At 41.7% G+C, this 72,089-nt stretch overlaps 1 protein-coding gene across 1 annotated transcript; it reads right to left on the bottom strand.

The window, feature by feature from the left end:
* Positions 1-14,088: 14,088 nt before the first annotated feature.
* Positions 14,089-46,033, bottom strand: BPNT2 (3'(2'), 5'-bisphosphate nucleotidase 2). The gene is made up of 5 exons (XM_007168632.2): positions 45,397-46,033; positions 31,976-32,138; positions 30,817-30,912; positions 21,311-21,472; positions 14,089-19,771 (listed from the first exon to the last, which is right to left on the bottom strand). The coding sequence occupies exons 1-5, from the start codon at positions 45,781-45,783 to the stop codon at positions 19,500-19,502; spliced, it is 1,080 nt and encodes a 359-aa protein (XP_007168694.2). The 5' UTR covers positions 45,784-46,033; the 3' UTR covers positions 14,089-19,499.
* Positions 46,034-72,089: the final 26,056 nt, after the last annotated feature.

Raw genomic sequence — 72,089 nt, 5'->3', positions numbered from 1 at the left:
GATGCTTGAGTGACAAATTCGAAAAAAAATCTTTGTAACATACAGGACAGACAAAAAGATAATATCCCAAATAAACTGGAAGAACTTCTATTATCAAGGAAAAGAGAGAAAAACGATAAATACTATTTCAAGTGATGGACAGATATAGCTGTAGGTAAAACAGAGACAATGTCATAGGTCCATTTTTGTCAAACCTTCGCAGAACAGAGAACCCATTTCTTAAACAAAAATTTTTATAGAGAAAAGGGGAGGAAGGGGAAGAGAAAGAAGGCAGCTAGTAGTTAGCCAGTCAATGGAAGAGCAGTGGGGTCCCATTTCCAAAAGAAGAACTAGCATTTACAGTACTGAGAGGCAGCAAAGGAGAAGCAGAGGCTGGGGTGGAGAGTGGGGAGGCGGATGACGGAGGAGGGTCGGGGTCCAGGAAGCGAAGACGGAGTGTGCAGTCTTAGGAGATGCAGACTTTAAACAGGCAGATGAGAAAACCAAACACTGGGCAGTGCAGAGAAGGAAGTGGTACCTTTACACTCCGCTCCACGTCGGGTCCCCACTGCTGGGCAGGAAGCAACCCCTTTGCAGCAAGCAGCGACCGCCTCCAAAGTGCGTTCACCACCCTGCCCTTCACCTCTCTGGGCATAAGTTCTTTGCAGAAAGATCTTGCTCTCCTTTTTTCTCCCCTGCAACCCCCGGAAATGGCCTTTTTAAGGAACATTTAGTTGATGACAATTTATATTGAAAAAAGTATGCAGGTTTCTGTGTGTGTGTGTGTTTTATTTGGTGGTATTTTTGTTTTCTGTTTTTTTGTTTTATCTAGTGTTCAGCGTTAAAAGATTTCAACCTACTTCTTAGCCTTGGAGGGGTTTTGAGACTCTAAAGTTTTGCCTTGCTCATTCTTTACAGAGTAGGGAAAAGATCCCACATACTGGGAACACAGTGGATAGAAATGTCTAGTTTCTAAAATAGAGATGAGTTGGAAAATTGTCAAAAGTGCTGGTGGAAAGTTTGTCCTGTTCTCGCATCTCGTAAACAAACACTTATGAACTGTGGTGCGTGTGCTTCAAGGTGCTTGGAGACTCTTAGCATGTTTGGAGTTTTCCCTTCGCGTCTCTTTCCCTTGAGAAATACACAACATTAGCCAAAGGGAAAGCAGACTAGACCAGATGAGGGTTAAAGAGAAGAGCACACGTTCTCAAGGCACTCAAAGTAGGGAAGAGGTGGTTGACGGAGAGACAGAAGGTATCCCGCCTGGTTTGGCCCAAAATCCAAATAAAAATGCAACCTAGTTTCTCTTAAGTATGGCAGAAGCCCCATTTATTTCTGAGAATCCTCTAAATCAGAATTTGAAATAACTCTAGCTCACAGGGCTGTACCTTTGTACCTTCTGTGAAATAAGAACTTACAAAGCAATCTAAAAATGTAAGCAAGAGTAATGCTTAAAGCTTGAAACTATTTTAGGGAATTTAGAAAACCACTTTATATGCAAATTTTGTTCCTGAACACTGAATATCCTCATAAATTACCCATTTACTAACGTATTCACTTACACAGAGGTCTCCTACCCACCCACACGCCGGCATCTTCACGGAGTGCACGTCACGGATTTCAAAGGAATTGAATAAAATTTCTTAAGGTTCCAAAATCAATTTTTTCCCCTTATCACACTGATGGTGGCCAAACTTCACTCTGCCAAGAATTTGCAGTTGAGGCCACAGAGAGAAAATGGGTATCAGGTGAGTAGGTGAAAAAGTGCACAGCTCACCAAAGGGCTCCCCTGTGTGGGGGGGTCAGAGACACGCCAACCACAGGACGGCATGTGAGAGGTTTTTAAAAAAATGGGACTTCCCTGGTGGTGCAGTGGTTAAGAGTCCGTCTGCTAATGCAGGGATACACGGGTTCGAGCCCTGGTTCGGGAGGATCCCACATGCCCACCACAAGTACTGAGCCTGCGCTCTGGATAGAGCCATGAGCTACAACTACTCAGCCTGCATGCTGCGACTACTGAAGCCGGAGTGCCTAGAGCCCGTGCTCCGCAACAAGAGGAAACACCGCAATAAGAAGTCTGCACACCGCCAAGAAGAGTAACCCCCTGCACGCAGCAACAAAGACCCAGTGCAGCCAAAAATAAATAAATAAACTGCACTTACCAAAATTGAAAAAATAAATAATTAAAAAAAAAAAAAGAATGCAACCCAGAGGTAAGCTATTCTAGTTCTTGAAAATAATACTTGTTTATTCTGTCAACTATTTTGCACTTGTGTTAAATAATAGTAGAGTTTCCCATGTTGTCAGTCTTTTGGCGATTCATTAAATGTCACCACCGGAAGGGACTGTGGGGATTATTTGGTCTGAGTGTCCATCAGTCCATTGGCAGTGGGTAGAAGGTTGGACCTCAAAATCTCCATCCACGCCCTAGTCCCCAGAAACTGTGACTATTTCCTGGATATGGTAAAAGAGGGAATATTACCCTCTGTGGTCCAAAATATGTGATTAAGGATTTTGAAACGGGTCTATCCTGGATCATCAGAGCGGTTCCTAAATTTAGTGACAAAGTCCTTACAAGAGAGAGGCAGAGGAAGTTTTCACAGACACAGGGGGAGGCGGTGATGTGACCGCAAAGCAGAGACTGCAGTGGTTCAGACACAAGCCAAGGAAAGCCAGCCGCTGCCAGAAGGTGCAAGAGGCAAAGAACAGCTTCTCCTCTGGAGCGTCCGAGGGACCGTGGCCCTGACGACACCTTCGTTTTGGACTTCTGGCTTCCAGAACCACGGGAGAATACGTGTGCTGTTTTAAGTCACACAGTTCGTGGTCCTTTGTTTCAGCAGCCCTGGGAAACTAACACAATGTCTCCCCCAACGGGGGAGAAAACTAAGACCCAGGGAGGATGGCTGCCTCGAGCCAACAGACACCAGAGACAGAGGCAGAGTTGAAAGCAGGCTCCCTCCTCACCTGGAGCTCCAGGTGGGCGCGGGCGCCACCCCAGTGCCCTCTCGGCCGCTCTCCTACCTGATCTTTCTACCACGTTGGACACCATCGGTCTCCTCCTCCTCTTCCATTCTTGGATCTCGTGGCACCAATACCTCCGATTTCTCTCCTTCCTCTGACCTCGTTTTGTCCGTGTTGTTATTGTTTTGCTTTTGCCTTTTCTGTTTCCCGGTCCACCTTATACGGTTCACCCCAGAGGTTGGGCCCTCAGCCTCCTCCTCCCACCCTGGGCGCTTCCCTGGGGGCCACTCCCGGTCCCACGGTTGTGAGGACCTCCTGTAACTCTTAGTTGTGTTGTCACAGCCTTGACTTCAGGGTTCAGATGGGAACCCCCAGCAAATGGAAGAGGTTAACTCTTGAGGACCCTGAGCACACAGCCCCCAGGCCTCCTGGAGCCTAAGGACTGATCATGTGAACCCCTGTGACCTCACCATCAGCCAATCAGAGAGCTGGGCACGAACCCATCACGTACCCTGTGACCCCCTCCTCCCTCACCACCCGGCATTGGAAAGTGCTTCAAGGAAACCCTTCAGGGAGCTCGGGGTTTTCTGGGCATGAGCTACGCTTGCGTGGCCCTGCAATAAACATTCCCCTGCTCCAAACTCTGACGTTTCATGTTGTTTGGCCTCACGGTGCGTCGGGCACACGGCCTTGCTCTCACAGCCACAGCATTAACCTGGAAGCAGCGCCTTCGTGGCGTCCCAGGTCGGCAGTGGCATTTATGGGTCCGGAGCTCAGAAGCTGAGTCAGGGCTGGACTAATGAGCCGGGGAAGGAAACGAGGCATTCACGGATTTACCTGCTGACCACCGCATGCCGCAGGGCCCTCGGGCGGCATAGCACCTCCCGACTTTGTCTCCGCGATTGCCCTTGTGGGCTGGGTCTGTGCTTTCACCCTTGTTGTAGGGCTGAGGGTGCCTTGCCCAGCCCCGTATCCTGAGGCCAGGTCAGGCGGTGTGGTGAGTCCCACCTGAGTTAACATACCCCCCGCCCCCCAGGGCATCATCACAGCAACTCAGGGGCCGGCACCTGCTGGCAAACCCTCCTCGTGCCCAACCTTCCAGCCTAAAGAGGGAGAGGAATGAGATGCAGGAAGAACCCATGTCGCCCTTTAGCGTTTAGCCACTTCCGTGTGACGTGAGGCCACACAGCTGAAGCACAGAATACTGACCCTGCGTGCGTGTGTGTCTTACAGAATTTCAAATCATCACTCTTTTGCCTCGTTTTCCACATGAGAACACAGATGAATAAGATTTTGTCAGTTTGCACAGAGACAAAACAGAAGCATGTCCCAAACTGCATGCCTTCAAAGGCTAACCTCACAACACCAGGTAAAAAATAAAAATAAATCCTGTCACCTTCTGGAACAGCTGGTGTTCTAGGTACAGGCTCAGATGATCTGAATGGTCTCCAAAATGATTCTTCAAGATAACGTTTTTCTTTGTAAAGTGATTCTTTCTGACAGTCTCCTGCTTTAGCTCTTTGCATACAGCATTCATCCAAATCAGTTTTCTTCCCTCAAAGGCTTCTTGCCTTTTTTCTTCCCCTGCCTACTCTATATTCTGCTAGAAGCCGTGGTCATCGTGATATCCTGGACCGGAGTTCAGTTAATCAGCGCCCCGCTGGTGCTGCGTCATCTCCACCCTCTTAACTACCCACTCCTGAAAGGCTTCTAGGACCAGATGAAAAGAGACGAGCAGTTTCCTTTAACAATAGAGCTTACTCAAAACAGGATTCTTCAAATGAACTTTTAAAATAGAAGGTTATACCTGCGGAATTTCAACCAGCAGCAGAGGTTTATTGCATTCTGTTATTTTCAATTCTAACTTCAAGGTTTTGAAATTCAACCCCAAACTCAAAGCAACGCTTTTCTAGTTGAGCACAGACAGCGATGCTCTGCTGCCCCCGTGTGGCGGAGTTCGGTATTTCAGCCCAAAGAAACCAGATTTATAGCCAAAACAAAAGGAGGAAGAAGCAAGCACTGCCAAGAGGCTTTTTTTTTTTTTTTTAAATTACCCATATCTTGATTTTCTTTTACGAACAAAAGGCTAGAGTCAAAAAGCCAACAGCTATTTTATAATATGCTTATAGAATTTTTTTTTTAGTTCTAAATTTTCAAAAACCTTCTAAATTTCAAAAGCCTTCTTCTGAATTTCAAAAGCCTTCTTCTAAATTTCAAGACTTCTACAACTGTAGAAATAGAGAACATTATTTAAGGTTGCTTTTCAGTTCATGCAACACTGACGTGGGAAGCAACAAGAGATATAATTAAAATAATAATATCTATGTGAATAAAGTGAAGTTCCTATTCATCAGAAAATGATGTACGCAGCCTGCAGAAAATTGGGAGTTTAGATAAGATCCTGGGTGTAGGGACAGCGTCACCTCCCTGGGAAGTCTCTGTCTGGAGCCCCTGAGGCCGAGGCTGGGTGACAGGGTCTCGTGGATGCTCTAACCTGAGGTACAGGCGCTGTGGCTGGAACAGCACTTATTGAGGGGATCCAGGGAGAAGAACCACACAGAGATAGACCCTTTTCTGGAACCTCGCTCCTCTGCACCAGGAGTCCCCTGGGAGCTTCTGGGAAGCGCTGTGTCTCAGCCGCACCCCGGACCCTACGGAGCCAGGGGCTGCATTTTAACAGCATCCCGGGGGAGTTCATGCATGTTAATATTTGAGACCCACGGGGCCAGAACAACTGAAATGACCAAGACCCGCCAACTGAGAGGGAGGTGTGGTGGTCAGAGGGGGCAACCGTGGTGACAACGTGAGCCCCAGACTAGAAGCGCCAGAGGCAGGGACCCGAACGGCAGGTGGCGGCTTGCGTCGGTTTCCTAGGGACAATGTGGTGACTTCCCGGGGAGTAGAAGCAGGGCTCTGTTACTTAGTGGTGGTCACTGCTTCTCCTGAGTCACCCAGCAGGGCAACCTGCAGGCGTCACCATTAAGAGCAGCTGCGGTGGTAATAAGAACAATGGAAATTCTGACGGTGACAAACCCAGTGACACTTTGAGTCTCCAGGCCCTGTGCTGAGGGCCTTCGTGCATTGTTTAAGGGGATACTCAACCACGGTAGAGGTAGAGAGATGTGTGCCAGGACATAGATTAAGCTAGCGAAGCAACACTTAAACTTTAGTGTATACGTGAAATATCCTTAGGAGTGTGTGAACATGCAGATTCATGGGCCCCAAGGCTAAACTTCTGAATCGGGGAGTCTACTGTAGGTCCCCGAATCTGCCTCTTAAACTGTGATTTCTGGGTGGTTCTGAGGCAAGGGGTACAAGGATAACATGCGAAGGAAAACTTCCCAATGACAGGGAAGGATGTTGGCTTTAATCTGTTTTCTACATTGAGTTTTCATTGTAAGATACTATTTGCACAAAAGATCCTGCAGTTCAAGGATGTTGAAAACTGGCCTTAGCTTAGCGTTCACTGCCCCGCACGAGCCACCTCTCAGACCCAGCTCCTGCCGGGCTCAGCCGAGGACACGGAATTCCACCGGGAAGCCCTTGTCTTTCCTAACAAGTTGGGGGAAGGGGCAGGAACATTTGAGAGTGGAAGGACCCTGCAGATCTGAGAGTTTGCTGTGGTTTCCTATCCACAGATGCGTTCACGTCGGGCTTTTGTAAAGAGGAACGCTCACCACTATTTTTCTAATATTCAGTCTCTCATTTTAAATTAACTGATATTCATCTAAATATGCTAGTATGACACCCACAAAACATACAGCAAAGTACATTAATTTAATAAATAGGCTATCTCAGAGCATTTAAACACTAATTGAAAGCATAGACTTTTCAAAAGTCAAACGCGTCAGATGCTCTTAAATAATTGTAATTCCTTAAAAAGCAAACAAAACACTCCTTAAGTATTACAAAAGTTTTATAAAATGCTTTAGTTGCACTGAAAATGCTACTATCATGGATTTAAAAGTATTTCTTCATGATCTCTATTCCATTTTCATCTCTTTATTCTATCTCTTCCTAGGTGTATTATTGAGTCACGTTGTCTTCCCCCCAAATTTCTATGTCCTAACCCGCAGTCTCTCATACTGTGACCTTGTTTGGAAATAAGGTCTTTGTAGGTGTAATTAGTTATGATGAGGTCAGAGTGGTGAAGGGTGGACCCCTAATCCAATATGACTGATGTCCTTATAAAGGGGGAGATTTGGACACACACACAGAGAACACCACTTGGAGATGAAGGCAGAGATCAGTGATGTACTACAAGCCAAGGAAAGCCGAAGTTTGCCAGAAAACACCAGAAACTAGGGAGAACCATAGAATAGAGTCCTTTTCACAGCCCTCGGGAGAAAGCAACCCTGATGACACGTTGGTTTTGGAACTTTGCTCCAGAACTGGGAGACAGTACATTTCTGTTATGAAGACACCCAGTCTGTGGTACTTTGTTACATCAGCCAAAGCCAACTAATGTAGGTATAATTTTACTCACTTTAACCAGAGAAGTCAGGGCAAAGACTCAGACCAGCCAGGGCTGTGGGTACAGGTTGGCCTATGATGACTGAGGCCAGGAAACTGAACAAGATACTCATTTCTAAGCAACAGAGGGTAAGGGGAACCTCCCTGGAATTTTTGGTCCTAGATGTGAAACAACTTTATGATCCTAAAACTTGCTGATGTAGAAGTCAAGGATGTTAAATAAACAAATTCATCACCAGGTTTTTTAAAATGCTTTTTTACTTGCTCATTGTAATAGAGAATTCTTAGGATTAGACCATTTAAAAAAAAAATCATTTCTAGGGCTTCCCTGGTGGCGCAGTGGTTGAGAATCCGCCTGCTAATGCAGGGGACACGGGTTCGAGCCCTGGTCTGGGAAGATCCCACATGCCGCGGAGCAACTGGCCCGTGAGCCACAACTACTCAGCCTGCGCATCTGGAGCCTGTGCTCCGCAACAAGAGAGACCACGATAGTGAGAAGCCCGCACGCCGCGATGAAGAGTGGCCCCCGCTTGCCACAACTAGAGAAAAGCCCTCGCACAGAAACGAAGACCCAACACAGCCAAAAAAAAAAAAAAAAAAGTATTGACATGAGAAGTATCATAACTTAAAAAAAAAATCATTTCTAAATGTTAGTACTCTGAAAGCACAGAAGCTTTTTATTTTTTTTATTTTTTATTTTTAAAATTTATTTATTTATTTATATTTTTGGCTGTTTTTGGGTCTTTGTTGCTGCATTCAGGCTTTCTCTAGTTGCGGCGAGCAGGGGCTACTCTTCATTGTAGTGCGCAGGCTCTAGGTGCGCAGGCTTCAGTAGTTGTGGCACGCGGGCTCAGTAGTTGTGGCTTGCGGGCTGTAGAGCACAGGCTCAGTAGTTGTGGTGCACGGGCTTAGTTGCTCCGCGGCATGTGGGATCTTCCCGGACCAGGGCTCGAACCCGTATCCCCTGCATTGGCAGGCGGATTCTTCCCAGGCCACCAGGGAAGCCCACAGAAGCTTTTTGAATACCAAGGACTCCCAGGAGGGAGCGGGCCAGCTGCTCCTCACGCTACCAGAGCAGTGACGGCTTTGCCTGGACTCCTGGAAATCTACAGAAGAAGAAGATCAGGGAACTGGATAGGGATATAAGTTTTAAGCATCAAAACAGGGTGCAGTCCAATCTGTGGCCCACCTGCCCCTGCCCGACCCAACACCCCCCAGAAGAGCAAGGTGCCGGGAAGAGTGGCCGGCTGGGCTTCAGGCAATGTGCGAGGTGCCTGCGGCTGCCGAGCTCCATCTTGTTGAGACCCGGGCCCCCAGTCAGGACAGAACAGTGAGAAACCCGAGGACACGACAGTTGTCAGCGCCCTTGACAGCCAGGCACTGACCGGGGATGGGTCCCCTCACCCCATTCTCGCAGATAAATCTTGTTGATTGGATTTTTTAAAATTTTTGGTCGATCTTAGTTCCCCGACCAGGGATCGAACCCATGCCCCCTGCAGTGGAAGTGCAGAGTCTTAACCACTGGACCTCCAGGGAAGTCCTTATTGACTGGATTTTAGTAGCTATGGTTTCCTCTGCCCAACCTCCTTCCTTCTTTTCTTCACAGATCCTGTCTTGCCCCTTGGACAGGAGAGTTTGGGACAGGTGAGGCCATATGACCCAACCAAATCAATCACATTTCTTTCCAGGACTTTCTGTACAGTGAGTGTGGAAGATTGTTCCATGCATGTGGGCACTGCTGGAAGAATGTGGGTCTGGGTTCCCCATTTTGTGGAGAAAGAAGGTCTATCAAAGGAGAGCAGGAAACAACACACCAGCAGAGAGGAAGAGGGGGTGAAGGGGAGAGGAAGGGAGAGAGAGAGAAAGAGAGAGAGAGAGATATGACCACATCATTTCAACAGCTGACCTTCTCAGCCCTAACCTTCTTTCTTGGGCCCTTGAACCAATGAATTGTTTTCTATTTAGGTGAATTTGAGTTAATTTCTGTCTCTAGAAAACAAGAGAGTCCTGTCTAATAAATACAGCATGGAGTAAAAGCCTTCAGATCAGACAAACAGAAACAGGGGCTCAGAGAGGAGATGTGCATCCTTAGGGGCCGTGTGACTGTTCTAAGATCCTCCCATATTTTATCTCATTTCATCCTCATGACAACCCCATGCTTGGTACCTTGCCCAAAATCACGCAGCTAATAAGCAGAGGGGTATTCAAATGCAGGCACTGCTGCACCCGAGTTCTGCGGGCGAGCTTTCATACTCATCACCCTTCTCTCTGGAGATTCCTAACTCCTGTCTCTGACTTGCCTCGATGGTCAACTATTCTTGAACTTTTGCATTAAACACAGACCATTGGTTTAGTACATCCACCCTGCCACTCTCCAGGAGTCCAGGGCTGAGTGTGACCTGTCACTATTGGAAATTCACCTCTTGCTGTTAGTGCGGCATCCTTTTGTTGTCTGACAGACCTTCCCATTTTCAGTGTTTCCTCTTGTTGATGTATCTAGTCCTCTGAGGTTTCCAAGACTATTTGGCTTGCGGTCCAAAACAACTGTTTGAAGAATGTTTTATCTCTTCCCCAGAGAATAAAAAGCGTATTGGAGAAAGATCCTTTGTCCTCCTGCCCCATGGCACTCCACTGCTTACCTACCAAGAGCGGCTTTGGGAAAAACTATATCCACTATTGAAAACATTTTCCGTGACAATGTCCTCTTTGAAAAATTAGGTCTGGTCCTCTGCCATTCGGAGATTGGATGTAACCAAAGATCTTAATCCGGCTAGAGAACTGAATTCACTGAAAACAGAAAAACTTTCAAATGTGAGCTGTTTGCATTCCTACTGTGAAATAAGACGTGACCCAGGACATATCTGGGAAGATCTCCCGTCAGAGCTGTGGAAATCTTGTTTCACGATCGGAAGTCTGATTTGGGAAAGAAACCACTCTGCTCTCTGTTCAACAAGATGTGATCCATTGTTTCCTGATGTTCTCATGTTAATCCCCAAGGCATGATTGGCGGGCAAACAGCACTGGCTGGGAGGAAGGCCCAGAAGTTCTAGAAGGTAGATGGGGACCACGTGAGGTACTGTACTCCACCAGTGAATTCACTGTGAATCATGTTTCCTCTCCATTTGCTCCAAGCTTCAAACTGTTCCAGCAAGACAAATTCATATTTGTGCAAGTGGCAGAAAATAAAAAATCAGATGTGACCTCTGAAATGTCACGTGGTCACAGGATCACCCCTCTTTCAGGAAAACTTGAATCCATGTTGAAGCACTTTGGAAACTATGAAATGATATTCTTGATAAGAGCCACCCAAAAGACTTAGAAAGGAGGAAGAAAATAGTCCTTGCTGTTATTAAGCAGCTGAGACATTTAAAAATGGTTCTGTGCTTTCAAAATACTCAAATTCTAGAAGTCTTTTTAAAAATAGTGGTCTACATCCCAATTTTTAAATTAGGATATAGAATAGAGTTCTCTATTATTTGCTTATATGAACAAATAAAAAGCATTTTAAAAACTCCAATTATGAAGGGTGGTGGTGGTGTGATGAATTGGAGATTGGGATTGACATATATACACTAATATGTATAAAATGGATAACTAATAAGACCCTGCTGTATAAAAAAATAAATAAAATAAAGTTCAAAAATTCAAAAGAAAAAGAAGGTAAGAGGACTTCCCTGGTGGCACAGTGGTTAAGAATCCACCTACCAATGCTAGGGGACACGGGTTCAAGCCCTGGTCTGGGAAGATTCCCACATGCCGCGGAGCAACTAAGCCTGTGCGCCACAACTACTAATCCCACGTGCCACAACTCCTGAAGCCCATGTGCCTAGAGCCCGTGCTCCACAACTAAAGAAAGCCCATGTGCAGCAACGAAGACCCGATGCAGCCTAAAATAAATAAATAAATTTATTAAAAAAATAAATCCAATTATGAATTTGCTTATTTAATGTCTTTGACTTCTGTATCAGCTGTTTCTAAGAACATAAATCTCCAAAATGCAAAAACATATTACATTGAGTTTCATGTCCATAACCAATAAATTCTTGGAGGCATCCTTTATTATCCGTTGCTTAGAAATTAATATTTTTTTCAGTTGGAGAGATACCTTTGTGGCCTTTTTTGTGGATAATGTCAACCTGTGGAGAGACTAGTCACCTGGCTTCGTATCAGTTTCATATGGCAGCCATGCATTGCTGAGAGAGGAAAGTCCGCTGAATATTTTCTCCCTGACATCTGGCATCCCCTTCAGGTGTATATGTCTTAGTTCAGAATGACCTGTCCACCTGTTAGGCACATACGTCTCCTGCCCACAGTCTTCAAATCCGCTTGTTGACATGCTACTGAACAGGGGAGGCGGGCATGATCTTATTGCACTATTTGAGTCAAACATTTGGGGCCACAATGTCTCAAGAACTTCCAGTGTGTCGTGAAAGATCAGGAATCCCAAGGCCTGGAAAGGTGGCATGCAAGCTGTCCATACGTGAGCACTGGCCCAGGACCCAGAGCTGAGTAGCAGCTGGACACCAGCTCCCAGCACCCACGGGGCTACCCCTGCTGATGGCCACAGTGGAAAACTCAGAAAACAAGCATCAGATTAAATCCCACACATTCAATTCATTTCTATTTTGGTGGCAGTGATAGTAGCGTTAAGAATAGCCTTACAAACTCTAAATCCATCAGGGGAGAAAGCTGTGTAATTAGAACCTTCATAAATACTTGTGGTCCACTTGGTACTGAAATATTAATTCCGAATGCTAATGTGTGTACATACAAAATTGTCACATGTAGATATTTTTCCACGAGGAGAGGAAGAGCTTGCACTATAGAGCTTTAATATTAAACCAAATTAAAACCCAAATATGCATCAGCTGAGGAATGGATAACGAAAATGTGGCATATCCATACAATGGAATATTATTCAGTCTTAAGAAGGGATGAATTACTGATACATCCACAGCATGGATAGATCTTGAAAGCATTATGCTAAGTGAAAAAAAGCTAATCACAAAAGACTGCGAATTGTATGATCTCATTTATATGAAATGTTCAGAATAGGCAAATCTACAGAGATTAAAAAATCAGTGCCATTGCCTCGAGCTGAGAGATCTGGGGGTTGAAGGGAAAATGGGGGAGGAACCACTAGAGGGTTTCTTTTGGGGGTGATGGTAGTGTTTTAAAGGCGATTGTATTGATGGTTGTACAGCTATGTGGATATACTAAAATCCACTGCATTATGTACTCTAAATGGGCGGTCTGTATGGTATGTAAGTAGTATCTCAATGAAGCTGTTCTATTAAAGAAAAAAAAGATAACCTAGGGGTTTATATTTAACCTGGACTCCAAACCGGTGTTCCTCAGATGTGAGCAGGCATCAGCATGAAACACAGATTGCTGGACCACTCCACCACCACTGCTTCTGATGCGTACCTAAGTTCCCAGCGGATCCTGATGCCCTGCTTGGCAACCACTGCCCTAAAACAGCAAACTTGCGAGGCCAGAGAAGCGCTTGCCCCAAACAAATCCCTACCTCCTGTTTCTACATGGCCCTGGATGAGGATAGGCTGACATCTGAGGGGATAAGAGAACTTGCAGAGCATCAGCAAAATCAAATAATACTGCAGGTGCATTAAAACCCATCCAGTCACATATACACAATGGAATATTACTCAGCCATAAAAAGAAACGAAATTGAGTTATTTGTAGTGAGGTGGATGGACCTAGAGTCTGTCATACAGAGTGAAGTAAGTCAGAAAGAGAAAAACAAATACCGTATGCTAACACATATATATGGAATCAAAAAAAAAAAATGGTTCTTAAGAACCTAGGGGCAGGACAGCACTAAAGACGCAGACGTAGAGAATGGACTTGAGGACCCGGGGAGGGGGAAGGGTAAGATGTGACAGGGTGAGAGAGCGGCATGGACATATACACACTACCAAATGTAAAACAGATAGCTAGTGGGAAGCAGCCGCATAGCACAGGGAGATCAGCTCGGTGCTTTGTGACCACCTAGAGGGGTGGGATAGGGAGGGTGGCAGGGAGACGCAAGAGGGAAGGGATATGGGGATATATGTATACGTATAACTGATTCACTCTGTTATACAGCAGAAACTAACACATCATTGTAAAGCAATTATACTCCAATAAAGATGTTTAAATAAAGCAGAAGCATTCAGGGACAGAAAGCAGTATAGTTGTTACCAGGACGGGGGGGATGGGAAGCGACTGTCCAAAGGGCACAGGGTTTCTGTTTGGGCTGAACAGGTTCTGCAAATGGATAGTGGTGATATTTGCACAACACTGTGAATGTAAATGCCACCCAATTGTACACTTAAAAATGGTTGAAATGGCAAATTTGTTATGTATATTTTACCATAGTAAAAATTTTTTTAAAAAAGGAAAGAAAAGTAGATGCAGCACACCATCTTTCAGACATGACCAATTTATTCAGAAAATTCAAATTTCAGTTTGGCAAAGTGTATCCAGGGGCAGAGGCTGGGATGATCATTTAATTGGAGGCAACCACATTTTCTAGAGCTGTTTGGCCATGGGGTAGTATCTGAAGGAAAGAAAACAAAACTTTAAAATATAATTTAGGGTGTGTGGGTGATAAAACATAAATATTTGCAGAGGAAACAAAACAACCAGCTTACACAACTGAGGCATGAGAAATGCTGATGCTAGTAGAAACCCTTTATTCCACTTAGTTCAACAGACATTAAGCACCTAATTTGTTCCAGACACTGGGGTAGCTGCCGAGGCGGAGGTGGAAGTACAAAAATCACCAAGACGTCATCCGTGTCCTTAAGAAGTTTACAACAGCACATGCAGAAATGAGGGCTACAGGTGAGGCACCAAAAAGCCTGCTCAAAAACCTGGAGGGAGGAGAGTTTACCTTTACTTCTCAGTAGAGGCTGAAGTCGGGACCCTCTTAAATTAGGTGGTGTGGGTGAGGCAGGGGATAGCATGCCCAGCAAAGAAAACTCTGGGGTCTAAGCATATCTTGGCAACAGGAAACGGTCTAGTTCCTCCACAGCCTTCAGTGTGTGAGAGGGGAAGGGGTATTCAAAGGTATTTAGTTTTATTTTAATTCCTCTCATCATTAGCCCATTATAAGAGATTGACTAGGAAGTGAAAAATGATTAAAAAAAAAAACACACACCACATCCAAGTTTGAAGAGGCAGGGACACAGACGGGAAATACCATTTCATAGTGTTAGTGTAAACTCAACTGCTTGTGTATATCCATTTAGTAGCTTAAGTAAAACCATCAAAAGAGGAAAAAGACCCACTGGCAACACCACAGTTCATCACGGCAGAACACAGTCTCTCCTGTTAGACTGTAAAGCTAGTTTTGGCTACTGCCAAGGGTGGATGCAAGGGCACAATGGAAATTGAAGTCCATATTTTACACACAAACTAAAGTCTATAAACATTTCCCACTTAACTGAACATAGATGACGAAGAGGGCTTAGAAGAGATAATTTGGGGAGATAGATGAACTCTTTGCAGGCTGATCTAAAGATGACTTGGGGTGCTGTATCTCCTATTTTAAAAAAATACAGGATGAACAAGTCTGAATAATAGTTTACTATATGTATAACATACACCTCAAAAAGAATTCTAATGCAACATACTACTAATCAAACATCACAGTTTCTGCTTTTGCAATTTACACAAATTACCTGCATTTTAATACTTTAGGGAACCCTTACAAACACAATACACAACAAGTTGTAATATTATTCATCATCCTTAACTTCTGAAAGTTTGGGTTATATTATCTTAAAGGAAAACTAATATTTATAAATCTCATTTTCCCACAGAATTAATTCATCACTCATTTTTAAAAATAATTTTTAAAAAAGAAGCTTCCCTGTAAGCCTTTATCAATGGTAAATTGGAATGCAAACACCTGCTAGGCTTTGATGAAATAAAAATAAACAACTTATTATGACCAGCACCTCATAAAACCAAAACCTCCTTTTGAAGTACAAAGTTCAGTTCTTCTTGCCCTCTTAGTAAATGCTAATCCGAACCCTCTCCGATCTAGGAACCATCCTGGTTTATGTCACATACATACAGTATTTTTTAACATTAAGAAATTCTTGACATGATACCATAAATGGTTGTTAGAACCAAAGTGACTCAGAGTACTAGAATAGATATAATAGCACACTGAAATGGTTTAAGAGTAAAATTAAAAAAAATCTATCATGGTCTTATTAATTCAAATTAAAAACCAAAGGATGAAGTATCATTTCAGACCTATATACATCAACATGCCAGTTCTTATAAAAATGCACTTTAGTTGTATATGCAAAAATAATTTTATATTAATTTTATTTAACTTTAATGAATTTTCCCCAACTCTAACATTAAAAACATTAAAAGAACTTAAATTTTAATGGCAAAAGTTCCTGTTTTCCCCATCTATTAAAAAAAATTTTGTTTTCCCTTATTAACATACAATGCCCTGTTGTTAAGGCACAACTTTTTTTAGGATAAAAATGAAACCATAGGTTTATTTTACACAACAGTTACAAGGCAGACTTTTGTAGGCATATGCTGAGAATAGTTAAATAAGTCTTAAATTCAACCAAGATCTAAACTGAAAAATCACTGCTTCTATCCACAAGCAGTCAACACATAGCCAAGATAAGTAGTTGCAACTAGATTCCAAACTGTCCCTGTTTTAAACCTGCCAGAGCTTGTCTCCAGAAGGCCATTTTCAAGCTGTTATCAAGGAGAGGCAAGCTGGATATTTTCTTTTCTGAGGAATTGGGGGTGGCACTCCAGCTTTCTTTACTTATGTTTAAGCTATGAGAGACAGCTGTCACCTTCAAAGCCCGGGTAAAATCCAACTTTTGAATTAAACATCTGAGACAGGGCAGATGCTTGCTTGGCGGCCTCCTTTGGCTACCCTTCCCCTGGGCTTTCTTCTTCCCTAGTCTTTTCTTAGCCACTGCCCCTCCCACTGCCTCTGACTCAATTTGCACAATATTCAAAGGAAGCACCCAGAAAACAGGAAGAATTTGCACAATTACTACTTAAAACACACAGACCAAGACGCTTGTTACTTCATTATACAGCCATAAACAATTCAATATTTAGAATCAAAGAAAAACTCTAAAATTGGGGAAAGGGGACAATTGAATAACAAAGACAAATATGACCCATCTTGTAGGCTCTGATACTCTCAACTGAAATAGGGATACAATATGAAAACTAATAGAAAAAGCAAGTTTTCTCCAGCAGGCATAGCCAGCCAACTCCTGTATTTTCTGCATTTTCATTCTTTGAAGGATGGGTCAGAAGAAACGCTTTGTAAAGACAGAGGACTTGGGTTACACTTGACAGTTACTTTGGTGGTTTTGAAGGTGATTTTCCTTTACTTTTTGAGGAGTCTTTGAAAAGTAATAGTCAGCTAGGACTCTGCCAGGACTACTCTCTCCATCGGAACTTTACTAGAGTCTCCGTTCTGCCCTAAGATTTCAGCAACCAATCGTGGGATGTAGGTCTACGAGAGAAATCGTGGATTAAGTGCTGGGGAAGAGTATACTGGTGAAGAAAGAGAAACAGAAATAAAAGGAGAACATTAATCAACAGGCTAGGGTGATAGGGAACAAGGTAGAGACAAAGAGGGGCTGAGGAAGGGGACAGTTGATGGATCCTGAGGTTATCAGTGTCAAGATGAGGGAAAGGGAGACAAGGAATTGGGGAGGTGAGGATCACTAAAAGTAAACATTTTAGAAATAACTGTATTTATGTCATTCTTGGGAGATATTATCTGTCTCACTTATTCATGAAAGTGTTTTACTGGTATGCCCTGGCACAGTAATGTCTTACATAAATAAATATAAATACTGTTCTTTGTACTTACATTAGTTCTATAATGTATACTGACTTTTAGAAACAAAATGTTTTAAATTGAAATTTTTATAAAAGCACTTAAAAATCATTAGTACTATACTATACCCAACAAATCACAAAAGTAACACATTTAACTGTCGGCCAGTATCTTAATTTTTGCACACAACACAAGCCCTTCACAAAGTCATTATCTACATGTGGTTTAATAAAATTAAAAATGAAACCAAAGCACCACGCTTGCTAATAAGAACTAGCCCCATTTCCTAATACGCTAGTCCCTTTTCCCTAAGTTTGACAGATTACAATGAAAACAAATGCTTGTACCGCAGGACTCTGGAAACAGCATATTCCTTTGCCATCCCTCCTGAGAAAAAGGCTTTCCTCATCTCGTTGCAAAGAAAGATGCAGTCTCTAATATTCTGCTCAGAATTCCTAAGTCCTGTTTAAATATCAAGTGTTCCAACTACCAAAACTTTGAATGAATTTTCATGAACAAAACCCTATCTATCAAGGCCCATTACCCTACCAGATTGGTGACCAGTTGCTAGAGACGGGGTGGTAATGTGTGTATCACACTAGGTCCGATTCCCCAGTGAGGAATTAGGACCTTGGACAGCGTCATTTGCAAACCTAAAGTTGTAAGCACATTCCACCAGGTGGGGATGCCCATCTTCTGGTCAACTTTACCTCCAAGATGGGAAAATAAATGGAAAGTTGATTTAGGGTTAAAAAATTTAAAGAGAAAAAGAAAGAGAGAGAGAAAGAGAGAGAGAGAAAGGAAGAAAGATATAAAGAAAAGAAACCATGAAACCATAAGAAATCCCTCTCCTTATCAGTGTGTTATGGAATAAAACCATAGCAAAGTCACGTGAAATAATGCTACTGTTTACCTGAAATTTCCAGCTATCACACTGAGAGAAATCAGACATCCCAATGAAAGATATCCTACAAAGCAAGGTTCAAATTACAGTGACACAGTGAATATGTCACAACCTTTCTTCCAACCAGATTCTGCACACTTCAACTGGAAAAAAATTCATCAAAAAGTAACTTCAATCTTCATTTTTTTTAATATGAAGAGAAGATACAAAGTATCTCAAAAGTTAATACTTTGTTTGTTTAGGTTAGATCCATTTATTAATGGTAAAACTAACCATGGCAAAAGCAACCTTAACTTACTCTTGATAATGAGAGAATCTCTATATACAAACCTGGCAAATTTTTTAAAAAGTACTATAACAAGGCTTTTGAAAATAATAAAAGCTAGCTCAATTCGCGTAATGTCAAATAACTTTCAGTTAATAAGAGGATCATTTATATTTTTATAACGCCTTATACAGCATATTTTATCCCTAATGAGAAAATATACCAAATTCTAATGCTAACCCTGAAACCTTAATCCAAACCTTACAAGTTAAAGACTAAATGCTGGTCAAGAGGGAAAGGATGGAATCATGCACCGTCCATAGGGCAAATGAAAATTACCAGCAAGATGGCAGAAATGTTGAACCCAGAGGTACAAACGCACTTTTCTTTATAAAAACAAAACAAAACACACACACACAGAAATTACAGTTACAACGCAACCATCATATATCTATATTCTCTACTAGCTGGTGAACCCGTTATTAAAATTTCAAAGAAAAAAAACAATTTAAGCTTTTTCTATTTTAATCCATAAGAAATATTCGGTAAGCGATAAATAGAGAATGTGTTGCATATTAATGAATTTGTAGCTTCTTGTGCTTTCCATCTGAAATAGGGGTAAAAACCCCCAATTATTTTATTTTCAATGAGATATAATTGTAAAGTAATATTAAACATCTACACAAAATCAATCCTTTCTTCAGCCCAATTCTATATGAAAGTACTAACAAACAGTGAAGATTCATGATATTGTGTGAAAATGGTGACTCATAACAATGTAGACTCGACTATAGATTTTAATTCACAAATATATATATATGCGCCTTGTGTATGACAACTGTACGAAAATAGTCTCAAAAATAAAGACAATACTTGAGACAGGAAGCAACCCATTCTCCCTGATCTTGCATCCTATCACAGGGAAAATAAGTCTCTGATGCTTCATAAATACTTTAAAAGGTTCAGGATGGCCTTCGCCATGCAGTCTCCACCGATGCTTTGACGCCTCCAGCGTTTCAGGCTGACCGTTCAGCTCTGGAGGAGCTGTGACCTGTAACCAGCGCGGCTTATTTATGTCCCGTCTTCTCTAGACTGGGGAGTTTTCTGACCAGGGCTTGGTGGTTCACTCTGATGCTGGCAAGGAGCCCCCCTTCAACGCCGTCGGCGCCCGTGTAACTGATTTCTTCCCCACTCAGGGTAGTCATGTGCCCCCCAAGGGCTTTTAAGATGGCGTTGCCGGCACATATATCCCACTTCTTGATATATGTCGCGTGGATATATAGATCAGCTCTTTCTTGACTCTTATCAGGCACATCCAAGAGTGCTAAAACTTTATAACCTACAAGATAAACACAGAATTTAGGTTACTGTCTGAAAGATTTGAAGAAAGGAGCTTACTGTTTTGAGTACATTGTTACAATAACAGCACAGGGTGCGCAGGAGCTCTCTGTACTATCTTTGCAACTGCTAAGCCTAAACTTATTTTAAAAAATAGGTTTTTTTTAAAGTAATAGTGCAGACATTCAACCCAAATGAGCAAAAAAAAAAAAAAAATACTGCAAAGTAATTTATTAAGCTGTTCTCAAATATAAACCAATATATGCCTATAATTTTTTAAATTTAAATCTACTTTGTGCTTGTCTTCTACAGGGTGATAACTTCAACATGAATCGTTTCCTATGGACTATTCCACTACAGCTAAACACCCACAGGTTTCCCTTGAGTCTCCAGGAAGGCTGGATTTGAAAGAAGAAAGCACAAAATAATGCTACTATCTTAAGTCTTTTTTGTAATGAGGCAGAATCTTAAAAATAAAATAATAAAATAAAACAAACCCAGAAGAAACTGGGTCTAAAATCTAGTTTATCCCATTCCTACTGGGCATTTTGGATATCACCTTTCCTAACCAACCTAAGAGCCTGTAAGAAAACAATAAAGCCATGTTAAGAAAGACACGTATAGGTCAGCAGTAAACTAAAACTGTTAGGCTTATAGGTTAAAAGCACTACTTTTCCCTTTATTATTTATTACTGTGCTGAAAAGGTTTTCAAACACAAACGTTTCTGACTATAATTTGCTATCTGTTTGAATTAAAACACTTCTGTCATATTAAACAACACTCAAAACAAGGGTGGACAAATGACCCATGAGCTAAATCTGGGCCATGGTCTGCTTTTGTACAGCCCTCAAGCTATAGATTTTTTTTTTTTTTTGTATTTTTAAAGCGCAGTTTAAAAGAAAAATCAAATAATAGTATGCAAAAGAGATCATATGTGACTCACAAAGCCTAAAATATTTACTATCGGGCCTTTCAGAAGAAGTCAGCTGACCATGAGCTGGAACACAGGGAATGCAATAATACAGAATCGACATTAAGCTGGATGGGCACTAGACTCTGCGGCTCCTCCCAGACACGAAAGCTGAGGAGTTCAGGGGCGTTAACAGTGACCAAGGGGTTAGCCATTCTAGTAACACTTCTGATGATTCCTGGCAGCCCGCTGCTAAATGAAGCATTGTGATGTGCTGGATCTTGCTTTCTCTCCTTGCTATTCTTACAGTTAAACTAATAGCACAATTATTTCACAATCAGATCATATATATAGCAACCATCAATGTCAGAAATAGGCCTTTGTAGTATTCGAGGAACAGAAATCACCACTGTGAGACTGTTTCTATTGTGAGACTGTCTCTACCAAGGAGGCACGTGTGACTGAAATCCCGCTTTCGAGATCACCAAGTAGGAGACCACGCCTGTCTTGAAAGCCCACTGTCCATTCTCACTTTCTTCCCAAGGATGGGACAACCAAATCTGCCTCCTGACATGGCCTTGGCCACGCAGGGAACACTGCACAGGCACCGCAGGGGAGTAGGAACATACCAGCACCACCCGCTGGGATGATTGTAGTCTGGTTTCCGAAAGTCTGAAGAGCAACCTGCTTGACCATTCCTGAATGTGAGCGAGACACAACGATCCTCGGGGTCTTCTCATTGTAAGCGGTGCGGGCTTTCACATTTGACCCACGGTCTACCATCGCCCAAGCTGGAAAGAAAATGTAATAGCCAGTAATGGCACTGAAGCTTTTAAAACCAGAACTCAAAGTACCAAGAATGACTGAAAAAAAACTTCTTCCGAAGAATTACTCATACTTTTTTCCAAAACAGGAAGCTTCTGTTTTCTGAGTACAAGAGTAATATGTTTATTTTTTTTACAATAGTCACATATTAAGACAAAACTAAAAGAGGCTATGCAATCCTGCCCAACCAGAAACAGTGACTATTAACTTCTTGATTTAAGAAAGCCCAGGCTCCGGAGCTCCCTGTAGGGTAGCTGCCGAGTCTTCACTGGGACCATGCTGCAACTCAACTTCTCCCACTTCCTTCCCTCCCTTCCACAAATCTGATCCCAAGAGCACTCTCTAGTAAACATCCTGCACTCTAATCTCCACCCCAAAGTCTGATTCCTGGGCAACCCAACCTGCAGCAACCTACGACATAATTCAAAATTTAAAAACGACTTTTCTTCTATACTACCTTTTTGTCTGATATATTCACGGTTTCAATTATTTGTATATTGGCTCAATTTCCTAATGAGCTTTATAAATATAAAACAGTCAAAGAGGTACGTGAGTTAGGTTTACATATCTGCTACATCAGAGAGTATAAAAAGAAAAAGCACTAGATTTCAAAATAGACCAGAAATTTTTAAGAAGGTGGGGAGATTGCAGAGATGGCTTGAAATGTTTTTCTTGGTTTGAAGTTTTCTTTACTGACTACCAAACTATACAAGAAAACAAACTTACTCAGAAATATCCCAATGAGATTACTGTTCTAGTAGTCACTCACTGGGAGATAAAATATAGTCCACCACAGCTAGCAATGTCAGCAGCTACGTTACCACTTACTCCTGGCTGCAGAAAAAAATTTAAAAAACGAACAGAGTCTAGGTTTCTGAGTTCCCCAAGCTGATGGCAGTCTCTCAGATTCTTCTCACACGTCTTTCCAAAACCACACACAGCAACAAAGAGAACAAAAACACAGTTAACTTATACCTAAAGAATAAGTAGGAGACAGAGGATAGCTATAAACACAAATTTATCAGAAGGAAGGGGAGTAAATACCAAAGACCAGCAGAGTAAGTACTGTAGCTGACCCTGTGTAGGGAATATGGCAGGAGCTTCACGGAAGTGCCAAGACGTCAGTGGTGGCAAACTCAGACAGCAACAGCCAGAATCTCTCCCCAGAAGGAAAGGTCCCATCTAAAATGAGAACTACTGAAAGGAGGCCTGAGACTTGGCAACAAAGCAGTGAGTAAAGGAGGCTTGGAGAAGATACGGAAACAAAAGTGACGTCTCAGAGCATACTGGATGAAGTACATCTTTTAGGATGTTTCTCTAAGAGAGACAATTTGGAAGACGGCAAAGAGGACTAAAAGGAAGGAAGGGGTTGAAGGTAAGGGCCCTATTGAAACAAGAAAGGGTCAAACAAGAAAGAAAAAATGTGAAAACAAACAAAAAAAGATGCCTACTAATAAAGACAATGCCTTCCTCACACTAACAGAAAAGAAAGCTCGTGAACCGAGAATTACCCCAACCCCTGTCCTGCTACCACCCTTCCCTCAATTCCACAGAAACTGGATCAAATAGAAATAAGAAATATAGAACTGCAATGTCTATTGAAAAAGAAGAAAACATAAGGAATGACGATTAAAACATTTCAGGCTACTTGAAAATTTCTACAAAGCAGAGTTAAGACTATAATGCAACACTGCAACATGGTTAAAAATAAACAAGCAACAAAAAAAATAAAAAGAATGCTATGGAACAAATAAAAAAGAACAAATCAGAAGAGATAAATAAACAATAGGAAGATATGAAATGGGAACTCATATAACAGAGGAAAGAAACTGAAGGAAAAAAAAAGGACAAAATCATTAAAGGCTTAGTACTAAATCACAGGACACACAAGGGACAATAGAATTGCCCAAAAACACAGAAAGCAATACGAAAAACAAAAAATAAATGAAACAAGTAAACACATAAAAGGGACCAGAGTAAAAGTGACCCATATGGGAGCCAATGAAAGAAGAGTCAGCATACATAATTAGTAGTCCACGAAACAGAAAAACAAAATGATGAAACAGAACTAATCTTTAAAATTATGATTCAAGAAAATGTCCTTGAAATAAAGAGAACCTAAATGTCCACATTGAGACATAATATGGAGACAACTGCCCAGAATGTCAACTCTGAATCTGAGATAAGTCATAGTTCTTTTATGAGACTCTAAAGATAATGTTCTTTGGCATTCCAGGCAAAAAGACCAAGCTACTTACAAAGAATAGAAAATCAGGTTATAAGCCTTTTTGTCAAGATTCAACACATGCCTACACAGATGTCACACCAGTTCAAGAGTGTATACCATTTAACCAAGAAAAAACGGTGTATAGTGGATTGAATAATGTCCTAGCAAAGTTCAGGTCTACCTGAGCCATCAGAATGTGACCTCATTTGGAAACAGGGTCTTTGCAGATGTAAAGCTGAGTTCATAATGGATTAGAGTGGACCCTAAATTTAGTGACTGGTATCCTTATAAGAGGAGGAAATGCAGAAATACAGAGACAAAGAGAACGTGAAGAAGGAGACATGGACTGGAGGAAGTGTCTACAACCCAAGGCATGCCAAGGAATGCCTGGAGCCACCAGAAGCTGGAAGAGGCAAGGAGGGAGTCTTCTCTTGAGCGTGACACTGTCAACCACTTGATATCAGACTTCTGGCCTCCAGAAATATGAGAATACAGTTCTATTGTTTTAAGCCACCCAGTCTGGGGTAATTTGTTATAACTGCCCTAGGAAACAAATACAGTTTTAAAATACATATATTTTATAACTAGCCAAGTGGTCTTTCCAAGTATCAACACTATAGAAAAAGCTTTTCCCATGTAAGAACTCAGGTAATTTGGCATTCAGGAGCTAGCTCTTCTAAAGTAATCTATTAGAGGACAGACTTTATCCAACCAAAGGATGACTGAGGAACTCTCAGCGAAAGTACTGCTGGTAAGCACTGAATAAGTGTAACTGTGGATTTAAGAGAAAGACAAAGATAGGAAAAAGGTGTAGAAATGTTACCTCAGAGTTGATTACTGAGACTTGAAGGACACCATTTAAATCTGAAGATTTGAATAGTGGAGTAGAAAGATAAACATCAAAAAAATATGATTGACTAAAATGGGATAGTTGGTGAAGAAGGCTAAACTAAGCTAATTTAACTGCTGCTGCTAGGAGAGAACCAACAGGTAATACCTGAAGAAGATGACTATATAGTGGTATTTAAAGAGTAAAGTATATATTAAAGTGTTAGTAAAAAATGCAACAACAAAAGAACAAATTAAACTTAAAAAGTAATAACTGTAGTTTGAATCACATTGAATATATAAAAATCCAGGAGATAAGGATATTAAAGAGAGAGAGAGAATGCCTACTCTTGCCCCAGAATAACATCTGTTTGCACCGGAGGTGGTTTTCACCCTAACCCTAACTTGAAAATTGGTAAAGGAAAAGAGTACGGTGTCTTTGAGTAGAAACCATGTTTTACGGTAAATAAATAACCCCAAGTTGATGGAGAACTTTCTCTACAGAACTTCAGCTAACATATGTAGAAAAAAACAACAGAATAGAAAATCTCATTTTACATCTTAAATAGATCTTAAAACTATTATATGGAAGGTTTAATGGAATCCTGATTTCAAATGATGCCAAAATCTCTCTCTAGATTACCTGCTGATAGCAAGAGAATCACCATAATTTTATAACTGAGAAGTCTGGTCATGAACACCTTAACCATCTTATTAACATCATTAATAGCGAGATGAGACGTATGTCACGTAATGTGATGCAGTAGGAAGTACATGAAGAGTACCTAAAATGTGTTCTTGAGAAAAATATTTAACCTTAATCCAATCAAGCCTCCAGATCCGTTACATTTTATAAGAAAAAGAAGATGAAAAATAAACAAGTTAAATAACAGCCTGGGAAAATAATCAGAAGAATCCAAAAGGCAGGACATTCTATGACAAGGGACCTGATCTCCTCGACAAGTCAATGCCTGGGGATAAAGGGGACTGGGGGCTGTTCTAGGGTCTAGATTAGAAGAATTTAACACAGCAACCTAACAACCAAAAGAAATGCTTGTCCCTTGACTGGATTTTGGTCTGAGGTAACAGGTTGTAAAATCCAATTGAGGAACAACTGGGGGAAATGTGACTATTGGATCAATTATGGAATAATTCTTAATTTTATTATTATATTAATAGTACTGTTCTTGTTTAGAAACATGTTCTTTTTAGACATGCATATTGAAATATAAAGGGGTAAAATGTCATGATCCTTGTAATTTTTTCTAAAGTACATGGGCAAATAAATAAATAAATGAATAAATAAATAAAAGCAAATATATAAAAATGTTATCAACTGTTAAATCTGGATGGAGTACATGAAAATTCATTATAATTGGTTTTTTTGAATTATTCATAATAAAAGTAAAATAAGAAATGAGAAGCAAAAAAATCCTCTAAATTCTTTTTAGAGATGATCTAAAAAAGTTTTATTAAGAAGTGAATTTACAATGCTGTATCTCTAGAGGTCAGTATTGTGTAAGAGAATAAAGACTATATCTCAGTAGACAGTACCAGAGTAATTTTAGATAAGAATTACTAATTTAATATTAAAAATATATATTTCAGATCACATAAACTCAAGACATTCAGTCATAACACTTATATGGACAGAATTATTTCAAGCCCCTTAAAAAAATACAGTAGGTACTTAAATAAATATAAATGATTGATGTTGATGATAAGGTAGTAGTGATAAGCTAAAATAGCAGTCAACAGAATATGTTTAGTCTATCTATAAGACATGCTAACAACAAGTCCAGTAGGAAATAAAAAGTGGTTGGTACTTTTCTACACATACTTCAGACATTATAACTTATTTTTAATAGCTACAAATTTCCACTGAGTGGATATACTACACCTACTTATATATTACTTCATTAAAATATGTACTATTCAAGTATCTCTTGCTTTTAAGTATTTCACTCAGTGAATTAATTCTAATTAAGTCTGATAAGAATTTTGATCAGCTTTGTTCTAACTGTTGCCAGCAACAATAACATCTAGCTCCCATTATAGTCAAGTGTAGCTAAATTCTGGTAAATACACAATACTTGACAGTTTGTACTCTGCCAACATCAATATACAGTCTGGAAGTGAAAACAATAGTCCCAAAGAGGGCACAAGCCAAACAAACCTTCGATCCAGGAATGGAAGGTCAACCCACACCTAATTAAGGGCGTATTGATTCTTTTGGAATGTTTGCTGACTAGCAAGCACCTTATGTTCCTAAGCCTATGAGGGGGGCGTATTATATATTCTGATGGAATAAAGGTTTTTAAAAATGGAGGTTTTATTACCGCCATTCTCCCTCCTAACATGAACAGATGTGGAGACCAGGACCTATCGGCCTCTCTGACATCAACTTTCTCTGCATTTTCTCTATCCCAGTTCTAATTCTCTTTGGGCAGCAGGCTCTGTTGGCAGCTAAGCATGCCACGTGACATTTGGCCAATGAGATGAAGCGGAGGGCTTCAAGTCAGTCTTTCCAAATAGAAAGAATATCTAAGATAGATCTTTTGTCCCTTTTCTTTGCCCTTTCTTCCTGCCTAGAATAGAGCCATGGTAACCGGAGTCGCCCATTTTTGTGAGCATGCAAACAAAATGCCACCTTCTAAGAAAAAAAAGCAAAAAGAGGAGTCAGGCATTTAAGAGAATCAGAAAGCCACTGAATCACTCCTACCCTGTGGCCGTCTTATTAGGTGAGAAAAATAAAGCCCTTACCTGTTTAACCACTGCAACCACGATTTATTTTATACGCAGCTAAAGGCAGTCTTAACTGACAGAAACAGGCATGAGGGACATTGTCAGAAGAATGAGAGAGGATCTCAAAGACTTAAGCCCCGTACATAACCTTTATGTGCCTGTTTTCTCTTTTTTATTAAAAGAAAATCACCTATTTCCTATTTTATATTCTTTCCAGAGTTACTTTGAGACTGAAGTGAATTTATGTCAATACACTTCACTAACTGTGAAAATACTAAACAAATGTAAGATACTAATAAGGAGTGGTTAGCTCTTACAGTAACATTTTAAACTGTATGGTTTTTTCGACGAGAGCTGCTAAGGCCCTTTTCTCATCTACAAAAAAGACAACATTTTTCCTTGTCACCCAGAGTTATCGAAAGGTTCAAATGAGATAACATAAATTTGTAAACACTATACACATGTTAGGAATCACGGAGTTATAATTACAAAAGTGGTGTGATATACCATTTGCACGAAATGTCTGGGGTTGACTCCTCTACTTTAGCTGGATGATCTTGAGGAACATATCAAATTTCTGAGTCTCATTTTCTCACCTGTAAGTGCGATGCTAGTAGTAACCGTGTCCCTCCCTCAGGAGCCGGACGAAGTGTAGCAGTACTGATACGTTACACTCCAATATCCACTCTCCCTGTGTTCCCTGAGGGACAGAGCCCCTGAATTTCAGCTTGGATGGCCACTGAAAATAAAGACTACATTTCTTCACCTCCCTTGTGGCTGGATTCCAGCTATGTTTTGATCAATGGATGTGAGCTGAAGTGATGTGTACAACTTACAGGTCAAACCCTTAGTGGGAAACATCTTCCGCGTCTGCCTTCTAGCCCTCTCCACTGCTGGCAAGTGGATGAAGCAGTAAGCCATCCTCAGTCATGCAGATGAGGGCAACTAACTTTAGTACAGCAAAACAGCAAGAGAATTTGTGTGAGAATTTGGTACCAGGGAGCTGCCAGGGCCGCCCTGGTCTGCTTACATACAGGCTGCTGGAGAAGAGAGAAATAAACTGTTTTGTTCAATCACCTGTATTTTGGTGCAGATTATTACACAGCTTCAACTAGAAGTCTAACCTGTATACTAACTAATTTGGTAAGGACTACACGAAATATGTGAAAGCCACCCATAAACCATTGAGCAACTATATAACTAACCTTAAGGCACACTACCACAGTAATGGCGTGAAGCTTCTGTAGCTCATTAAACTGTCAACTGAAAAAAACTACCTGAATTATGAAAAGGAGTTAAAAGGTCAGATGACACAAAGCAGATTTCGTTCTGAAATGCAGAGCCAATCCTCATATATATATGTTTAGCCTACCTCAGAGCAGCTAGAATTCGGGTACAACGTTATTCTGCAAAACAAATCATCTAGAGTAATAAAAAGTTAACTTTGTCTCTATTTCTCTCCACTTGACAGACAGCATTTTTATGCAGTGCCAGCCACACCAATGAGACGCGATGAATGAGGCTGGAGTAAACGATAAAACCATACGGATGCCGATGTGTTTGTCTCCTAGGGCTGCTGCAACACGTTACCACAAACTTGGTGGCTTACAATGAGAGAAACTTATTTTCTCACAGCCTGGAGGCCAGCAAGTCCAAAATCGCGATGCTGGCAGCATTTGTTCCTTCTGGAAGCTCGAAGGGAGACTCTGCTCCGTGCCTCTCTCCTCGCTTCTCGTGGCTGCCAGCAGCCTTTGGTGTCCCTCGGCCTGCACGCATCCCTCCAGGCCCTGCCTCCTATCACATCGTCTGATCCCTGGTATGTCTGCGTGCTCTCTGTTTCTTCTAAGGATGCTCTCGTTGGTTTAAGGGCCCACCCTAATGCAGGATGAGCTCATGTTGATATTTACCTCAATTACATCTGCTGGGACCTTATTTCCAAAAAAGGTCACATTCTGAAGTTCTGGGTTGTTATGAGTTGAACTGTTTTCCCCCGAAAGATATGTTGAAGTCCTGACCCCCAGCACATCAGAATCTGCCTCTATTTGAAAATAGGATCATAAGTTACTAGCAGATGTAATTAGTTAAGATGAAGTCATGCTGGAGTAGGGTAGGCTCTTAATCTACCATGACTGATGTCTTTATAAGAAAAGACACACAGACACAGACACACAGGGAGACACAAGACACACCAATGACAGAGGCAGAGACTGGATTTACACCAAGAAACCCCGGGGATTGCTAGCAAACTACCAGAAGCTAAGAGAAAGATATGGAAGGATTTTTCCCTGTAGGTTTCAGACAGTACGGCTCTGGCAACACCTTGATTTTGGACTTCTAGCCTCCAAAACTGTGACAGACTATATATCTGCTGTTTAAAGACACACTGTTTATGGGATTTTTAATGGCAGCTCTAGCAAACGAATACAGGGATGGATGTGAATTTGCAGGAGACATTATTCAGCCTACTGTGACCGGTCAGCAGGGCTGCTTTTAACACTGGCAAAGTAGCTACTGTCCCCATCAAGAACTTCATCACCTTCGAGAACAGTGGAGTCAAAAGGGCCATAAGCCTAGCCTCAAGTTTTTGACGGGAGTTACCAATTAAAAGTATGAGGATTCCCTTCAGACTGTCAGCAATACTGCTTATACCATGACTGTTTCCCTCCACTTCACCACCCTGAAAATTCACGGTGTCCTCTTGGACTTGTAACCCAGAGTGCACACCATCACTGATATCTGGAAGACCATGACTAGCCTCTCTGGCAAACTGCAGATCCCAAAATGTCATCCCGGGATTCATTAGCTCCGGCAAGGCTTTGGGCAAGGTCATTCCTGAGCTGAATGGCAAGCTCTTTGGCATGGCCTTCCATATTCCCACTCCCAACACGACTGTCATGGATCTGACCTGCCACCTGCAGGAAGCCAACAAACATTACTGCATCAAGAAGGTGGGGAAGCAAGGGTCTAAAGGAGCTCGGAAGGGCGTCCAGGCCTACAGAGGGACTGGCCTGATTATTAAGACTTTCACAGTGACACCACCCAACTGTAATGCTGAGACTGGCACTGCCCTTAACCACCAAAATATCAAGCTCATTTCCTGATATGACAACAGGTTGGGCTAAGTCCACTTCACGGTGGATCTCAGAATGCACACAGAATCCAACGTGTAAGAGCCCTGGACCTTACCCCCAGCAAGAGCATGACAGAAGCAGAGAGGAGCTCAGCTGCCGGGGAGCCCACGCCCAGCTGTATTCCCCGACACGCTAAGAGTCGTTCACCTTCATTTAACACAGTTTCTATTCTCTAAACAAGGTTTAGAAAGCTCTGCTTTGTCATATATTATTAGTACCAACAATAAAATCCTCACTGTATCCAGGGAGGGGGTGAGGTAGGGTAGGGGACTGACTTTAACAACTACTGAGCTGCAGCTGAGATTCCAACAGGACAGTAAATACTACAGACAAATGGTTTAATAACGTTAACTCTTGGAAGCTCTAGCATATTTCTTACCTGTATATTGAGAAAATGGCTTATGTATTACTCCTAGCACAGGTTTACCATTTACAGCCACACACACCATAGTAGTAACATACTTTCGAAGATCCTCTACAAGAAAAAAAAAAAATCCAATAATAAAAACTATTATTAAAATAATTTTAGGATTGAATTTAAAAATCAGTTTCAAGCATTTAGAATAGTCCCTGTACAAGGGATGTGCTCACTAAATATCAACACTATTATATCATCAAATCAATTGCAGTCTAGGAAAAACTTTTTACAAACAAACCCCTCAATATTCCATATTTCTACTATTTCTGCAAAATACTGTTTTATAATTTCAGTTACTATCAGATATACACACCTAGTGTCTTCTCCCTGTTTTCCAAATAGTTCTCTACTGAGTGTCTGTTTTGGGTCAAGTTCCGTGCTTAAGCGCTAGAGTGCAAAGGTGAAAAAGTAGAAGCCTCCACATTCAGAGAACGTACCGTTTAGAAGAACAGATATATAAGCAATCAACTTTTATGTACCAAGAGAACAAAGCAAACACAGAAAATCATATATCTCTGTGTAAGAAATAAGGACTAGGAGAAGATCCACAGAAATGAAATAGGAGCTAGGACTAGGTGAAAAGAACAGCAATAGGAGGTGGGAGAAGTAATTCTGTTTTGCTGTTTACTTGTTCCCTGGGTGCCTAGGATTTACTGTCTTGAATTCCAAGAACAGATGCATATGCAATAAAACCTAAATTCCAAAAATCACAAGTGAATATTGTATTCTGGCTATATAAATAAATACCTCAATAATGAGCACCTCAATAAATAAATCAATATGTAAATAAACACTTCAATAAATTGGGGTCTGACAGGAACTATTTTGTTGTTGTGACTGCTAGAAACTTCCCTTCACTAAAGAATCAGTGCCACAGTGAGAGGAGGATGCCATAATACAGTGGTCTGAGGGAAAAAAAAAAGGTTGAGAATAACTGATCCACTCCAGAAGTTGCATATCACAGTGCTTTAATCCAGCTCTCCGTCTTAAAATCTAATTGGAAAAGTTGTGTCAGATTGGTAAAGTACTTACCACCAGGAATACACCACCTGCCCTTGTTCTGGTTCTCCGATACATAATGGCAACATAAAGTCTGAGATCAATTTTAATTTAAAATTACCCGTATATTCCTGTGTAGCGTCAAGTGGGTCAATCCAGACAGTAACACTCTCTGCTGGTACTTCCTGAGGAGTGGCTATTTCCTTCAGGATGTCCTCAGGAATCTTACGATCCCATAAGATAACCTCCTGATCAGTTGCGTCCACATGTTCCTCAGTATTTATCTGCAGTAAAAATAGTGGACAGTTAAAAAAGTTTTAAAGTTAGAAAAAAATCACTACCTGGAAAAAACACAATAGAGAAAAACAATTCAGACAAAATCCCATAAATTGAAAGTACATAAATATTCTTATTTAAAGGAATGCCACTGCAAAATGAAAATATGTAAGAAATTCCAGCGACATTGTCTTCCAGTGCTTTCCGATCTAATTTTCGAAATTAGCTTGTTGTGTAAGAAGGACAGAGAATCTAAATATAGAGAAATATAAAAAGAAACTAAACATCAAGGAAACAAGCTATCTAAAAATTAATAATATTTAGGAAAAATAATAGATCTAAAAGTGTGAAAATGGACTGACAATATTATGGAACACTGAACACAAGTAACTATAAGAGTCAGAAAGAGAAAAGTGACAATGGACTTAAAATTATGCCTTAAAAACAATATGACTTAAAAACAATGATAAAGATGTCAATTCTCCCATCTGTAAACTGTAGATTTAAAGCAACTTCAATCAAAATCCCTACACTTTTTTTAACCCCTTCTTGGAAACAGAACAAGCCATTTTGGGGAAAGGGAAAAAATATATATATATATGATATATCATGATATATATGTGAGATATATATATATATATATATATATATATATATATATATATATATATATATATATATATATATAATATCATGGTGGGGTGACTTTCCTTGACATATTTTGGCTTTTTCCCCCAGCTTCACTGAGGTATAATTGACAAAGCTGAATGTATTTAAAGTGTACAACATGATGAGATGATATACACACACATTGTGGAGTAAGAACCACAATTAAGTAAATTGACGTATCTACCACATCACGTATTTACTTTTTTCTTTTGTGGTGAAAACACTTAAGATCTACTCTGGAAGCAAATTTCATGTATATAATTCAGTAATATAAACCACAGTCACCTTGCTGCACATTAGATCCTCAGAACTTATTCATCTTAGTTATAATTGAAAGTTTTTTCTTTTTTTAAAAAATAAATTTATTTATTTATTTATTTAAGTTTGGCTGTGCTGGGTCTTCGTTGCGGTGCGCGGGCTTCTCACTGAGGTGGCTTCTCTTGTTGCAGAGCATGGGCTCTAGGCGTGTGGGCTTCAGTAGTTGTGGCACGCGGGCTTCAGTAGTTGTGGCTCGCGGGCTCTAGAGCTCGGGCTCAGTAATTGTGGTGCACAGGCTTAGCTGCTCCGCAGCATGTGGGATCTTCCCGGACCAGGGCTCGAACCCGTGTGCCCTGCATTGGCAGGCAGATTCTTAACCACTGCGCCACCAGGGAAGTCCCTAATTGAAAGTTTATACACTTGACCAACATCTCCCCTTTTTACCCCATCCCCTAGACTCTGGCAACCACCATTCTGCTCACTGTTTCTATGATTTTCACTTTTTTTTTTCTTTTTTCTTTTAAGATTCCACATGTAAATGTGATAGCATACAATATTTTACTTTCTCTGTCTGGTTTATTTCACTTAGCAGAGTGCCCTCCAGGTTCATCTATGTTGTCCCAAATGGCAAGACGTCCTTCTTTTTAAAGGTTGAATAGCATTCCACTTTATATGTATGTGTGTGCGTGCATCACATTTTCTTTATTCATTCATGCATAGATGGACACGTATCTATCTGTTGTTTCCATATCTTAACTATGACGAATATTGTTACAATGAACTTGCGAGTACAGATATTTCCTCCAGATACTGATTTCATTTCATTCAGATATATATCCAGAAGTGAGACTACTGGATCATATAGCAGTTCTATTTTAAATTTTTTTTGATGAACCTCCACACTGTTTTCCATAATGACTGTACCAATTTACATTCCCACCAACAGTATAAAAGGTAAGAGTTCCCTTTTCTCCACATCCTTGCCAACACTTATCTCTTGTCTATTTGATAAATGCAATCCTAACAGGTGTGAATTCATATCTCATTGTGGTTTTGATTTGTATTTTCCTAATGATTAGTGATGTTGAGCACCTTTTCATACATCAGATGTCTAATTAGATGTCTTCTTTGGAAAAATGTCTATTTGGGTCCTTTGCCCATTTTTTAATTGACTTATTCTTTTGCTGCTGAGCTGAGTGACTTCCTTACATGTTTTAGACATTAACCCCTTATCATATATATGGTTTGCAAATATTTTCTGCCATTCTATAGGTTGCCTTTTCATTTAGTTGACTGTCTCCTTTGCTGTGCAAAAAGCTTTTTAGTTTGATGCTGTCCCACTTATCTTTGCTTTTGTTTTCCATGCTTTTTGGTGCCTTCTCCAAAAAAATCATTGCTAAGACCATGCTAAGGAATTTTAGGTTTTAGGTATCACACTTAAATCCTTAGCGTATTTTGAGTTAATTTTTGTTGCGTGGTGTAAGATAAAGGTTCAGTTTCATTCTTTTGCATATGGATAACCAGTATTCCCAGCACCATTTATTGAAGAGACTATCTTTTCACCATGGTGTGTTCTTGGCACCTTGTCAAAGATTAGCTGGACGTATATGCATTGGATTATTTCTGAACTCTATATTAAATTCCATTGGTCTATGTGTATGTTTTATGCCACTATCATATTGTTTTGATTACTATAGCTTTGTAATATAATTTGAAATCAGAAAGTGGGATGCCTCCAGCTTTGTTCTTGCTTGGCTACTCAGGTCTTTTGTGGTTCCATATGAATTTTAGGATTGTTTGTTCTATTTCTCTGAAAAATGCCATTGGAATTTTGATAAGGATTGCACTGAATCTGAAGATTGCTTTGGGGAGCACAGATATTTTAACAATATTAATTTTCCCAATCCAAGAACAAGCAGTATCTTTCCATTTATTTGTATCTTCTTCAATTTCTTTCATCAATGTCTTTCAGTTTTCAGTATACGGGTCTTTTACTGCCTTGGTTACATTTATTCGTATTTTATTGTTTTTGACGTTATTGTAAATGGGATTGTTTTCTTAATTTCTCTTTCAGGTAGTTCATTGTTGTTAGTGTACAGAAATATAACTGATTTTTTTTTTTTTTAATAAATTTATTTATTTAATTTATTTATTTTTGGCTGTGTTGGGTCTTCGTTGCTGTGTGCGGGCTTTCTCTAGTTGCGGCGAGCAGGGGCTACTCTTCATTGCGGTGCGTGGGCTTCTCATTGCGGTGGCTTCTCTTGTTGAGGAGCACGGGCTCTAGGCGCATGGGCTTCAGTAGTTGTGGCACTCGGGCTCAGTAGTTGTGGCTTGCGGGCTCTAGAGCACAGGCTCAGTAGCTGTGGCGCACGAGCTTAGTTGCTCTGCGGCATGTGGGATCTTCCCGGACCAGGGCTCGAACCCGTGTCCCCTGCATTGGCAGGCGGATTCTTAACCACTGCGCCACCAGGGAAGCCCATAACTGATTTTTGTATATTGATTTTGTATCCTGCAACTTTACTGAATTTGTTTATTACTTCGAAAGTATTTTGGTGGAGTCTTAAGGGTTTTCTATATGTTAGATTGGCTCATCTGCAGAGACAATTTTAATTCTTCCTTTCTGATTTGGATGCATTTTATTTGTTTTACTTACCTAATTGCTCTGGCTAGGACTTCCAGTACTATGTTGAATGGATGTTATAAAAGCGAGCATCTTTGTCTTTTTTCTGATCTTAGAGGAAAAACTAAAAGCTTTTCACCACTGAGTACGTTAGCTGTGGTCTTGTTATATATGGCCTTTATTATGTTGAGGTATAGTCCTCCTATACTTAATCTGTTGAGAGTTTTTATCATGAAAGTATGTTGAATCATACAATTTTTATCTTTCATTCTGTTCAAGTGGTGTATCACCTTGACTAATTTGCATATGTTAAACTGTCCTTACATCCCAGGGGTAAATTCTACTTGATCATGGTGTTTAATCCTTTAAATGTGCTGTTGAATTCAGTTTGCTAGTATTTTGTTGAGAATTTTTACATGTATATTCATCAGGGATGTTGGCCTGTAATGCTCTTTTCTTGTAGTGTCTTTGTATGACTTTGGTATCAGGGTAATACTGGTTTCATAAAGAGAGTTTGGGAGTGTTGTTACCTCTTCAATTTTTTGGAAGAATTTGGGAAGGACTGGAATTAATTCTTCATTAAATGTTTGGTTGAATTCACTGAAGAAGTCATCTGGTCCTTGGATTTTCTTTGTTGGGAGACTTTTGACTAATGATTTAATCTTACTAATTACAGATCTGTTCAGATAGTCTATTTTTTCCTAGTTCAGTCTTGGTAGGTTTTCGTTTTAAGGTATTTATCCATTTCTTCTAGGTTATCCAATTTGTTGGCATGTAACTGTTCATAGTAGTCTGTTATGATCCTTTGTATTTTGTAGTATCAGGTGTAATGTCTATGCTTTCATTACTGATTTTATATATGAGTATTCTCTTATCTTAGTCTCGCTAAAGGTTTGTCAATTTTACCTTTTCAAAAAACCAGATCTCAGTTCATATTTTCCATTACTTTTCTAGTCTCTTATTTCTGCTCCGATCTTTATTATTTCCTTCCTGCTGCTAATTTTGGGCTTAGTTTGTTCTTCTTTTCCTAGTTCCTTGAGGTATGAGTTAGGCTGTTTGAAATTTTTCTTTTTTCTTAATGTAGGCTTTTTTTTTGTTTTGTATAAATTTCCCCCTTGGTACTGCTTTTGCTACATCCCATAAGCTTTGGTATGTTGTGCTTCCATTTTTGTTTACTTCAAGATATTTTTTTCATTCCCCTTTTGACTTTTTCTGAGTGTTGTTTAGTTTTCACATATTCGTCAATTTTCCAGCTTTCCTTCTGTTACTGACTTCTAGTTTTACATCATTGTGGTCAGAAAAGATGCTTGATATGATTTCAATATTCTTCAATTTGTTAAGACTTGTTTTCTGGCCTAATATGTGATCTATCCTGGAGAATATCCTATGTGAGTTTGAGAAGAATGTGTATTATTCTGCTGCTGATGAAATGTTCTGTATATATACATATATATATATAGGTCCATTCAATCTATGGTGCAAGTCTATTATTTCTTTCTTGATGATCTGTCTGGATGATCTATAACTGAAAGTGGGGTACTGAAGTCTCTACTATTGTTGCATTGCTCTCTTTCTAGCTTCAGATCTGTATTTGCTTAATATATTCAGATGCTCCGATGTTATGTGCACAGGTATTTACAACTGTTATATCCTCCTAATGAAATGGCCCTTTTATCATTACAGATTGACCTTCTTCGTCCCTTGTTACAGTTTGCTTTATCTCAATCCCCTAAAGCCAGGCCAGGTGCCGAGAGCCTCTCACTTGTTTTCTCTAGGGTGGTGCCCTGAAATGCTCAAGTCTGTGAGCCTTTTCCCCACCCCAGAGTCATGGTGACTTTCTGCATTTGTTCACTAGCCAGCTGCAAAGGCTTAATCTCATGGTCTGTGGGAGCATGTGCCAAAATCAGGCCAAAGCGGGTGGGTGGTGTGGGTGAGGCGTGTACTGTTGGGGGTGCTCACAGGCCACTTGGGGGGGTTTGCAGGTAAGGAGTCCCCGGTGGCTTATGGGCAGGCTTCCTGACGGCATTTGCAAAGAGCTTAGTAGCATCCGTTTGATGAGTTCTGAGTCCTGACTTAGGTGCTCCCACAGTTTCTCCCAACCCCTCAGACTTGCAGATCACCTCAGTAATCTAGGTGAGGTGAAAAAAAAGTAGGCCTTTTCGCCAGTGTCTTGCATGGCTAGAAAAGCCAGGCACTCACTCACACACTCCTGTGGGTGAAATCACAGGCTGAAGGGGTCTCTCTCTCCTGGCACTGAGCTGTGCTACCTTGACAGAGGGGCAATGTAAGAAAAGTGAAAATGTTCCTTTTACTCTCTTCAATGCATCTATTTTTGGATTTTTTTGTCTCAGTAATATGCTGAAACTTCTCCGCTGGACTCCCAGACTCCCACAAAGAAACTCTTGTCCGTGGGTGACTGACAAAATCAATGTTCTATAAGGGAACGACAATAGAGAATTCCTATACTACCATCTTGCAAATATCACTGTAAAGTATTTTGGTTATAGAGCCCACGTTCTTAATGACAATGTTAGGCCACCTCAATGAATGAATGCAGCAGCAAGAACATGCAAAAACCAGAATAAACTTAAAACAAATAATGGATGTGACACCAGGAAAACAGAAGCAGTTCCTGGGTCTTGATCACTCTAGTTTTACAAAAATGGTAGTGCCAAGTCTGAGTGGCAAACACCGTGCCTTTTTTTTTTTTTATTTATTTTTGGCTGTGTCGGGTCTTAGTAGTGGCACACAGGATCTTTCACTGCGGCACATGGGCTCTTTGTTGCGATGCATAGGTTTCTCTCTAGTTGTGGCACGCAGGCTCCAGAGCATGCAGGCTCTGTAGCTGCAGCACACGGGCTTCTCTAGTTGTGGCACGCAGGCTCAATAGTTGCAGCGCATGGGCTTAGTGTCCCTGTGGCATGTGGGATCTTAGTCCCTGACCAGGGATCGAACCCACGTCCCGTGCCTTGGAAGGTGGATTCTTAACCACTGGACCACCAGGGAAGCCCTATCACTGTGCCTTAACGATTAAGATTTTTGCTTGTAGTTCATCAGTTTCTTCATATTCTTTCAACTGAGTATGTGCTAACAAGTTACAGAACTTTATTTGAAAAGATTTTCACTGAGAGTCAGGTAAGGGAGAAACAAACAGAGTAAGAGAATAAGAACATCAGCACAATTACCTGATCTGTTTTTGCACAACAGCTATTTGTTACCTGCTACTACCACTTCACACCTACAAATTTAATAAACACTCCCACCATTGTAAACAGCCTTACCAACAGATGTTAAAGTCAAAACCAGTAAGTCTTCCTCAATTATTTTCCACATTCCACCAGCCAGTAAGCCCTGAAAATTCTAGCTCTTGATTCTAAATATCTGTCACTATGTATACCAAGAAACATATCCTAGTTTGAACCACCCTCTATCTCTCACTTGGATTCCAGAAATAGCCTTTGATTGCTCTTGCCTCCAATCGTGCATTCACAGATTCATTCATTCATTCAACAACAATTTAATGACTACATATTCTAAACTGCTTTGAGCAATGGAATATAATAGTGAACAAAACAGATCAATTATTGCCTTTCTGAAGCTTCACTTTTCAACCCAGCAACCTGCCATCTTCCTAAATCACCTCATGTCACTCCCTGCTTAAAACCTCCAATGGTTTCTCATTACACCGAGATAAAATCCAGACTCCTTACCATCACCTACAAGGTTAAGTCCGGGATGATCTGGCTCCAGTAACCTTTCTCTATTTGCGCCCTTATTTACTACACTCCAGACTCACTTGTCCTCTTCTGATCCTCTGGCCTCAGGGCCTTTGTACTTGTACTCTTCTGTTCATCTACACTCTCCCCAAACCTCTGCATGATGGTCTGCCTGCTTCTCGTCACTCAGTTCTCAGCCCCTATGACAGGGCCCCAGAGTGGCCTTCCCTGAGCACCACGGCCAGAGCAGGGCCCCACCCCACCCCCACCCCTCTCCCCACACGATCTCATTCTTCTTCAAAGCCCTCATTAGTATCTGACGTATGTGTTTACATGTTTACTATCCATCTTGACTCACTAGAACGTAAGTTCTGTGAGTTCAAGGACACGGTTTCCTTCATTACTATAGCTCTATCCCCAGTGCCCAAACCAGGGCCTGGCTCAGTAGGTGCTACATAAATACTTCTTGATTGACAACATTATTCTTCATCAATGCAGTTTCATTTCTTCCCTGTAAGACCTTCCGCTCAATCTACTCTCATCACTACTGCCTATCTGTCTCAGTCCTCACCAAAGAATTGAAGAATAAGAAATCAAGACCCTAAAATACAATTAGTGCCATTCATATGACAGTTCAGTTACTCTGGGGTCAAAGAAACTTTTGGTTAATGCCTTAAGAAGGTAGCATTTACTGCATTTCTCCCTAAATCATTATATCCTAGTAAGTTTTTAGATATAATGCCTCACACTGTGCTTTCAGTAGGCATTCAATAACTATATTCTGAATAGATATATATAGCTCTCTAGCTGTCTTCTTCTCCTTTTACCTATAGAAGCCTTTTACTGCCAACTATTACCTCTCAAATATACCCCTATAAATAAACATGCTCTGGTGTCTCACACTTTAAAAACAAACATATGAAACAAAAAATCCACAGAACCTTCTCTTAGTCCCACATAATACCCTAGCCAAGTTCTTTAGAGCCCAATTTCTTGAAAGACTTGTCTTTACTTAATGTCTCTATTTCCTTACTTCCCATCTTTTTAAATTTTGCTTCCTTCTCATCAAGACACCAAGAGAACTCTCACAAAATTTACCAATGACCTGCATACAGAACCATTATAGAGAGTATGTGTTCTACATCAGATTGCCTGAGTTAAATTCCAGCTCCTCATTTTACTGGGTATGTGACTTACCTAGGCTAGTCACTTAATCTTTCTGAGCTGCAGTTACCGTATTGCTAAAAGTGGGTGATAAATATACCTTCCTATAGGGTTCTTTGGGTGAATCAATGAAATACAATAGGCAAAACAAACAAACGGTATAGTGCTTAACACAGAGTAAGCACTTAATAAAAGCTGGCTGCTAGTATTCTTACTAAATGATTATTTTCAGTTTTTGTTATCCTTGGTCCTAGGCCCTGATCTTCCCTTTCACACTATATTCTCTCCCGAAGCACCCCTGTCCAAAACTGGTTTCAATTAATATCACAACACTGATGACTCACAAATTTATATTTCTAATTCAAATGTCTCTTCAGAGCTTAAGACCCATATATTCAACTACCACTTTAACAAGTCCCCTTGGACCTTTCAAAGGCAACTCTAACTTAACAAGTCTAAGATGGCATTCACAACGTGCCCTCTTGTACTTGTCATTCTCCACTGCCCTTCACCACCAGCAAAACACCAACTGTGAAAGCCAGAAACAGAAGTCATTTCTGACACACATCCCTAGAAATTCTCTCGTATCCTTCCACATACATCCTCTCTACAACCATGACCCCCAATTCAAAATGCATCATCTCTCACTTGAGAAAGCCTCCTAACTGGTCTACACCCTCCAAACCATTCTCTAAGCATCTACACCATGAGCTCTTCCAACCTTTAAAAAACTGTAGTTAAGAGTACACTTTATTTACTACTCCTATGCTGCCTTACATACAGAATTATACAGACCTGAGATAATACCCAGACCATTAAGTGAAGCTCTGTGAGCCTAAGATGATTTTCCACCAGTGTAACCTTTGGCAAATTATTTAGCCTCTCCAAGCCTCAATTTATTTACCTGCAAAATGGAGGTAATAGCACTCCTATGACAACACTCCTATGTTGTTGTCAAGAGTAAATTAATAATGGTAAGAAAAAGCTTAATTCAGGGCTTGCCATTTACTGAGGACTAAATAAATGTTGGCTAGTAAAACAAGCTGAGTATAGCTTTCCCATTGGCTGCGTTTGGGTCCTCATCTCTCACGAAGTCTATTTCAACAGTCTCCTAACTGGTCTCACTCACCTCTCAATGCCCAAAGCCCAAACAAAGTATGGCATCATGTGGGCTTCAAGAAAAGTCAGGTAAATCTGGCCTTCTTTTAGTACTCTAGGATTAAACTAAAGATCAGGTTCAAACTTCTTTGAGATTAGCAGAGGATCTAGCCTCTGCCTACCTTCCTAATTTCTTCCACAGTAAGTCTCCGATGTGCAACTGATTCAAGCTCATCAGGCTACTTGAATTTACGACACTACCACCTCTATACCGCCTGCTCCTTTGAACTTGGTTTTTCTCTGTCTGTGATGCTTATGTCTGTACTGATGATCAAGTTACTAGTTATCTCAATTTTATAGAAGAGGAAACTGTAGCCCAAAGAAGTTAAATGACTGGCCAGGATCACCTAGCCTGGTGACAGGACAAGACGCTAAGGCAAGTGTTCTTTGCACTATATTAGCACTTCTCAAACTTTTCCAGTGAGTACTCCTGTTGAGAGAGAAAAGTCTCTCATCCCAGAGGTCAAGGAAGGCACAGACCCAAGACTCCTACCAGCTTGGAGTATCATGCTTTATCTTCAAATAAATTATTGTCAAAAACTTTTAACAAATTGAGGACAGGAGCCCCTTAAAAAGAGAGTTCCCTGTACATTAAATCAAAACTATAAATCTAAATGTGTTCCGTAGTGCAAATCCACTCCAAAAAACTATCTTCAGCCTTCATTTTCATCATTATCCACAAGCATACAATGAGAGACAGTGTCATACAAATGGCTGCAGTTACTATTATTTTCACACAATGAAATCAAGCATGGCCAATGTGTTTAGGAAGAGGAGAAAGGCTGCCCTGAGAACTCTCCCCAGATCCCAAACGTGAGAAAGACTGAAGACAAAAGGGAATTCAGAGATCCTAGGCCAAACCAGAGTTTTCTTAGGACAGCATGCACCTTTTTTTTTTTTTTTTTTTTGCCGCGTAGGGCAGCATGTGGGATCTTAGTTCCCCACCTGGGGTCGAACCTGGGCTCCCTGCAGTAGAAGCACCGGAAGAGGGGAGTCTGAACCACTGGACCGCCAGAGGAGTCCAACATGCACTGCTTTAGAGTAGGGCTTCTCAACCTCAGCACCAATTGAAAAATTAGGCCAGATAATTCTTTATTAAGGGGAACTGTCCTGTGCATTATGGGATGTTTATCCTCTACCTACTAGATGCCAATAGCATTCTGCCCCTAGTTGTGACAACCAAAAATCTCCAGACATTGCCAAATGTCCCCTGGGGGCAAAACTGTCCAGTTTAGAGTGAGTGACACCTGCAATTTACTCTTACTAAGGAGTGAACAATTAAGATAGGCGAGCTCAAGCCTCTGACTCCAGACAGGGAAGTCATGGGAGAAAGGGACCTCTCTCCATTTGCATAGGGCACCAGGATAAAAGAAAAGAGGATCTGTGGTTTCTCAATGCTAATTTTCCATGGGGACATAAACTGAATGGGATTCGACTTAAGACCCTCACCAAAAAATTCAGGTGCAGCTTCAAAAACAACTAGACATTTAAGACTGTACTTCTGGGTGTTGGAGGAAGGGAAGGAGACAGGAAAGAATGTAGGGCTGAGTCACTACCTAGATGGCAGTAACATCTGGCCTCTAGTCTAACAACTACTGACAAAAGGAGACGGCTCACCATGACACTATCCTACTGTGACATTGTGTAAACGAACATAACCTCCTCTATTCCACTAATCACCATCCAGCACGAACACAAAAGGCACGCAAAGACGTACATGCAAACATTCAATCACGAGAACACAAAAAGTTACTTTACATAAAGGCAGACTTCAACATCTGTAAAAAGCTTAGTTTTTGTGTTTTAACAAAATGCAGCTCATCACCCTTGGCAGCTATTCCCCCAGCGTTTGTTAAGAAGGGAGGAAACAAATGCAGAATCCTGTGGAAGTTACCCAAGGCAAAAGTTCTGATAGATGTGCGGTGGGGTGGAGTTCACATTTGAACACACATGTACATATGGATATACATTTTCAATATTGGAGAATATTTTTGTACTGGCCTTTTTGAAAAAGTCAACTCTGCTGCTATATTTCACTATTATTGCCTTTAAGCTTCTACAATTTTACATTTTTCCCCAGAAAATCATACTACAAGTTTTAAGTAGCCTCCTAAAGGTAGTTCATATAAACTGTGGAGTGGAGTGTCATGAGTCTCAGGTCTCCCACATGGAAAGTGAGAAAATAAAATTTACTTCTTAAAGTTGCTGTGAGGATCAAGTCAAGTCCTTTGTAGCCAGGCTCTGGACACCTAAAATAAACTCAATAAATGGTTACTATTACTATTGTTATAACTAGCATATATCAGCTTCTCTGAAATTCCCGTTTTTTTCCACAAACTCTTAGGGAACACCATGTGCTTCGGAGAAGTGAAAAACAAATTTTACAAGCACATCTTACATCCAGATGCAAACACAAGATAAGTATTATTTGTGATGATAAAGCACAGTAGGGCAAAAGAAAAACCTGAAATGTTCTATGTTTCGTTTGAGAACTATCATGTCAATCACATCAGGTATCCAGCAGCTCGTGATATGAGAGCCAAAGTTCCTTCCCACTGCATAAAAATTTTTAAAAAGTAAAGACAAAAAAAAAAAAAAGTAAGAAAAAAAGACCAAAAAAAGAAAAAGCAGTAATATGACAGACTGGAGAGAGGGTTAAACAAGATATGTAATTCTACAATGACAATACTCTTAAGTCTTACAAGAACAGTAAAAGGTCAGATACCTTCCAAAGAAGCTGGGGTTTACATTTCACTGTTTATCTAATCAATAAAATTCCACTGGAAACAATTTTTCTTCCCCGTCGCCAAAATCTACTGTTAGGTGAGTTAAAACATAGAAAGTACCGCCACACTATGGTAGCTCTTCCTCTGGATTGTGAGACATTTTAAAAAGCTTTATTCATTCAACAGCAGCTGCGCTGAAATGATGAAGTTTAAAGTATTAACAACAAATCCAAAATGTCTGGATTTCCCTAAGAAAACGTCAATTCCTGCCCCAGAAACGTTCTCCAATCCTTTACTCTTTGGAGTAAATAAGGGATAGAAGGCTGAAGTTGCTGGGAAATATACTTCGAAACACTTCCTTGAAGGGCCCCCCAAACATATGCCATTAAGAGGGTCCTGATGAGACCACAGCTAAAGTAAACCGTGGGCACACCAGCCACAAATGTCCTGCACACCCAGAGCTCTGCAGCAAGACGTCTACCGTGGCCTTGAGCCGGTTCCTGGCAGGTCCGTCAGAAAACGTGTACTTTACAGTCACGACCCTTCCAGCAATTAAATGAAAGGAGGCTAGAGGGCCTTGAGGGTGCTAGTCCAACCCTTCCATTTGACAGAAGAGCCTGCGGCAGGGAGCGAAGTTAACTTTCTCTGCCTTTGGAGAGCAGGGCCCACCCAGAAGCCAAAGCTCCAGATGCCAGGTGCCAAGCGGGCGCGCACACCTGGGGAGGGGCCAGAAGGTCACGCGGCCCGAGTCGGACGCCCCGCGACCTCACCCAGCTCTTCCACGAACTCTCTGTTATGACCTTGAGCACCTAAACCTGTGCGTCCCCATCTCCGGATCTGCAAAATCGGAGCCAGAGCCGGGACGCCTGGGGCTGCTGCAGGAGTCGACGCGCCGGGACCCGCGCCCAGGACCCCGCTCCGCCCCCACGCCCCAGCGCCGGCTCGCGACGCCCACCTGCACGTTGGGGAAGGCGGTCTTGAGCAGGTAGAACATCTTGCGGTTGGACAGCACGTCCCCGCTGGTCATCTTGTCGTCGGCCCCCTCGCGCGTCTTCCCCTTGGACTTCTCGTGGAGGACGTTGCTCTCGCGGACGCGCCGCACTTCGTCGCCGCCGCGCACGGCCGCCAGCACCGACACGGCCAGCATCTCGCGCAGGTCCACCGTGCCCCCGTCGGCCGAGGCCGCGGGCCCCGCCGCCCCGCCGCTCGGCTCGCCGCCCAGGCCGAAGAGGCTGAAGCGGCCGGCCAGGAAGCCCGAGTAGAGGTGGTAGAGCACGCCGAGCCCCAGCAAGCAGAACACGGCCACCCCCAGCGGGGACAGGCGGATGCCCATGGGGGCCATGGCGGGAGGCCGGGCGCTCGGGGCGGCAGCCCTCACAGGCCTGCCCGCGCTCCCGGGTCGGGCAGCGCGCGGACTACACCGGCGCCCGCTCCCCGGCGCCCGCACGCCCCATCGCTCGCTCCCGGGAAAGGCCGAGCCGCGCCGAGAAGCCCCTCGCTGCCTTTCCGCGCGCCCGACTCCCCCGGGCGGCGCGCTCCCAGTTACTCAGCCGGCCGGCGCGCCTGGCTTACACGTTAGCCAACGGCCGTGAGGTGAAAGGGGAGCGTGGGTGTGTATCCGGGTTACGCAAGGGGGCGGGGCGCGGGTGAGGGGCGGGGTGAACCACGCCCCTCCCCCTGGGCGGGGCGACCGGAGGCGGGGCGGCCGGCCGGTAGTTCAGGGCCGTGCTGCACGGCGGCGGCTTAGTCATTCCGGTCGGACGGCGGTATTTGGGTTTTCAGATCACTCCGGGATATGGCGGGGCTACTTCCCAGGCACGGAAGGATGCTGAGTGCCGTGTGGAACTTTAAATTAAATCTCTCTTTGAACGACAGCGTATGGCTGAAATAGAGCCATAGGGACAGTCTAGACGTCCCATCACTCTGATTATTGAGGAACGGAGGACGTTGCAATCCATTTTAAGAGAAACCTGTGCTTTTTTTCCGTCGGCGCTTGTGTAGGCAGAGCCTGCAGCTTTAAATCGCCTCTCGGCGCTCTTCCATGTGGAGCGGGAGTTGGGCGGGGATGGGAGGAATTTTACTTGGCTCTTTATTCTTTCGGCACCCCAGTCTAAACGTTTATGCATTTATATCTGTCTGTCTGCATAGATTTTTCCCTTTACCTTCACCCGCCAGAATAAACCATCCTCTAGCCAGGTGAAGAACTTACCTTGATTCTGGGCTTTCACGATGTGAGAAAACACTCCGGGCTTGCCTCCCTGCCACGTGCACCTTACCCATACAGTACCTTCCAGAGGCTGAGGGGGCAGAGGAATGGCCTGCGATATAAAGGTTGTCTCAGGGTGGCCCGTCAACCTAGAGTATGTAATCTCTGGGTCAGTATAGGCCCTTCAAATGTACTTGTAGAAGCATTTAACAGAAGTAACTGCCTTCTATTATGCCACTGATTTTAGCAATAATATGAGTGCTTACTAAATTTTAGGAAGTATTATAATAAGCGTTAGTAAGTTTATCCTCCATCTTGAAAGTGAATATTAAGGTGAGCAGTATCATTTTAAATGTTAGAATATTTACACAAAATCAACTTAAAATGCAACCGGTTTTACTGTTCACAGCCAAAAGTCATTGGTTTTAAATGAGCTTTAATATTAACGACCTTAAAAACTTTAGGTATACAGAATGGATTATGAACATTTATTGCTGAGCAAGTTGTTAGAGACAGCTGACTCTTACCACTTCCTCTGAGTTCAGAGCACCTGTAGAATTTGCTTGTGGTTATACAGATACAATAAACAAAGACTATTGATTGCTTGGTTTCCTCGCTTATAATCACAGCACAAAGTCACGTACAAATAGAAATCAATGTAGGAACAGTTTCTGGAGTGTTGACGGCACCAAATCTTAAGGAACTGGCACTGTCTTTGTCAGCTTTGGGGAGCAACTTCACAATTAAGCAATGCTGCTTTCCAAAGAAATCTGAAAGTGAAGGTCACACAGGGTAATTATGGTTACCAAATCCAGGGATAAATATAAAAACCAGGGTGGAAGTGAAGGCTTCAGCTCAACCGAATCACCTCAAACTGCACCATGAGATCAGCAAAAGATGTGAGTTGTGTAGTTATGAAAATATTAAAAGCATTATTGGAAAGTCTGGCTGAGGTTTGTAAAAATAATCAATAGTATATTCCAAGGATAGTGGAAAGGAATACTGGGCTATGCTCACTGTGGCACTATACAAAGCCTTCTTGAGACACAGAGAGAGATATTAAAAGCTCTGAGGCATTTATACTGCAGGAAAGGGATTAAGACTTGAGAGGGAAGATGACAAGGGACATGCAAAGAATGAAAGTGAGTTTAAAGATCGTAGTTCCAAGTCTTTTAGTATTCCGGTAACAACTGATAATAGCTAATAGATATTGATAAAAGACAGCATGCTATCCTTAAGAGAAACTTTATGACAAGAAGACCAATTTACATGCGGGACAGCGATATTGTCTTAGAACCTTCATAGGAATTTTTAAAAACATTTTTATTGGAGTATAGTTGATCTATAATGTTGTGTTAGTTTCTGCTGTACAGCAAAGTGAATCAGTTATACATGTACATATATCCACTCTTTTTTAGATTCTTTTCCCATATAGGTCATTACAGAATATTGAGTAGAGTTCCCTGTGCTATACAGTAGGTCCTTATTATTTATCTATTATATATATAGTAGTGTGTGTATGTCAATCCCAATCTTCCAATTTATCCCTCTGCCCCCCTTACCCCCTGGTAACCATAAGTTTATTTTCTACATCTGTAACTCTATTTCGGTTTTGTAGATAAGTTCATTTGTACCCTTCTTTTCTACATGCCGCATGTAAGCGATATATGATATTTGTCTTTCTCTGTCTGACTTACTTAGTATGACAATCTCTAGGTCCATCCATGTTGCTGCAAATGGCATTATTTCCTTCTTTTTTATGGCTGAGTAATATTCCATTATATATATATGTACCACATCTTCTTTATCCATTCCTCTATTGAAACTTCATAGGAATTTGATTGAAAGAAACTTGCGTTTTCAGTAACAAGTTGCTAGAAGCTTGAAAAACTGCATACATACTAATGAAAATTAGTATGAAATTTAATAGAAAGCAAAACAAAACAACAAACTGATAGCATTTCTTCATGTTTAAGTATTAAACTTCCAAAAAGAGTATTATTTGTATATTCTTCCCTTAAATGATTCGATCCTATAAAATCAATAATTCTGTTTTTTAGTAGATCCAGTGATATGGTGTTTGCTTCTGCCACTAAAGTTCTGTCTTTGGTAAATCATACTCTTCTTGGGACAATGTCTTGCATATGTTAAGATTGTGGATGGTCAGTTTCTAAAACATGGATCTATGTCCATTCTTAAAACTGATTTCCCCCAAGATTTAGAAATACTCAACTAAATGAGTAAGTTTTTCACTTCGTATAAAGTAATATGCTAGCATTATAACCCTTACTGTGGCCCTGATCTTAGCAATAATAATAGTTAACACTTATTTAAAATAGAGGCAATGTTGTATGTATGTACGATAGAAAACTGGATATAATTTCTACCCTTTGAAATTATAATCACTCTAATCCATATGATCAACATGAAGCCAGGTAAGTATCTTACATATCTTTTTATCTGTTGACCTAACTCAGATCTTTTACATGTATGAACTCAGTAAATATTTATGAAACTGGATTTTTAACAAAATTTTGTCTATTGTGTAAAGTGTTTTTTTTAAAATATTGAATTTAGCAAATACATTAAAGACCCAACATTCATTTTGTCTGTTCAAAACACTTGTTTCACAAGGATACAAGTAAGCTGAAATAAATATTAGCTTTGGAGCTGTTGAGAAGTCAAATATTTGTTAATTTTTATGTGTGTTTTTTATTAAATCCAGTGCTTGGCAAAGCATCAGTTCAGTTCATAACGTAAAATTTCCAACATTATATTTTCTTCTGTAGGTAGTCTGAACTCATATTACACATTTTGCCCATTATCAACCCCAAACCTAAGTAAGGTAAAATTATCTTCTTAAAACTCCATTTAGTTGGGACTCCCCTGGCAGTCCAGTGCTTAAGACTTCACCTTCCAATGCAGTGGGTGTGGGTTCGATCCCTAGTCGGGCAGCTAAGATCCCACATGCCTTGTGGCCAAAAAACCAAAACATAAAAGGAAGCAATACTGTAACAAATTCAATAAAGACTTTAAAAATGGTCCACATCAAAAAAATCTAAGAAAACAAACCAACCCATTTAGTTAAAAAAATATATAGTATCTGGAATGTTCTGATTTGCAAAAAATTGCATTTGAATGTGTTTATCAAATATGATTAGAATGTACAGTCTATGGAACTGTGTTCAAAATTTATATTACAGAAGAACCCCAATGTAATACACATTACTATTGCACAGATTAATATAATTCAAACCAAGTCATGTCACCCAGAATGTAAGAACTCTATAATTTAATATCTTAGCCTATGTGTCTCAAACTTTTTGCCAATGAAAAAAAGGTAAAAAAATTTTTTTTTCACTTTATAGCTATAACAAAAGAAAGCTTCACTAAACAGTGCTTACCCTATGACCTGAAATATCCTTCTGTGGTTTTAAACCCTCTAAATCGATTTTATGATTCTATTCCTGGGTCACGGTTGGGAGACAGTTCTCTGTGAGTCTCTGTGTTTTCTGTTTGTCTTTCCAGCAGAGGCACTGACTCCCTTTTCAAGGATTTATCTTTGCAAGGATGATTGTACAGCAAAGAGCTTGGAAAGACAGAGATGGAATGTCCCTCCAGGGAGAAGGACACATTTGTTTCCTGTACATTATTATTTGTTTCCTCTACAGAAATAATGGCAGGCACGCTTACTACCAATTATAAAAGATTCAGGGTCCCTAAGTTCAAGGTTCCTCTCCTGTTAGGCAAGCCACTGTGCATGCCTGCGTGCAGGAGTCTTGACGCCCTAAGTGTCACCCCGTGGGAATTGGGGCTTGAGAAACAAGTGGGAATGCTGACACCCTGAATGCCGCAATTGCTTTGTCTCTGAGTCAGGAGTCTCGTGTCCTCCGCCAGCTTCCATGAAACTGGCAGGCTAACTTACTAGCTGCCAGTAGGGTGAAATCTCAGACCCTTCACCGCTTTTGACAGTCAATATCCCCACATCGTCAATTAAGTCATAAAGCCAATTTTCACAACTTGATTTCTTCATCTAAGTCCCAAAGCAAATAGAAAATACATTTTTCTGCAGCACGAACTTACTAATGATACTATATTCTGCTGCAAAGGGTCTTTCAGAAACACCTATCATATTAGCAGAACTAAGCCTCTTGTTCATCTGTCTTTACCCTAGAGCCCCATTCACCCTGCCTGTCCTCAAGGCTTTTGTAGTTAGAAAAGGTGAGACACACCCAGATTGCTCTAGGTGATAAGGGTTTATGTAAGAATATCTGCAGTCATGAGGAACCCCAGGACCCTCTCAGCAACTTAGAGTCATTCTGTGTCTCACTACTTCTAAAGCTGGAATATTCAGCAGATCACAGAGTACTTCAAGGATGACTCACAGTCACGTAGAATACAAAGGCAGTTCCAGTGATCCGCTTTTTCTTGCCTGCATCATGTTCACACCAGCCTGAAAGGGTCACTCATACTAGCAGTGTTTCATGCCAAGTTATTTCTCATGATGTAGTTCTGTAATGCATCTACGTGGGTGTACTTGGGACTAGTTGAGTCATTTTAGCCAAGGTAGCAAGATTACTTTCATTTGACATCCCCACACTTGGTAAAAGCCTTAGTTACTTGAAAAACAATGGCCCGATGCTTCCCTTTGTGGAGGGCCATGGACAGCTATAGTCATCGTGACCCATCTACTACAGTCCCTCAAGTAACATTTTAACATCCTCATACGTCATTACGAAGTTACAAGTTCTTCCTTCCTTGGGAAGGCAGCAAGAGCCTCAGCCCGTCAAATGCAGAGCCTGGGTTCTCAGCCCCTGCCACCGCGCCTGCTCCGTTACAGGGCACGATCTCCCTCTGCCCCACCCGCCATGACTTTTAGAATTTAGTTAAATCACTTTAGATTTGCATATCATCTGATTCAGATTGCACTTAAAATTTTTTCTCACTTCTTGAGCGCTTCTGAATGATACCACATAATTTTAAATATTTTCCAATTTCTACACTATGAGTCACTTCCTACCATGAACAACCCTGAAAAACAAATTCTCGGGTTTTATACTCTGCATGTTCTTCAAGCCCGGTCTTAGCTATTCACAGTGCCCAGGAGGCGTCCCTGGACCTCATGCCCTGTGCGCTCGCTCCCACAGCAAACGGGGTGCCTCTGTCATTTCGTGCATTTCACCATATCATCACTGCCTGGTGATCTGGCTGCCTCCCTTCCTGGACTGTGAGCTCCTTGTGGGCAAGACCCACAGCCTATTCAGGGACGGTGTCCCAGAACCCAGCACTGCGCTTAACGCACACTCAACAAAGAATTTATTACGTGTTTTGTTCACCTCCCCACGCCAACATTCACACGGCCATTGCCTGTCCCCCGATTCTTCACTGGGCCTTGTTCTCAACTCTTCTCTGTTCCTCTTCCCGTAGGTTAGTAGAATAAGGGTAACCATCTCTCAGATATAAAACCTTATCCAAATCAGGCCAAAGGGTAATAGGAAGCAAGGGAGGAGGTAGAGTTTACTTGATTTCGTTTCAGATGTGCATCTCTTTCTCTTTAAACTCAGACTGCTCTCTTTCAGCCTCTGAAGAGATGTCAGTTGGAGCGACATACCTTTGGAAACAGGGAGCAAACTTATCTTTGATATACATGGGGCAAGTCAATGAAAGTGGTGAGTTCAGCGAGTGCCTCTGAAGAAGTGGGCGAAAGGTAGACAGATTTTCAGGATTCCTGATTCTCCGGGATACCAATTAGGAAATGACCGGCAAAATGCAATTACTGTAGATAAAGAATAGGAAGCCCTAGGGGACCTTGTGCCGCCATGCTCTTTTTATACTGCTCACATCCAGGGGCGGGCTAGCAGGAGGAAGTTGACTGCAAGAGACCCCTAGGTGACAGAAGTGTTCTCTAATTGTGGGAGTGGTTACCTGATTCTATACATTTGTTAAAATTCAGCAAATCAAACTCTTAAAATTAATGAATTTTATGGTATATAAATTATACATTATAAAACTGATTTTTTGCAAGAAAGGAAGGAGGGAGGGAAGAAGGAAGAAAGGACCAACAGGCCAAGTCAAGAAATAGATGGTGCATATCATGCCAATGTAACCCTTTTGAGACAAAGTAGGGCGGGGGTAGAGCTGACATCGGCATTTCTGCCATGGTCATGGGCATGCCATACTGCATGTCCCAACAAGATTGCTCTGGTGGAATGTTTTAAGAGGGCAAGAATATCTTCAATTCCTGTCTTGCACGATCTGCAAGCTCATTCTCCCCACTGACTTGTGAAGGTTGAAATAAACACAGAATAATCGAGAGAGAAAAGACAACCCTTCCTTTAGTCAACCAAGAATGCAGATGACTGGGGAATGGGTCACCCGTATTCCTTTCGACGGGACACATGGCAAATGAGTATCGATCATGCTGGTGATAAATCCATCTGGTGGATTTGTGACCTGGGGTCCTACAGAGATGAACCTGGATAAGAAAAACTAGGGCAGCATTTAAAAGTGAAGCCAATTGTCTACATTAATCACAGCAAGGCTATGGCCACATAGAAGGAGGGGACAAATGCTCACTCCAGAATTGGGAAAGGTGCTCCTCTGGCATCCTAACCGAGTGCTTAATGTGACTTCAGCCAAAGCTGCGATGTCGGGGAAAGGGCTCCTGGGGCTGAGACTAGAGGGAACAAAGATGCAAAAGAAAAGCACAGTGTTTTGTTTCCATGAATAACAGGATGAGATTGTTACAGGGGGTGTTTCTTTCAGTTGCTGAAACTATTTTCCCTTCTGCTTCGCCCCAAGTCCCAGCAGCCCCCCGGCCCCATGCAGGTGACCCTCATCCCCCTCCAGCCTCCCCCGTCAGCCCATTCTCTGAATTTCTGTGGTGTGCCTCACCTTTACCACTCACTTTAGAACTGCGTTGTCTTCCTAATTATGCATAATATTCATAACTCCCCACCAACACGATCCAGTCTCATGCAATCAAAGAAACACACTCTGGCCACCAAGAATTCTCATTCTTTACCTGCATTTCTCAACACTGTGAAGACCACGTTTTACTCTTCTACCATCCACTTGCTACAGGCTCTTGGCAGACATCGACTTCCTGGGCTGTTTCTGGCTAAGGAAGTTCCTTCCCTGTGGACTGGGAACCCTGGGTGGGGCAGCTGGGCCCCCCTGGCCCCTGAACTGGCTGACACAGGGAGACCCCTGTGTTTGCACTCTACAGGCTCCCCTGTGGGACAGGGCCAGCTGCCCATGCCCTCTCCCTTTCCAAGACTCTGGCCTTAGACCACTGTCCTGTGGCTGCTGAGGAAGACTCGAGGAGGGGTTGACATCAGCTCCCACCAAATCCCCTCCAGGGGCTCTGGCCTTGGAGGCAACTCCTCACCCCTGCTTTCCTGTGCCTGGTCTGACCAGCCTAATCGGGCTGTGCCAGCTGGCATAGGTCTGCTGTTGACTAAATGTGTTTTAAATCAAAGCCATTTGTTTTATTTATTGGGATGATTATGTGAATGAAAAATGTTGCATGCCGTATCAGTAAACAAAGGATGTTGCAGCCATCAAGCCATCACATTACAGCCACCCCAATGGTGAGCTCTGAGTAAACTCAGGAAGGAAAGAACACCTGCCATCTAGCAGCCATCAGACTGCAGCCACTCCCTATGGTGAGCCCTGAGGAAACTCAGGTTGAGAAAACACAGGATACTGGCCCCAGAGAGCTGAGGTGCATGTCAAAGGAACGATTTCAGTGAGCCCAGACTTTGCATCCTCTCATACACAGAAAAGCGCTAAATTCCTTAACTTGAGATATCTGGTTTTCCTTAATTAACAGTAATCTTTAGATGTTCCAACTACCTGGTCTTTGTCGAAAAAACTCCTATATCTCTTGGCTCCACCCTCCCCCCACCACCTTGCCTCTTCTGAGGAGTCTTTCAGAGTTATCTGAGATGCTGTGTCAGGGACTTGAAGTCCTCAGAATGTCCGGTGAATAAAACGTAACTCTCAACTTTTAGGTTGTGCATTTTTTTTTTTTCAGTCGACAGTTAGTTCTCAAAGGCTTGTAAGCTCATCTTCCTTTCTAACTTCCTCAAGACCTGGCCCAGACCTGGTCAGGTCAACAGTGACTGTCAGTTGATGACATGATGCCTGGTGCCTGGAAAGAAAGAGGGGACAGTGTCCCAGGGCATTGACCACATGCAACAGGAGGTGACACATAAGTTTTCTCACTGTCTGGGAGTTTTGACGGATTCCAAAGCTGAGAACAATGGGAATGAAGAGCCCATATGGTCTCAAGAAAGAGGCTGGTCAGCTCATCCCCACCCCAGACCTACTGTCAGTGTCCCCAGGGAACCAGACTGACCTTCCCTTTCACACGGACCAGGAGCACGATCTGAGGAGGGGAAGGTGAAGATTCCTTTAAGCTCTCTGCTGGAGGCTGTCCTTCTACCACCTTCTCTGCCTTAGACAGAATGGTAAGGGTTTGGATGGAACCTTGCAGAGAGAAAAAACATTTGTGCCCTAGAGTGTGAGGGCCCAGGGAGGAGAAACATCTAAAGATGGGAGGTTGGTGGTGAGACCTGGGACACCAGGGCTGAGAGAGAGGCTTGTCCAGAGCAGCCTGAGCTCGCGGAGTCAGGCAGGGAAGGGGCCGGTTTTCTGTGCTAGACCACGTGGTTACCCAGAAAGCGGCCAGGCCCGGGCTGACTGGAGGTGAGACTGTCCGTGAGGGCTGCCTGCTTGTCAGGCCACAGTGACCATGACAGAGGGCGTCTGGGAGATGAAGCTTCCCAGGCAGGGGCTGGAGAGCATGTCACGCTCAGCAGGGAACACATCGATTGAAGGTCCCCTGCTGGGGGGTGGGGATGGGAAGCTTCAGAGAACCCACAAAAGTGCCCCAGGAGAGACGGAGCCAGAATCTGGGCTTCCATCACCCAGAGGCAGCAGCGCCAGATCAGGACACCATCATATAAACGCTGTTCTATGTCACTGCTTTTCCTCCCTCTGCCCCAAGAGAGTGGTCGGAGAATGAAGTCCACCTGAGGGCCCCCAGGGGAGCCGGCCTGACTCAGGGGACTGGAGAGGTTAACCTCATGCAAGAAGCACTTCCTTGGATGCACATTTTCTAGTTCATCCACAAACCGAGGAGCTATTTGGCCAGCATGCATTTCAAACATATTTAAAAATTTTTAAATATATAGGTTTACAAGTGCACCATGTTTCATTTACATTGATAGAAACCATATGGAGAAAAGGAAGAAAGGCAAAACACTGTCCAGACAGTGTGCTTTAAACAAAACACATCATCAGAGAGCTTGTGAATGTCCGTCTAGGAGACCAGAGTTGCTTGATGCAGAAGCCCACATGCTATCAAGTGATAGAAGCTGCTCCCATATGTCTTCTTGGCTATCCCTACAAGAGCTGGCCTTGGAAAGTTCAATACCAAGATCCTAACATCTAGACTTCTTGGCCTCCATCTTGGACCCTGTACTAGGGACCAAAACCTTCACCCTTGTCCCACCAGTAGGCTTTTTACTTGAAATACAACTCCTTGACTTCTTGCTTAAGTGCATTTTGATCTAGTCTACCAATTCTGAGATTCCGAGATTCAATCTAGACTACCAATTCTTAACTCTCAATATTCACTCATATTTCGTTAAGAAGGTTCCTTCCAATTTGTGTATTACCTACCGAAGGAAATTTATATTTTAAGATATTTTATTAAATTTTCTTCATCCACTTAATGAGACAAAAAAGCATGCAATATAAGTTTAAGAACTGAAAAGGATGTCTCAGAAATAAAAGGCTTTTCATAAAACACCTTTCCAGGAAGAGACAGTTTCCTTAGGCAGGTGAAAGGAGAGATGCTGGGGACAGACGGAATTAGGCGCATCATCCAGCTCTGCTACCACTGAGACCCTGGACAAATTGCTCAGTCTCTTGGAATGTCAATGTTCTCATAGGGAATCACAAGGTCATAGTTGAGTTTTCTATGGGATTAAGAGAGTTCATTTATATAAAGCACTTTGCACAGTGCTTACCTGTTAGATGTTAGCTGCTGTTGTAAAATGGATCCCAGATATCTTGGAGTCAATAAAACCAGTCTCTAGAAGAGGGATTAAGAGCCTGGCTCTGTTGCTGTCTGTCTGAGTGGGAATCCAGGTTCTACCATTTACTGGCTGTATGATCTTAGGCAAGATACTTGACCTCTCTTATCTAGGTGGGCAAACACACACACACACACACATACACACACGGGACACCAAGGAATCTTCAGAGAGAGCTTTGGAGAGAGAATTATAATCCAACTCATAAAAAGTGTGGCGGGTTGGAAGTAAAATCTTTCATTTGGTCGGCCTATCCCAAGAATGATCTACACGTGTGTTTTTTCCTCCCTGAGTCCCCCAGGCGGCCCCCTCAAAGCCCTCAGAAAGCATTCATCTGACCCTCTTTAATGTCATATGTGTTAATATTAGATGATACCTTTACCTAATGCTATGGAGTAATTTCTAGATATATTGCTAACTTCCTTGACCTCCTCTCATTTTTCCTCTTTAAAAGATTTCTTTTTCAACTCTTCTCGCTTGTTGGAGTCAACTCAGCCTGCTTTGGAAAATATGAGGATATTTTTGTAGTTAGTGCATTACATTTATAAATTGATTTAGGGAGAATCAACGTACTGATAATATTGAACTTTCTTATCCCAAACAAGGTATGTATCATTCTATTGCTCAAGCCTATTTTTGTGTCTTTCAGGATTGTTTTAAAATTTTCCTCATCTAGGTATTAGACATGCCAAGTTATGCCTAGGTATTCTATTATTAATACAATTATTATTTTTACTGCTGCAAATGGGGTCTTAACCAGATATGATTTTTTTCTAATTGCATAAAGTAAAGCATTAATAATGGTACAGAAGTAAGCTTGTTGGAAAGAAAAAAAGAAATGTAATATCTATAAAGCAGAAATCTAGTCCAAAAAGAGAAATTAGTCCAGAGCATTGGAGGAATGTCTTCTTACATGAAGTAGCAGCTTCCATCAATGAGACAATTTTATTTTTTTAATTTATTTAAAATTTTTTTTAAATTTTATATATTTATTTCTGGCTGCATTGGGTCTTCGTTGCAGTGTGTGGGCTTCTCATTGCAGTGGCTTCTCTTGTTGCGAAGCACGGGCTCTAGGCGCGCGGGCTTCAGTAGTTGTGGCACACGGGCTTCAGTAGTTGTGACTCGTGGGCTCTAGAGCGCAGGCTCAGCAGTTGTGGCGCACGGGCTTAGTTGCTCTGCGGCATGTGGGATCCTCCCGGACCAGGGCTCGAACCTGTGTCCCCTGCGTTGGCAGGCGGATTCTTAACCACTGCGCCACCAGGGCAGCCCCTAAATTTTTCTTTCTTTACTTTTTTTTTGGCCGTACCGCACAGTATGTGGGACCTGAGTTTCTGGACCAGGGATTGAACCTGCGCCGTGCCCCCTCTTGTGGAAGTGTGGAGTCCTAACCATTGGACCGCCAGGGAATTCTCTGATGAGACGCTTTTAGATTGAAGCTCAAGGCAAAGGACTCAGGATATTCCTGGGGTGGCTCATGACCAGTCTTTCAACTGGCCTTGTTCCTTAGGTGATTTTAATTCCAAAAATTAGAACATTTTGTCTGACTTTTCAGAGACCTCAGTCATAAGCTGCTTGGGCATGAGGGGGGATTTAGAAAGCAATCGTGAGGAGCGTATTCAAATTTAAACACTGAAGCGTTTTCCCCATCATTAGTATCAGCTGGACCTGCTTGTGTGTCATGGAAGCCCAGACAGGAAATATCCGTGGCTGTCACCCTCCACCTGCAGTGGCAATGACCTCTTTGAAACAGAAAGAGTAGGAGCCAGTGATCTGGCAGGTTAGAGACTGCGCTCAGCTTGACGTGAAATTTGGGTGACGTTTGAGGACATTGAGGCAGTTATGAGGGCGTTGAAGGAACTTGGGTGCTGAAGTCCTCCACCCTGGGAAATGACACTGACCATAGCCTTGTACTTGAGGACAGCACAGAGGGAACCATGGAGAGTCTGCAGTTCCATGAAAGTGCAGGACATGGAAACAACAATGATTCGAAATGGTCATCCATGTTGCTAGGAATTTCAGACAAAATAATTTAAAGCCCTTGTGCTAAATAATTGTACTGTCTGTGGTCCTATTGCATAATAACTCCTTGTAATTATTTACACAGTTATACAGCAACACACCATTTAGGAGACATGGAAACTTAGCAAATGACCTAACCTCTCTCTGTCATTTTTTTTTGCTTTGTAAAGATACTACCCACAGAGCAGGGAATTAAATGATGGAAGAGACTTTTAAAAAGCCAGCACTCCACCTGACTGAAGGCTTTCCTTGCATGTGTGAGACTCCAAGAAATACATGGTGTGTGTCCGAGGGTCAGGGGGTGGGGAGGGGAGGCACTAAATAGTTGAATAAGAAGGTAGAGATCAAAAGTCAATAGAAATTATATTTTTACTATTTTTTCCAGAACTTATTCATTTTATTTTTTAAAAATTTTAATTGGAGTATAGTTGATTTACAATGTTATGTTAGTTTCTGCTGTACAGCAAAGTGAATCTATTATACATATACACATATTCCCTCTTTTTTAGATTCTTTTCCCATATAGGTCATTACAGAGTATTGAGTACAGTGTATTTTTACCATGAATAAGAAACCATTTATATGTATAGGTTTGTAAAGGCTGAGAAAACTCAGGTCATAGCTAAATTACTACAGGTAGAAACTTAATAATGTGGGAGAGAGTAGCTTTATTATATTTTGTAATGATCAAACTACACCTGGAGTTCTGTACTAAAATCTGGACATTATATTAGAAGAGTGTATTAACAAGTCGCAGAGTACATTTTAAGTAAATCTTTTCCCCCAACTCCATTAATTACGGGGATTCACTCAGCAGTCATTCCTGGACAGAAGAAAAGGCATTTCTCCTCAGGGAGAAATCTTGGAGGGAGGGAACCACGTGGGGAAAAACCCTCCTCACCTCTCAGGCAACCCCGAGTCCTCTCCCCACCCCAACCGGTGTGTATACCCATCACCAGCTGTGGGTCACTAATGCAGAAGACAGTCTGTTTAGGAGCGAGTGGCCAGACCATCTCATGTTAATGTTTGGGGTATTTAATTATATTTGGGCTTCAGACTAGATGAAGATTAAAGGCAGACATCATAGCTGTCAGGGGAGAGATATTATATTACTATAGAATATTATATGTATAATATAATATTACTACGATATTAGAGTACAATTAAGATCAGTTGGGAAGAAGTTATATAAAGGTAAGTTTTTGTTCAAAAGAAGGTGAGCTTCAGTCCAACAACTATCTCTAACAGTGCGTAGCTTAGAGGCAACATGGACCCCTGTTGGTTAAAGGCGGTCCAGCAGAAGCCAGGAGACTACCTGGCGGCAACGTAGAAGGAATGACAAAGTGAGTAGGAGGGTCAACTACATGACCTTGAAAGACCCTGCGATTTACAACTGGGCTAAATATATTAAGTCTATTGCTTTTCTTACAGATACCAAAATATGACTTTCTATTTCGAGGAGCATTATATATACATGTATAGATGGAGTACTTCACAACCATTCCCAGATAGGTTGTTAGAAATGCTCTTATTCTTGAAGAGTTGAAGACTCTTGAAGAGTCTTCTGTTTAAGTTTGAGCAAACTAAAAGCTCTTCAAGTACAGTTGAGAAAAGTTTCTCAGAGAAAAGAAGGCAAGTAATAGTTAATTGTATCATTTACTTGACATAATATTAATTTATTATCATGCCAGTTGGGTGTTGTTTAAGGGTCATTGCTTTATATTCACAATTTGTCTTGAAAGTAGCCCAAATAATTTTCACTGAAAGCTCATCACCCAATTTATGAACCACATACACACTTCTAAAATTATAATGATATGATTCAATGTGAATTGATGAATGAGCTCCATGAATCTCTCCCTGAATTCTTAAGTACTGCTCATAAAAAGCACACTGTTATGATAGGGCCATGAGGCTCTCGGGAGAGTTGATTCTTGCATTTCTCATGGAGCGTAGAGCTTTTGACATATTATATTAGTCAGGCTATGGTTGTGGTTCAAATGGGTTTTTAATTAAAACTAACAAGGAAAACAAGAATGTTGGATGGAAGAAACAATCACTTAATAATGAGATTTGTGGTAGAAATATCATAAACCCCACTTCATGCTTGAATTGGATTGAAAACATTCACAAGTACGTTTATAATCAGCCTTAATGACTGTTAAAGCTCTCTACATAAAATAAAGGCGATTAGGAAAACCAATAAAATTTATCATTTATAATAGGAGACATAAATGGATGTAACTGAGCTTAGATAGCAGCTGTCAAAAGGTCATAATTCTAGCTACTGATATGTAAACAGCTCCATCTTCTTTTCTTCTGTATCCCGGATTAATGTTGCACAGGATATGGGTGTTAGGTACCCAAGTCTAACATTACCAAATTTGACTTTCTTATGGCAGAGTATCTCTTCTAGCTTCTCCCAACCTATAAAAGTGTTACAGCAGAGACATTTAATGCTTATTACACACTCAGGACTGGCCTCCATTTCCTAGTCTCCTTTGCAGTTGGGATGGTACCACGAGCTGATACTGGCAAGCGGGAAATGGGAGGAAGTGAACTATGTCACGTCCTGGCCATTAAATGTCAGAGAGCCCTGTGCCTCCTCTATCTCCCACTTTCCCTCCCATGTTGATTGGCTTGGTCACAGTTGAGAAGCTACAGCCTCAGGTAAAATCAGCCTGGATCCCTGTGTCACTGCTTAAAAAGCAGCTTCCCTAAAGAGCTAAAGGGCTCCCAGTGAACTGCAAATGATCAAAATTTACGTGCTAAACTCCTGAGATTTCTGTAGGTTTGTTATCCTAAACTCTTGGAGAAGTATCCTCGGATTGATAATGTGAACACGATTCCCCAGAGCCCCTAATTATTTTATTAGTCAGTTTAGAAAATTCTTTCAGCAACTGAGGGTCCTGCATTAATCATCTCCCATTTTCTAATATGGGGTCTCCATCAACTGCATTGATCTAAGTACTTCATCATTAAAACGAACTATCTTTAATTCCTCCAGGTATTGGGTATAATACACTCAGAGGAGTGCAGTTCTCTTTCTGTGTTGTCACACTCTACTCATACTTGTTTTCCCGCAGAAGGTCCTTGGGTTACACTGCATAACATAAGGCTTCAGGTCTAAGTGGTTAGACTGCTACAGCCACTCCAAAGACTGCCTGGGGATAATATGGAAATTCTTTTTTCTCTTTTTATCCTTAGGGCTCAGAAGGATTTACCAACTCTGGAGTCAAGTCAAGGGATAGAATTGCAGGGGATAGAATTGCAGGGGACTTTGGATCCCTTAACAGGGCTTCCACAGTCTATGGACTCAAGGCCACATACATCTCATGGTTATTAACAAGCCAGCCCCATCCAGATAACTTGTCAGCATCCTCAGTGGGGATGTCTCCAACCTCCTCCACCTTGGGATGGTCCACAACCAAGACAAGTTGTGTTTGCCTCACGCTGGTCACCAGGTAGGGAGTGTTAGTGAAAGAAAGCAGCACAGTACCATGTTATACAAGGGAGCTCTTTCGGGGAAGTTTACAAGCATATGCTCAGTCCCACGAGCATTCATCAAGCTGTGGAGGGGATGCAGGGACCCGGGCAGATTAAACAAAATAAGATATGAATTTTCTCTCTCCATCGGAAAATATTTTTTAGACAATACCAAATGCTAGAGAAGGTTTGATGAAGCATGGATTCCTAGCCTCCCATTTACCAGTGGGAGAAAAATATTAAAAAACAATATAGCATATATAGGAAGAGACTTTATAGATAGTACTTTGATTAAATGAATTGGAAAAAGGCTTCTGCACACAAAGATGCGTCCAGGTGATATTTAAAATAGTGAAAACTTGGAAGCAATCTAAATCTTCAGCAGTGAGTGGCTATAAAATATCTTCACAGTGAAACAGTATGTGTTCTTAGAAAACGTGTTTGTGAAGACTTTTTAAAAACATGGGCAAATGCTGTGCCCATATAAATGACCAAAGCACACGAAAGTTAGAGAAATAGATAAAATGCAAGAATATCTTAAGAGATTATGCATGGAAAATAGTCCAGAAGGATTAATATAAAAAGTTATGTTAATAGTGCTTGTCTTGGGGTGGCGGTAATATGGATGAAGTTTCTTTTTTCTCTTTGGTAGTTTTGTAGTCAGAAAAAGATGATTTTTGAAAATATGCATTTAAAGGCAATGATAGCCTCTTCCTTAATCCTTCTTTGCTCTTCTACCTGAATAACTCCAGTTCTTTTATCTCTTCTTCTATGGCTTTGTTCTGTGACCCACCTTATCCCTTTGCAAGTGTGATAAAAACAACTGAGTGAAATATTTTATGTTTGAGATAATCGGTGAAGAACAAGTGTCACATCTCTCTCATTCTGGTTGTCATATTGATATCAATGAATTTTTTTGGCTTGTTTGCAGTCATATCCACTATTGATTTGTACTGAATAAAGCTCTCTGAGTTAATTTTTTCTCTGCAACAGTTTTCTCTGCAACTGAGTAATGCAGCCTCCTGCACGTTAATGGCAGTGACTCACTCAAAGTGAAAGATCGGAGCAGGGAAAGCAGTGGGTCCTCAGAAGGTCAGGATGGGAAGGAGTGCTGGACAAGTGTGCACACCTATGAGATGCTGTGGTGGGAAAGGCTGACTACTTGACAAGTTCCATGTTTCCTTCTTCCTAACACATAGTCAGACTAGAGTTCCCAGCCTCCCCTAAAGTTGGATAGCCATGTAACTGAGTACAAGCTGTTGACTGAGCTATTTCAAAGCTACGTGAGTATCTCCTACACAAGATCCTTCACGCTCCTTCCCCCTCTAGCCCGGTGAAATAGACAAGGGATGCAGGACTGAATTGGATGTTAGGGGCAAGGGATAATGGTGCCACGTGCTGGAGATGACAGAGTTCCATCAGCCTGGATTCCCTACGGATTGTATGGAAGAGGGCAACTCTGTCCGTCTGCTTACCTTCCCAGCCTTGCCCAGTTAGCCAGCTTTCACCGATATAACATCCAATGGTGTCCTCAAGGTGACCTTGGCATGTCCTTGTGTTTTTCCCTTATCTCCTCTGCGCTGAGGGGAAAAATTGCCCTAAATGTTTATCCTCAAATGTTTCAGTCAAGACACAAGAAGACATGTTGTATCTGTGCTGTAAATATAGACAAAGATATAGGATATCATATTTTATATTAATAAATTTCAACTTGTTGGATGTATCTTATCATGTTGGCTTTTCAAAAATGAATCTCATCTTAATTCTCAATTTTCTGCCCTCTTCACATTTAACATGCATATATTCTATATTCTCAGGAAAGTTTATTACTAAAATTTATGAACCAGTTACATTAGTGAGAAGTTAAGCAGTTTATGAAGAATATAATTTAGGATATGGCAGTATGTTTACTTTCAAGCATTTTACTTGAAGAAAATGCTACTGCTTTTATCAATTAGCTTTTGCTGTATAACAAACCACACCTAAACTGCAGTTCTGCATTTCAGTTCTGCAGTTCTGTAGTAGCCAGGTTAATACTGTGTTAGTTACGGTTACTCACATTTCATAGCAGTGAAATAACTTGTTTCTCTGTAGAGGCAACAAGTGAATCTATGCAGTTACTCTTTCTCTAGGACGAAGACCAAAACGTTCACATGTCTGTTCTGTTGTAGTCTTTGTGGTAGCTCTCTTCCTGGTTCCTGTCAAGTTACCACATTAGAACAAAACTGGGTTACCCAAACAAAGAGAAGGATAAGGAAAAAAATTATGAAGTGTTCCTGGTATAAGATAGCAGAGTAGCAGCTAGGCCAACATTATCTGAGATGGGTTCCTGTTCTTTTTGCCATCAGTCAGCATCTGCTAAGCTTGGGTAATTACACGTCCTCTTGGCAGTTCGTAGAACAGTCAGTTAGTAGCGTTGTGGCAGAAGAGGACATTTGAGGTGTTCTTTTCCCATTGCCAAGTGCAGGAAGATAGTGTGAGCGACTTACATGCTCAGTAAACCCACAAGAGTGCTTGACCACCACCGGACACGGCCCACACTCAGATGTTCACAGAAAGAGCTGTGGTGACAGCCAAGGTGGTCTTGGTCATAAAGAGATCCTCTTACAATCATAGCCTTCTGGAATGTGCTCTCAGACCTTGTAAGGAATTGTATCTTGCAAGGAATTAACATTTCCTTAAAAATAACCAATGATCTTCTACTACTACCAAAATGTTTTGGTGCTTCAGCTTTGGGTAGGAGTTGAGACTTGGCCTGGAGTTGAGACCGATCCGTCCTTATTTTCAGAGAACTTACAACAAATAAGAGTACAGGATTTTAGCTGCCCTGTTCACCCATTCATTCCTTGTACATGATTATGATACTGTCTTATCATCATTGCTGTTTATTGAAATATGTTCACTCTGGGTGAGTAGCTAATATTACTGCTATTAGTATGTGTCCAGAAACTAACTTTTAAATATAAAGCACGACCTATGACAACTGTCTTAATAGTCGATACTGTTATTTTTATTTTACTGCAGATCATTTGTCCACTATAGAGCAAATCATTCTCATTCCTGGTTTTGGCCAAGCGGTAAGCAATCTCTCTGTCTGTGGAGACTAGAAGGGTCCCAGGAGAACTTGGAGAGCTTCCTATATTTAGAAGTGCAACCACTAATCAGACAGTACCCCCAAGTTGTGTATACACACACATGCAAACACACATACACACATGCACACATACACACCTACCTACGAGCACACACATGCACACACACCATATACATCTTTTAATGAGGATCTTTTACAAATCAAATGATCTACCAGTAGTTGGTAAAATAAATACTGCTTCTCTCTTTTGGTCATTTTAAGTGGCTCATTCAGTAAAACTAGTAGATTTAATCAAGAACAAACACTAGAAAAATGACCACCCTGCCCTTATCATTTGTTTCTTTAGCAGTATATTCTTTAATGAAGTGATTGCTTTAATTGGTCAGGGAAAAATGCCAAGTGAGTAACTGACAATGAAACTTTGTCATAAAATATGACAAAACTAACACCAAGTAGTATACATTTTCTCTTGTGATTACATATAATATCCAATTTATAATTTTAAGTAGTCAAATTAGGAGAGAGATCTATTTGATTATTTATTAAAAATGCATCATTATTCCTCATTTTTGTATTTTGTATGCTCTCCTTCAGGAAGAATATGAGGACTGGAATTCTAAGAATTGAGCAGTTATTACTGTACGTCATTGTAAGGAAGCATAATCTACTGTTTAATTTTTTTATTGATGTAGAGTTGATTTACAATGTCGTGTTAATTACTGCTGTGCAGGAAAGTGATTCAATTATACATATATACACATTCTTTAAGCATAATCTACTGTTAAGTTGTCTTCACAATCATTCGAGAGCTATTTGGAGCAGTTTTTGAGGAAAAGGTTAGGTGAGTTGCCTGCTTCCCTCTCTAGCTCCTGGGCATGCAGGTCTGTAAAACTGTAGCCACTTTCTCTTCCAAGGGCTTTAAATGAAATGACCTCCAGTAGGTCGTGGAACTAAAGGTCAGGAGAAGAAAAATGTTCTGTTGGATATGCCCCTTGTTTCATATTTGAGAAGACATACCTTCATTTTTAAAGCTTGACATTTAGTTCTCATTTACATTCCAAGAATGTTGCTTCTCCTCCAGGAAAAATCCTGTATATTTTGAAATCACTGGTCAGGAGTTCGTGGGGTGGGGAGTGAAGGGGAGAGAGGAATTGAATTTAAAAACTTGCACTGTTGAACTGAAGGAAAACCTCGGATTAGGCACCATTGCACTCCTCCTGAGAGATACATTGGAATAACCTGGAAAATCACTTTAAAGGCCGACTAAGTCTGAGGCAGACATTGGTTTTGTTGAGACATCACGGATGTGTAGCTAAACATTGAAAGCGACCAGAAAACCCACAGCGACAACTTTTATGCAGACTGGCACAAAACAACACAATGGCTCCTGCAGTATTTTTCTTTATGGCCTTCGCTTGCTTTGTCAATATGAATAATAAAGCAATTAAGATTTATTAATATTGCCTCAGTCTTAAATTTTCCCTCACTACTGGGTTTGCATTCTTATCTTCACTTCAAAAAGCCAACAGGGATTTATTCAACCTTGAAAAAAATATTTGCAGCAACATGGATGGACCTAGAGAGTATCATACAAAGTGAAGTAAGCCAGACAGAGAAAGGCAAATATCATATATCACTTATATGTGGAGTCTAAAAAAATGGTACTAACGAACTTATTTACAAAACAGAAATAGATTCACAGACATAGAAAACCAACTTATGGTTACCAAAGGGGAAAGAGTGGGGTGGAGGTATAAATTTGGAGTTTGGGATTAGCAGATACAGGGACTTCCCTGGTGGTCCAGTGGTTGAGAATCTATCTTGCATTGCAGGGGACACTGGTTCGATCCTTGATCGGGGAACTAAGATCCCACATGCCTCGGGGCAACTAAGCCTACGCACCGCATCTACTGAGCCTGTGCACCACAACTAGAGAGCCCGTGTGCTGCAACGAAAGATCCTGCATGCCGCAACTAAGACCTGGTGCAACAACAAAAATAAATAAATAAATAAATATTAAAAAGAAAACCAGATACACACTACTATATATAAAATAGATAAACAACAAGGACCTACTGTATAGCACAGGGAACTATACTCAGTATCTTGTAATAACGTATAATGGAAGAGAATCTGAAAATATATGTGTATATAACTGAACCACTTTGATGTACACCTGAAACTAACACAACATTGTAAATTAACTATATTTCAATTTTTTAAAAAAATATTAACACACTTGGCCTCTGACTTGGTGAATGATATGACAAATTACCCTCAGTGAGTTTACTGTTCTGATGAATGATGACCCTTTAGAACCTTCAGGGGAAATGTGGTTGGAAGTGGGTGTATGACCCTGGGAGTCAAGGGTCCTCAGTTCTGTCTTGTCACTGACATTGCCTGTGACCCAGAAGAGGGATTTTTAGGTATTTGAAGATGTCAGTATCCCTGCTTGGATAAAAGTATGACCTTAATGTGAACTTGAATGTCCTTTAATTCGGCTCTCCAAGGGCAGAAGAGCAGGAAGGGAAGCTGGGGGGACAGAGCCTGTGTCAGTTGGAGGCTGGAAGTCTCAGTATCACCACCTGCCAGCTTCCTTCTCGCCCTCCTTCCTCCTGGTGCCCCTGCTGGGTGCCCTGGGCTCTGACCCATCCTCTCCCTCCCCACTCTCAGGCATCCACTGTGATTTACAGACATGCCCTCCGTACGACACTGTGTCACTAATTCCTGCCCTGTACCAGGTGGTTGCATGGGGAAAACATGGGCTTTGAGAGCACAGTGTGACCTGGATGAGGGCCCTCAGTTACTGTAACCTCACTCTGCCTTTGGGGAGACAGTGTAAGGATGGCCACAGCTCCTCCGTGTAGGTCTGCTTCCCTGTAGTGATGTCCAGCACGTTGAGTCACGAGGATGCCTGGCTGGGGACCAGGATGGTGATGGGACCCAGGATGTAATCCAAGGCTCGCAGAAAAGAGCCTCATAGCATGACCGGAAGCTGGCGCTCCCATCTGCAGCCACGGTTTGCTTCCTGTACTACCCCGAAAGAGTTCAGCATTAGAAACACATGTCTATTTTATAAGGGAGATACGTGGGGGAGATGAACAACATATACTGGGGCACACTCTTCAAACCCACACTGCCATCGCTCTCCTCCCTGCTTCCTGTCTTGGGACACACTCTATGTGACATCCCTCCATCCCTGACAATCAGCTAGCTTCTACCTTCAAACCTGCATGCCTCCACCCTCTGGGCACTGAGGAAACGAGGACCCTCCAGTTACCAGGACTCAGAATTATAAATAATGACAGCATCATGCTAGCTCTGGCCACACGGGCCCCTCCCATCACCCTCGGGCTGTCTATGTGTCAGTGTCACTGCTCACTCACAGCCCTGATCCCCAAGCCTCCCCTGACCTTGCTTGATTTCTCCTTCCTGTGAACACCCCCTCCCCTTTCCTGCTTGTCCGTAGACTGTGTTTCTGTTGTCCAGTTGGGCTCTGTATTCTTCTCAGGCTCCACACTTACCTTGGGCCAAATCACCCACATCTCTGGTGGCAACTACCATCGTGCTCTGGGTCGGCTTGGCATCTTGTCTGGACATGGAACAGTTGTTACCTTCAACTTGGCATGTCCGACATGGAATCAATGTCCTTTCCCACAACCCTCCTCCTCCTCCTGCTTTCATTGACCTTGGCCAGTAGCCCCCAGTCCAGACACTGGGGTTCATCACAGACGCTTCTCCCACCTTCACCTCTGACCTCCAGTTGGTCCTTATCTCATTAATTATATTTCCATCGTATTGTATCTCTTCTGCTTCTCCTCTCGATTTCCTCTGCCCCTGCTAGGTCAGGCTGTCATCTTTTCTCACCTGCATTATTGTGATTCCTTCCAAGTTAGTCTCCTTGTCAAAAATGCCCCATGCCTTTATCAAAGTGTGTCCCACTTAGAAGATTATAAGCCTTATGGGGACAGGGCTTGTCCCTGCCCTGACTCTGGAGCTCCAGCTTTTATCAGTGTCTGTGCCAGGGTTGGCCGTGTAGTGTTGGGAGGAAGACTTCAGTCTCTGGAGCCGCTGTCTCAGCACAGTGACGAGCTCCCAGCTGTGTGACTATGGATGAACACCTTTACAGGCTTCGTCTCTATTTCCGCATCTGTAAAATGGGGCTAATACTAGGATTTACTTCATATGCTCGTTTTAATATATGTAATGGGCTTAGATTAGTACCTGTTAATATCATCACCACTAAGTAAAGTTAGTGTTTATACTAAACATTGAATATTTATTTGTGTGGATGAATGCATCATTCCTAATTTAACTGTAGCTTATCTTGTATTGTTCCCTATGGTTTGGGGCCAAGAAGTCCCTGATCAACTCTAAGTTCCTTGAATCTAGAGATCATGGACTTTACATCATCCACCATACCTAGGGAAGTCCTGCGCACACAGTGGTCATTCCGTAAATACTTCTTATTGATTGGTTTACTGTTCTGGAGAAATTGAGTATTCCCCTAATAGAGTCGTACAGTGTCCTAGGAGTCTCTCATCATGGGTGTCTTGTGCTTTGCATGTCTTACAAGCAGAGGCTCTAACAGCTTTTATTCTAGATTCCCTTTTCCAGGATGTTTGTACAGTGAACCTCCTTGGAAAATGGAGTTAGTGACCCCACTGGAGCAGAGGGCAGGTTTGTTTGCTGTCCCATGTAGTAAAGATAATATCTCTCTCAGGGTCAAAATTTGATATGGCCCATTAGGAAAGAATGAGGGACTTATAAGCTCAGAATTTCTCAGCTGTGACGCAAACACAGCATCTTCTCATTCTACCTCTCCCCGTGGGATGTGGAAACAACAGGATCCTGAAGGCTGCTCGCTGAGCCTTGGACGACAAGCTCCTTCGTCTCTGACCCAGGAGGCTCCTGTCTTCCGGCAGCATCCACGCGACACTGTGTTAACAGTGCACCTGTTAGCTCTTGCAGGTAGAGTTAACCCTCAGGCCCTTCGCCATTCTTGGCTTAACTTTGGAAAGAAGCGCACAGTCATTTAATTGCTGGGTTCTCTATTGATCCGACTCCCTTCAGAGGCATGGAGAACTGAATAAACCAGATGCCCAGTTTTCAATTCTCTAGATGCTGCCTCCTGAGGTTCTGGTTTCTCATGCTGCCTTTCCATGTTACTGCTATGGGATTCTGACCTGTAGAACACAACCCAGGGAAGACCTCAAATAATTTTGCTGTGAAATTTGCCCTTAAACATGAGGAGCGGGCCTGAGCACATATTCAGGACACTTTCATCTAGCTCCATGGCCTGGTGAATTTATACGATTGTACATTTGCCAGAGGGCAGAGTCCAGGAGAGATGAACTGTTTTCAAAAGAAAGCACTTGTGTTGTATGTAAGGCACAACTGGATGTGCTGCCAGGATGGTGAAGACCCCACAAATCCTGTCATGTGGTGCAGAGTTGAAGGAACTGGAGAAGTGGGCTCAGAAGTGTAGAGGTTCTCATCAAATATCCTGAGAGCTCGCAAGGGTGAGAGATAGCAGATTTGGTCCCAGGGCATGGAACTTGGTCCAAAGGCTGTAAGCACCAAGGACATCATTTTCAACTCAATCTAAGGAAGTGTCTCACACTGATATAGGTTGTCTCAAGGGATGATGTCTTCCTCACCATGGGAAGGATTTAAATAGGGGCAGAAAGACTTAATCAGAGAGGTGGCTGAACTGGATAAATACTAAGATTTCCTAGGAGTTGAAGAGAGCTAAATGCAAAATAAATATGTTGACTCAAGTTAATACCTGTGATATTTCTGTTCACATAATTAATATACTTTCTTCTGTGCCTTGATAAACAGGAGAGACTCTCTCTGTTTGAATCTGCTTAATCCACTGACAGATGATTTTGTTGACAATGACACTATTTGTCTCTGACACTGTTTCTACATGTTCTAACCATGCAGCCATAGTGTTTGTTATGACATCAAAATGAAAGACTCTCATTGGTCCAGTGAGATATTCCAGTGACAGTAAGAATCCTTAATCATAGACAATGAAAGACATAGAAAATATAGACCATTTTCTGGGTGCCAGGCACTGGGCTAAGCACTTTCCATGCGATGTTCCATTTATTCACACGATAATCTCTGAAGTCATTTTACGGATAAGGAAACTGAGACCGAGTCTCAGGTAGTTTACTTAAAGTCACACAATTTAAGTACCAAAGGGGAATTTGGATCCTGGGCAGTCTGAGTTTTAAGCCGGTGCTCTTATCAAAGACACATTTTAAAAAAGCAGAATCAGGGGCTTCCCTGGTGGCGCAGTGGTTGAGAATCTGCCTGCCAATGAAGGGGACACGGGTTCGAACCCTGGTCTGGGAGGATCCCACATGCCGCGGAGCAACTGGGCCCGTGAGCCACAACTACTGAGCCTGCGCGTCTGGAGCCTGTGCTCCGCAACAAGAGAGGCCGCGATAGTGAGAGGCCCGCGCACCGCGATGAAGAGTGGCCCCCACTCGCCGCAACTGGAGAAGGCCCTCGCACAGAAACGAAGACCCAACACAGCCAAAAATAAAAATAATAAATAAATAATAAATAAAAAAGCAGAATCAGATGTAGAGAACAAAAAAAAAAATCTAGCAAGTTGTTAAGAAGGCATGAAATGTGGTAATTTTCCCAAGGTGTTAGGAGAAAAGATGCACGTGCTTTTCCTTGGATATCAAAATAATCCAAGTGCCATTTGTTCATTTCTG

Source organism: Balaenoptera acutorostrata, chromosome 17 (assembly GCF_949987535.1).
Source record: "Balaenoptera acutorostrata chromosome 17, mBalAcu1.1, whole genome shotgun sequence".
Lineage (NCBI taxonomy): Eukaryota > Metazoa > Chordata > Mammalia > Artiodactyla > Balaenopteridae > Balaenoptera > Balaenoptera acutorostrata.
Note: the sequence above shows the minus strand (reverse complement) of the source record. Positions and strands in the feature narration are given on the sequence as shown.

What these genes read in the sequence shown, in the direction of transcription:
- BPNT2 (XM_007168632.2), bottom strand. Translation starts at nt 45,783, where the DNA reads ATGGCCCCCATGGGCATCCGCCTGTCCCCGCTGGGGGTGGCCGTGTTC. An exon ending in CCGCCTTCCCCAACGTGCAG is followed by an intron (nt 32,139 to 45,396) that starts GTGGGCGTCGCG and finishes TTTTTACTGCAG; the next exon opens with ATAAATACTGAGGAACATGT. An exon ending in CATCCCAGCGGGTGGTGCTG is followed by an intron (nt 19,772 to 21,310) that starts GTATGTTCCTAC and finishes TTTATCTTGTAG; the next exon opens with GTTATAAAGTTTTAGCACTC.